At 39.7% G+C, this 72,089-nt stretch overlaps 4 non-coding genes across 4 annotated transcripts; all 4 read left to right on the forward strand.

Moving 5' to 3' along the window:
- The first annotated feature begins 6,158 nt into the window (after window positions 1-6,158).
- Window positions 6,159-6,266, forward strand: LOC112773736 (small nucleolar RNA R71). The gene has a single exon (XR_003188271.1). It is a non-coding gene; the product is annotated as a small nucleolar RNA R71 (small nucleolar RNA).
- An 8,454-nt stretch (window positions 6,267-14,720) lies between these two features.
- LOC112773694 (small nucleolar RNA R71) lies at window positions 14,721-14,828 on the forward strand. Its single transcript, XR_003188231.1, has one exon. It is a non-coding gene; the product is annotated as a small nucleolar RNA R71 (small nucleolar RNA).
- An 18,118-nt stretch (window positions 14,829-32,946) lies between these two features.
- Window positions 32,947-33,054, forward strand: LOC112774913 (small nucleolar RNA R71). Its single transcript, XR_003189367.1, has one exon. It is a non-coding gene; the product is annotated as a small nucleolar RNA R71 (small nucleolar RNA).
- Window positions 33,055-45,534: 12,480 nt separating this feature from the next.
- On the forward strand, window positions 45,535-45,638 carry LOC112774368 (small nucleolar RNA R71). Its single transcript, XR_003188861.1, has one exon. It is a non-coding gene; the product is annotated as a small nucleolar RNA R71 (small nucleolar RNA).
- Window positions 45,639-72,089: the final 26,451 nt, after the last annotated feature.

The following is a 72,089-nucleotide window of genomic DNA, read 5'->3' on the forward strand; positions in this document are numbered from 1 at the left end:
GCATACCAAGGGATTACCTCAGATACTGCTTGCAGGTTGTCAAAAGAAAAATTATCATCTATAGGAGTAGAATCATCCTTAATATGTTCAAGGCGACTCAAGTGGTCTGCTACTAAATTCTGATTACCACTCCTATCCTTTATTTCTAAATCAAATTCTTGTAACAGCAGTATCTAACGTATAAGTCTTGGTTTGGATTCCTTTTTAGCTAATAGATACTTTAGAGCTGCATGGTCCGAATACACTACTACTCTAGTACCAAGTAAATAAGCTCGAAATTTATCCAGAGCAAAAACAATAGCAAGAAGCTCCTTCTCAGTAGTAGTATAATTGGACTGGGCAGTGTCTAAAGTCTTAGACGCATAGGCAATAACAAAAGGATCCTTACCTTCATGCTGAGCCAGCGCTGCTCCTACTGCATGGTTGGAAGCATCGCACATGATTTCAAACGGCTGGCTCCAGTCTGGTCCTCTCACAATTGGGGCTTGAGTTAGAGCAGTCTTCAGCTTATCAAACGCTTGTTTGCAATCCTCACTGAACTCGAACTCAATATCCTTCTGCAGTAATCTGGATAAGGGAAGTGCCACCTTACTAAAGTCTTTAATAAATCTCCTGTAGAAACCTGCATGGCCAAGGAACGAACGGACTTCCCTCACAGAAGAGGGGTAAGGTAAACTAGAAATAACATTCACCTTTGCTGGGTCTACAGAAATTCCATTATTATATACCATATGTCCTAATACAATCCCTTGTTTTACCATAAAGTGGCATTTTTCGAAATTCAATACAAGGTTTGTGTTAACACATCTATCTAATACTCGAGATAATCCATCTAAGCAAAGGCTAAAAGAATCACCATAAACGCTAAAATCGTCCATAAAAACTTTCATACAGTCCTCAATAAGATCAGAGAAAAGACTCATCATGCACCTTTGGAAGGTAGCTGGTGTATTGCACAAGTCAAAGGGCATTCTCTTATAAGCATAGGTCCCAAAAGGACATGTAAAAGTAGTCTTTTCCTGATCCTCAGGAGCTATATGAATATGGAAATAACCTGTGTAACCATCTAAAAAGCAATAATGTGATTTACCTGATAGGCGATCCAGCATTTGATCAATGAATGGAAGTGGGTAGTGATCCTTACGGGTAGCTTGGTTGAGACGCCTGTAATTAATGCAGACTCTCCAAGCATTCTGAACTCTAGTTGCTATGAGCTCTCCATGCTCACTCTTCACTGTAGTGACTCCAGATTTCTTGGGCACCACTTGTACTGGGCTTACCCATTCACTGTCTGAAATGGGATATATGATACCTGCTTCCAATAGTCTGGTCACTTCCTTTTTGACAACTTCCAAGATGGTTGGATTCAATCTTCTTTGGGGTTGACGGACAGGTCTTGCTCCCTCTTCTAAAAATATTATGTGCTCACATACTTGAGGGTTGATTCCTACTATGTCTGCCAAACTCCACCCAATTGCCTTCTTATGCTTCCTCAGTACATTAAGTAACTGCTCTTCTTGTTGAGAAGTCAGTTCCCTTGCAATAATAACCAGAAGCTTCTGCTCATCCTCAAGATAAGCATATTTGAGATGTGGAGGGAGAGGTTTCAATTCTAACTTTTGATCATGGGCGGGCTCTGGATTATCTGGGGCTTGTGAAAATGGCGAAGTGCTCCCATTGTCAGTTAAGAGGGTCCCCACACTTGGACCTTGTCCGGTGTGCCTCTCTTCAAACTCTTCCTTTTGAACTTCAGCCACACTTTCGTCTATGACATCACATTGGAAGATAGAACAATCTTCTGGGGGGTTGTCAATGACTCCATTCAGATTGAAGATTACTATGCGGCCATCTATTTCAAAGGAGTATGTTCCTGAAGAAGCATCCAATTTGAATTTTGATGTCTTCAGGAATGGTCTTCCAAGTAGGATTGATGATGGCTTATCTGATTCATTGTGGGGCATCTCCAAGATATAAAAATCAGTGGGAAATGTGAGCCCTTTAATGTTCACCAAAACATCTTCAGCAACTTCAGCCACTGTAATAATGCTTTTATCTGCTAACACAAAACGAGCTGCCGACCTTTTTAAGGGAGGGAGCCTCAAAACATCATATATAGACAAAGGCATTATACTGACACATGCTCCTAAATCACACATGCAATCATAAATTACTACACCACCAATAGTATAACTAACTATGCAAGGACCTGGATCACTACATTTTTCAGGTAATCCTCCCATTAAAGCAGATATAGAACTACCTAAAGGAATAGTTTCTAATTCATTAATTTTGTCTTTATGGATACATAAGTCTTTTAGAAACTTTGCATATTTAGGTACCTGCTGAATAACATCAAAAAGGGGAACAGTTACCTCAACCTTTTTGAATATCTCTACCATTTTAGGATCGGGTTCCAGCTGCTTCCTGGGCTTCCTTGCAAGTTGTGGAAATGGAATGGAAGTGGTGTTTTCTGTGGTGCATGCGCTTTTTGGTGCTTCCTCCTGTGGTTGAGCTATCTCTTCTTCAGCTACGTCCTGTATATCCTCTTCCTCTTCAACATCTTCGATTTCTACCACCTCTTCAGCTGAGGCGTATTCTGGTGAGCTTGGTTCCTCCTGAATCTTCTCCTGCAGTGTGGTTCCGGACCTCAGGGTGATAGCATTAATGCCTCCCTTTGGATTGGGTAATAGTTGAGAGGGGATTCCAGTGGTGCTTGAAGGTTGGTTACTGGAATTTTGTGCTGATCCAAGCTGTGTCATAAAAGCTTGCAGAGTAGAGGTGAGACCATTCAGACCGGCGTTAATACTATTCTTGATGTTGTTTTCCATGGTCTGCTCTCTTTTCTCAAAAGATTGTAGTAGATCTTCATTAGAAGATAACGAAGAATGAGTAAATTGAGAGGTCTGCTGTTGATTGTTCTGTGGTCCTTGGTTCTGCCTCAGGTGAGGTGCTCTGTAAGGTTGATTTTGCTGCCTGTTATTGTTATTGTTCCACCTCTGATTTCCCTGATTATCTCTGCCTCCTCTGTTATTGTTGTCCCTCCAATTCTGGTTTGAATTGTCCTGCCATCCATGGTTATTATTTCCACTTTGATTGTACCCTTGGTTGGGGCGGTCATAGAAGTTGTGAGTGGATGCCACCATGTTGTCTTCTTGTTGGAGCTGCGGGCATTCATCAGTGTAATGGCTATAATCAGCACAGATTCCGCAAATTCTTTGTGGGACTAGTTGTTGGTTTTACTGTGGTGGAGGAGGTTGAGCTTGCTGAGCTTGTTGATTCAACTGCATTTGTTTCAGCAAGTTGGTCATTTCATAGATGCCTTGAGTTAGAGCAGCAGTCTCTCTGCTAGAAGATACTTCTGCAACAGCTTTTGAACGGCCTTGCTTTTGTCTGTGGTTCCTAGTGGATTCAGCTAAATCACTGATCAATTGCCAAGCTTCATCAGTGGTCTTGTACTTCTTCATAGACCCATTGCTGGCACTTTCCAGTATGGTCTTATCTTGGGGCCTCATACCCTGTGTAATATAGCTGAGTAGCATGATCTTGTCAATCATGTGGTGGGGGCATGCTTCCAAAAGATTATTAAAGCGCTCCCAGTATTCAAAGAGAGTCTCATTGTCATCCTGAACAATTGTGGAGATATCCTTCCTCAGTTTATCAGTAACTTCAGATGAAAATAATTTCTCTAGAAACTCCTTTCTGAGTGTATCCCAGTTGGATACATTTGCTAGAGGTTGAGTGTAGTACCACTCTCTTGCTTTTCCCTCAAGAGAAAACGGAAAAGCTTTCAGCAGAATTGAAGTTTCATCAGTGCCATCACGCCTGACAGTAGAACAGGCTGCCTAGAAATCTCTCAAGTGCCTGATAGGCTCTTGAGCAGGTAGGCCATGAAACTTGGACATCAAATTTAGCAATGCGGGCTTTATTTCAAAATCTGTAGCTACCACTGGATGATGCGCTTGAAACGGTTGCATTGTAAAATCAGGGGCTCCTTCTTCCTGGATGGTAACTCTCCTAGCTGCCATGTTTTCTGCGCGTAAAACAACCGAATCAGTAGAACGGGGGCTGGTTTCTTCCTCAGATTCACTTTCAGATCTGCCCTCAGAGCGGGCTAACCGACGCTGTTCTCGCCTTATTCGTGAAATTGTCCTTTCAATTTTAGGATCGAATATTAGCAAGCGCGGATCAGGAAGTGAACGTGTCATTTGACGGAAGAAACATGCAGCTCATAGTAGCAAAATAAAATAAAATACAAATAAATAAATTCTAATGAATAAAATTAGCACTCTATTGCAACTCCCCAGCAACGGCGCCAAAAATTGATGAGACGCAGAAGCTGGTGAATTAAAAATTATTAAAATGGTTACGTTGTAAGTATAGTTCTTAACTCACCGAAAATCTGCCTATCAATTTAGAAATATGTCACAGAGAGTTAAATTAAAAATTACTGGGAGTTTTAAGTCCCAGGTCGTCTCCCAACGAGTTGCAGAAAAGTGTGCTATCTTATTAATCAGATGTTCCAAGAAGTTGAGCTAAGTAAATTGGAATGTAAATTGAGGAAATTTAAATAATATGAATAAAAGCCTTGACTGGGAGTTGATTGGTTGGAATTTCTACTATTGATGGAGTGATTGTAAGATTAATTTATAATTAATGGTTGTTCTGTTTGGTTATCCTTTACTAGGTAAGAAAAAGTCAAACAAGTTGGAATGCCAGATCTGTTCACAAGTTGCAACCCACTTAGTTCAAAGGGATTGGCGTTGGTGACAGGATAGCAATCTAACATTTAACCCAATTACAAATTTTTCCTTCAATTCTTCCAACTCAAGAGTTCCTTTTAATCAACTCCCCATCAAGTAAAAAAACTACTCACACATTGTAAATAATAAATTCATAGCACATGAAAGGGAATTAAAAGAAGACATGATTATTGGAATTGAAATTGAATTAAAAAGAAATAATCCTTGCATTAAATAATCATAAAAGTATCTGAATGACAAAATTGAACAAAGCAAAGAACATGGAAGAACAAAACCAAGTTAAGAGAACAAACTAGAATGACGAAGTCTTGATGAGGAAATATCTCTTCTCAATGTTCCAATGCTAAGACCAATTGAAAATTAAAATTCTAAAAACCTAGAGAGAAAAACCTAAGAGAGTAAAAACTAGATCTAAAACTGTCTCCGAATGAATGTGTTATTTGTTTCTGCATATTCTCTGACTCTAGTCTGCTGTTCCGGGCCGAGAATTGGGTCGAAATAGGGTCCAAAATCGCCCCCAGCAAATTCTGCAGATTATGCAGATCGCACATGTCACGCGATCGCGTCATCCATGCGGACGCGTCATTCGCGCTTTTCTTTGCCACGCGTTCGCGTCGTCCACGCTACCGCGTCGCCAGAACTTTTCCAATTCGCGCGGCCGCATGAGCCGTGCGGCCGCGTCACTGCGATTTGCTCTCTTTTGCGCGGTCGCGTGAGCCATGCGACCGCGTCACTTCTCGCTGGTTATCTCCTCAAATTCTTGTGTTCCTTCCATTTTTGCTAGCTTCCTTTCCAATCTCTAACTCATTTATGCCCTGTAAAGTCTGAAACACTCAACACACAGATCACAATATCGAATGGAATAAAGGAGAGTTAAAAATAAATAATTAAAGTCTCTAGGAAGCAATTTTCAAACATGTAATAAATTCAGGAAGGAAATCTAAATGCATGCTAATTTAATGAATAAGTGGGTAAGGATCATGATAAAACCACACAATTAAACACAATATAAATCATAAAATAGTGGTTTATCACTGGGTTCTCAGGATCTTAAGCTTCTTCTTCAGAGGAAGCTTCCTTAGTACTGCCTGTTGCTGCTTGCACTCCAGACAGACTCTGAGAAATCATATTGACTTGTTGGGTCAATATTTTATTCTGAGCCAATATGGCATTCAGAGTACCAATCTCAAGAACTCATTTCCTCTGAGCTATCCCATTATTCACAGGATTCCTTTCAGAAGTGTACATGAATTGGTTATTTGCAACCATTTCAATGAGTTCCTGAGCTTCTGCAGGCGTCTTCTTCAGATGAAGAGATCCTCCAGCAGAGCTATCCAATGACATCTTGGATAGTTCAGACAGACCATCATAGAAAATACCTATGATGCTCCATTCTGAAAGCATGTCAGAAGGGCACCTTCTGATCAATTGCTTGTATCTTTCCCAAGCTTCATAGAGGGATTCACCTTCCTTCTGTCTGAAGGTTTGAACTTCCACTCTAAGCTTGCTTAATTTTTGAGGTGGAAAGAACTTTTCCAAGAAGGCATTGACTAGCTTTTTCCAAGAGTTCAGGCTTTCTTTAGGTTGTGAATCCAACCATGTCCTAGCTCTGTCTCTTACAGCAAAAGGAAAAAGCATAAGTCTGTAGACTTCAGGGTCAACCCCATTGGTCTTGACAGTGTCACAGGTTTGCAAGAATTCAGCTAAGAACTGATGAGGATCTTCCAATGGAAGTCCATGAAACTTGCAATTCTGTTGCATTAGAGAAACTAATTGAGGCTTAAGCTCAAAGTTGTTTGCTCCAATGGCAGGGATTGAGATGCTTCTCCCATAGAAGTTGGGAGTAGGTGCAGTAAAGTCACCAAGTACCTTCCTTGCATTGTTGGCATTGTTGTTTTCGGCTGCCATGGTTTCTTCTTCCTTGAAAAGCTCTGTTAGGCCCTCTAAAGAGAATTGTTCTTTAGCTTCTCTTAGCTTTCTCTTCAAGGTCCTTTCAGGTTCAGGATCAGTTTGAATAAGTATGCCTTTATCTTTGCTCCTTCTCATATGAAAGAGAAGAAAACAAGAAAGTAGGGAATCCTCTATGTCACAGTATAGAGATTCCTTGAGGTGTCAGAGGAAAAGAAGAATAGAAGGAGGAGGTAGATAGAAGAGAATTCGAGCTTATCAAGAGGGATAGAGTTCTAATTGCACCTTGAGGAGGAGTGTTAGTCCCTTAAATAGAAGGATGTGAGAAGAGGGGAAGAATTTTCGAAAATAAATTAAAAAGATTTTGAAATAATTAAAATGAAATTTGAAAATTTGATTGAGATTTTCAAAAATTAAGATTAGGAAAGAAATTAAGTGATTTTGAAAAAAGATTTTGAAATTAGAAATTAAAAAGATATGATTGAAAATTAATTTTGAAAAAGATGTGATTGAAAAGATATGATTGAGAAGATATGATTGAGAATCAGACTAAAAAGATAAAGTTTTAAAATTAAAGTTGATTACTTGACTAATAAGAAATTAAAAGATATGATTCTTAAAATTTAAAATTTGATCCTTTCTTAATAGGCAAGTAACAACTTGAAAATTTTGAAGTAAATCATTAATAGTAGAAAAGATTTTCGAAAATAATAAAAAATGGAAAGAAATTGATTTTGAAGAGATATGATTGAAAAGATATGATATGAAAAAGATTTGATTTTGAAAAATTATGAAAATTTGAAAAAAATTTGGATTAAAAATAAAATCTTCCCTCTAGTGTCCTTCTGGCGTTAAACGCCCAGAATGGCATCCATTTTGGCGTTTAACGCCCAAAATCCTACCATTTTGGGCGTTTACCCTGGCTGGGCGTTTAAACGCCAGTTTTCCTTCTTCACTGGGCGTTTTGAACGCCCAGCTTTTTCTGTTTGATTCCTCTGCTGAATATTCTGAATCATCAATTCTTTGTATTATTGACTTGAAAAGACACAATTTTTGAAAATATTTTTGGATTTTTAATGATGAGAAACAATAAAAAATGCAACTAAGATCAAATAAACAATGCGTGCAAGACATCAAACTTAGAAGTTTGTATACTAAGGACTATAACAAATTGAAAATGCATGTAAGAAACAACAAAAGACATAGAATAAGAGAAATTAAATATGAGAGCACTGAAATCATCAAGAACAACTTGAAGATCAATGAAGAACATAATGCATATATTCGAAAAATGCAAGAAGAATAAAAACATGTAATTGACACCAAACTTAAAAATTGATACTAGACTCAAACAAGAAACATAAAATATTTTTTATTTTTATGGTTTTATAAATTTTTTTTTGTGATTTTTGAAACTTATATAGAAAAGAAAATAAGGAGAATCAAAACTTTTAATAAGAATTCCAGGAATCATGCAATGTTAGTCTAAAGCTTCAGTCTAAAAAGATTAGACATGGTTGGCCAAGCTTCAGCAGGACATTACATTCAGCAGCTAAATTGATGAGAATCAATAAGCTTTCGTGATGATAAGAACATCACCTTGAAACTCTAGAATCCATTCTTAAAAATTCTGAAAAATAAAAAGAAAAGTACCTAATCTAAGCAACAAGATGAACCGTCAGTTGTCCAAACTCGAACAATCCCCGACAACGGCGCCAAAAACTTGGTGCACAAAATTGTGATCATCAACAATGGCGCCAAAGGACTTGGAGCTCTTAAACGTGAATCACACTTTGTCACAATTCTGCACAACTAACCAACAAGTGCACTGGGTCGTCCAAGTAATAAACCTTACGTGAGTAAGGGTCGATCCCACGGAGACTGTCGGCTTGAAGCAAGCTATGGTCACCTTGTAAATCTCAGTCAGGCAAATTCAGATGGTGATGGGGAATTGATAATTAAAAGATAAATAAAACATAAAATAAAGATAGAGATACTTATGTAATTCTTTGGTTGGAATTTCAGATAAGCGTATGAAGATGCTTTGTTCCTCCTGAACCTCTGCTTTCCTATTGACTTCTTCCAATCATTCATACTCCTTTCCATGGCAAGCTTTATGTTGGGCATCACCGTTGTCAATGGCTACTTCCCGTCCTCTCAGTAAAAACGTTCCAAATGCGCTGTCATCGCATGGCTAATCATCTGTCGGTTCTCGATCATGCTGGAATAGGATCCATTGATCCTTTTGCGTCTGTCACACGCCCAACAATCGCGAGTTTGAAGCTCGTCACAGTCATCCCTTCCCAGATCCTACTCAGAATACCACAGACAAGGTTTAGATGTTCCAGATCTCAGGAATGGCCGCCAATAATTCTAGCCTATACCACGAAGGTTCCAATCTGAGATTAGAAACCCAAGAGATACACATTCAAGCTTGTTTGCATGTAGAATGGAAGTGGTTGTCAGTTGGTGCACGAAATTATGATCTCCAGGCTCGAACAAATCCTGGTAATGGCTCCAAAGCTTGGTGCTCTGATCTTAATTCATAATTGTCACAACTTCGATACAACTAACCAGCAAGTGCACTGGGTCGTCCAAGTAATACCTTACGTGAGTAAGGGTCGAATCCCACGGAGATTGTTGGTATGAAGCAAGCTATGGTCACCTTGTAAATCTCAGTTAGGCGGATATAAAATAATCATGGAGTTTTCGAATAATAATTAATAAGATAGGGATAGAGATACTTATGTAATTCATTGGTAGGAATTTCAGATAAGCGAATGGAGATGCTTTTCGTCCCTCTGAACCTCTGCTTTCCTGCTATCTTCACCCAGTCAGTCTTACTCCTTTCCATGGCTGGCTTTATGTGATACATCACCACTGTCAATGGCTACTTTCGGTCATCTCTCGGGAAAATGATCCAATGCCCTGTCACGGCACGGCTAATCGTCTGGAGGCATCACCCTTGTCAATGGCTTCATCTTATCCTCTCAGTGAATAATATGCTCACGCACCCTGTCACGGCACGGCTATTCATCTGTCGGTTCTCGATCATGCTGGAATAGGATTTACTATCCTTTTGCGTCTGTCACTAATGCCCTGCAATCGCGAGTTAGGAGCTCGTCACAGTCATTCAATCATTGAATCCTACTCGGAATACCATAGACAAGGTTTAGATCTTCCGGATTCTCTTGAATGCCGCCATCATTCTAGCTTACGCCACGAAGATTCTGGTTAGGAGATCTAAGAGATATTCGTTCTAGCTTAATTCATGTAGAACAGAAGTGTTTGTCAGGCACGCGTTCATAAGGGAGAAGGATGATGAGCGTCACACATAATCATCACCTTCATCACGTTCTTGGGTGCGAATGGATATCTTAGAAGCGAAATAAGAAGAATTGAATAGAAAACAGTAGTACTTTGCATTAATCTTTGAGGAACAGCAGAGCTCCACACCTTAATCTATGGAGTGTAGAAACTCTACCGTATGAAAATACATAAGTGAAGGTCCAGGCATGGCCGTGTGGCCAGCCCCCTATGATCTAAGAACCAGGCGTCCAAAGATGGTCAAAAAGACTAGTAAAAGGTCCTATTTATAATAAACTAGCTACTAGGGTTTACATGAGTAAGTAATTGATGCATAAATCCACTTCCGGGGCCCACTTGGTGTGTGTTTGGGCTGAGCCTGAGTGTTGCACGTGCAGAGGCCATTTGTGGAGTTGAACGCCAGTTTCTGTGCCAGTTTGGGCGTTCAACTCTGGTTTTGGATCCTTTTTTGGCGCTGGACGCCAGATTTTGGCAGAAGGCTGGCGTTGAACGCCAGTTTACGTCGTCAATTCTTGGCCAAAGTATGAATTATTATATATTGCTGGAAAGCCCTGGATGTCTACTTTCCAACGCAATTGGAAGCGCGCCATTTCGAGTTCTGTAGCTCCAGAAAATCCACTTTGAGTGCAGGGAGGTCAGAATCCAACAGCATCAGTAGTCCTTTTTCAACCTCTGAATCTGATTTCTGCTCAAGTCCCTCAATTTCAGCCAGAAAATACCTGAAATCACAGAAAAACACACAAACCCATAGTAAAGTCCAGAAATGTGAATTTAACATAAAAACTAATGAAAACATCCCTAAAAGTAACTAGATCCTACTAAAAACATACTAAAAACAATGTCAAAAAGCGTATAAATTATCCGCTCATCACAACACCAAACTTAAATTGTTGCTTGTCCCCAAGCAACTGAAAATCAAATAGGATAAAAAGAAGAGAATATACTATAAATTCCAAACTATCAATGAAACATAGCTTCAATCATATGAGCGGGACTTATAGCTTTTTGCCTCTTGAATAATTTTGGCATCTCGCTTTATCCATTGAGGTTCAGAATGATTGGCATCTATAGGAACTTCAGATTTCGAATAGTGTTATTGACTCTCCTAGTTCAGTATGATGATTCTTGAACACAGCTTCTTTATGAGTCTTGGCCGTGGCCCTAAGCACTTTGTTTTCCAGTATTACCACCGGATACATAAATGCCACAGACACATAATTGGGTGAACCTTTTCAGATTGTGACTCAGCTTTGCTAAAGTCCCCAATTAGAGGTGTCCAGGGTTCTTAAGCACACTCTTTGTTTTTTTTTTTTTTTTTTTGCTTTGGACCTTGACTTTAACCGCTTAGTCTCAAGTTTTCACTTGACACCTACACGCCACAAGCACATGGTTAGGGACAGCTTGGTTTAGCCGCTTAGACCAGGATTTTATTCCTTTAGGCCCTCCTATCCACTGATGCTCAAAGCCTTGGGATCCTTTTTATTTGCCCTTGCCTTTTGGTTTTAAGGGTTATTGGCTTTTTCTGCTTGCTTTTTCTTTTTCTTTCTATATTTTTTTCTCGCCTATATATTTTTTTTTCTGCAAGCTTTGTTCTTTGCTGCTTTTTCTTGCTTCAAGAATCATTTTTATGATTTTTCAGATTATCAAATAACATGTCTCCTAGTCATTATTCTTTCAAGAGCCAACATATTTAACATTCTTAAACAACAACTTCAAAAGACATATGCACTGTTCAAGCATACATTCAAAAAACAAGAAGCATTGTCACCACATCAATATAATTAAGCTAAGTTCAAGGATAAATTTGAAACTCATGTACTTCTTGTTCTTTTGAATTAAAACATTTTTCATTTAAGAGAGGTGATGGATTCATAGGACATTCATAACTTTAAGACAAAGTTACTAACTACTAATGATCATGTAATGAAGACACAAACATAGATAAGCACATAACATAGAAAACGAAAAACAGAAGAAGTAAGAACAAGGAATGAGTCCACCTTAGTGATGTCCTTGAGCTCTTCTATGTCTCTTCCTTGTCTTTGCTGCTCCTCCTTCATTGCTTTTAGATCTTCTCTGATTTCATGAAGGATGATGGAGTGCTCTAGATGTTCCACCCTTAGTTGCTTCCAATAATTGTGTGGAAGAAAATGTATCCCCTGAGGTATCTCAGGGATCTCTTGATTTGCAGTCAAATGTTCTACCACTGAGCTATAGACCCTTGATGGAAGCTTTTGTCTTCCCTTTCCTCTTTCTAGAGGTTTCTCTGGCCTTAGGTGCCATCAATGGTTATGGAAAAAACAAAAAAGCTATGCTTTTACCACACCAAACTTAGAATGTTGCTCGCCATCGAGCAAAAGAAGAAAGAATAGAAGAATAAGAAGAAGATATGGAGGAGATGGATGGGAGTGTGTATTCGGCCATATGGGTGGGATTGGGTGGGAGAGAGATGTTGAATTTTGAAGGTAGTGGGTGTATGGATGTGAGTGGTAAATGGAAAATAGAAGGGATGATCGTGAATGGAAAGAGAGATGATGAGGTAGGTGGGGATCCTGTGGGGTCCACAGATCCTGAGATGATCCTGTGGGGTCCACAGATCCTGAGGTGTCAAGGCATTTACATCCCTGCACCAATTTAGGCATGTAAAATGCCCTTGCACACAACTCTGGGCGTTCAGTGCCAGGTTGGTGCCCATTTTGGGCGTTCAACGCCCCTTTGCTGCCATTTCTGGCGTTGAACGCCAGAACCATGCTTGTTCTGGGCGTTCAGCGCCAGGATGCTCCCATTCTGGGCGTTCAGCGCCAGAACTATGCTCTGTTCTGGCGTTTGAACGCCAGACAGATGCTCCTCCAGGGTGTGATTTTTCTTCTGCTGTTTTTGATTCCGTTTTCAATTTTTATATTTATTTTGTGACTCCACATGATCATGAACCTAAGAAAACATGAAAAACAATAAAAATAAGAATCAGATAAACATTGGGTTGCCTCCCAACAAGCGCTTCTTTAATGTTAATAGCTTGACAGTGGGCTCTCATGGGCCTCACAGATGTGCAGAGCTTTGTTAAGACTCTCCAACACCAAACTTAGAGTTTGGATATGGGAGTTCAACACCAAACCTAGAGTTTGGTTGTGGCCTCCCAACACCAAACTTAGAGTTTGACTGTGGGGGCTCTGGTTGACTCTGCTTTGAGAGAAGCTTTTCAAGCTTCTTCTCCATAGTTGTAGAGGGAGATCCTTGAGTTTTGAATACAAGGGAGTTCTCATTCCATTGAAGGACTATTTCACCTCTGTCAACATCAATCACAGCTCTTGCTGTGGCCAGGAAAGGTCTTCCTAGGATGATGGATTCATCCTCTTCCTTTTCAGTATCCAGGACTATGAAATCAGTAGGTATGTAAAGGCCCTCAACCTTTACTAATACATCTTCTACTTGTCCATAAGCCTGTCTTCTTGAGCTGTCTGCCATCTCTAGTGAGATTTTAGCAGCTTGCACCCCATAGATTCCCAGTTTCTCTATTACAGAGAGGGGCATGAGGTTTATTCCTGAACCAAGGTCACACAGAGCCTTAAAGAGCATGGTGCCTATGGTACAGGGTATTATGAACTTTCCAGGATCCTGTCTCTTCTGAGGCAATGTCAGTTGATCCAGATCACTTAGTTCATTGATGAACAAGGGAGGTTCAACTTCCCAAGCATCAATGCCAAACAATTTGGCATTCAGCTTCATGATTGCACCAAGAAACTTGGCAGTTTGCTCTTCAGTAACATCCTCATTCTCTTCAGAAGAGGAATACTCATCAGAGCTCATGAAGGGCATAAGAAGGTTCAATGGAATCTCTATGGTCTCTAGATGAGCCTCAGAGTCCTTTGGTTCCTCAGAGGGAAGCTCCTTATTGATCACTGGACGTCCCAGGAGGTCTTCCTCCTTGGGATTCACGTCCTCTCCTCTCCTCAGAGGTTCGGCCATGGCGCTTATGTCAATGGCCTTGCACTCTCCTTTTGGATTCTCTTCTGTATTGCTTGGGAGAGTACTAGGAGGGATTTCAGTGATCCTTTTACTCAGCTGGCCTACTTGTGCTTCCAGATTTCTAATGGAAGATCTTGTTTCATTCATGAAACTTACAGTGGCCTTAGATAAATCAGAGACTAGATTTGCTAAATTAGAAGCATTTTGTTCAGAGTTCTCTGTCTGTTGCTGAGTTGATGATGGAAAAGGCTTGCTATTGCTAAACCTGTTTCTTCCACCATTATTAAAGCCTTGTTGAGGCTTTTGATCCTTCCATGAGAAATTTGGATGATTTTTCCATGTTGAGTTATAGGTGTTTCCATAAGGTTCACCTAAGTAATTTACCTCTGCTATTGCAGGGTGCTCAGGATCATAGGCTTCTTCTTCAGAAGATGCCTCTTGAGTACTGTTGGATGCAGCTTGCATTCCATGCAGACTCTGAGAGATCATATTGACTTGCTGAGTCAATATTTTATTCTGAGCCAATATGGCATTCAGAGTATCAACCTCAAGAACTCCCTTCTTCATAGGCGTCCCATTACTCACAGGATTCCTTTCAGAAGTGTACATGAACTGGTTATTAGCAACCATGTCAATGAGTTCTTGAGCTTCTGCAGGCGTTTTCTTTAGGTGAATGGATCCACCTGCAGAAGTGTCCAGTGACATTTTTGATAGCTCAGATAAACCATCATAGAATATATCCAGGATGGTCCATTCTGAAAGCATGTCAGAAGGACACTTTTTGGTCAACTGTTTGTATCTTTCCCAAGCTTCATAGAGGGATTCACCTTCTTTCTGTCTGAAGGTTTGAACATCAGCTCTAAGCTTGCTCAGCTTTTGAGGAGGAAAGTACTTGGCTAAGAAAGCCGTGACCAGCTTATCCCAAGAGTTCAGGCTGTCTTTGGGTTGAGAATCCAACCATAATCTAGCTCTGTCTCTTACAGCAAAAGGGAAAAGCATGAGCCTGTAGACTTCAGAATCTACTCCATTAGTCTTAACAGTATCACATATTTGTAAGAATTCAGTTAAGAACTGAAAAGGATCTTCAGATGGAAGTCCATGAAACTTGCAGTTCTGCTGCATCAGAGAAACTAATTGAGGTTTCAGCTCAAAGTTGTTTGCTCCAATGGCAGGAATGGAGATGCTTCTTCCATGTAAATTGGAATTAGGTGCAGTAAAGTCACCAAGCATCTTCCTTACATTATTATTATTTTCGGCTGCCATCTCCTTTTCCTGTTCGAAAATTTCTGAAAGGTTATCTTTGGATTGTTGTATTTTAGCTTCTCTTAATTTTTTCTTCAGAGTCCTTTCAGGTTCTGGATCTGCTTCCACAAGAATGTTCTTATCCTTGCTCCTGCTCATATGACAAAGAAGAAGGCACAGAAAAGTAATAATAATAATAGAGATCCTTTATACCACAGTATAGGGATCCCTGTGTGAGTAGAAGAAGAGGGGGAGACAAAGAATGTAATATAATGGAAGAAACACAACTGTGAGGAGGCTAGAGATGTGAGATGAGATGTTAGGATATGAATGAATTAATAGAATAAGATGGGGGAGGGAAAATTTTCGAAAATTATTTTGAAAAAGAGTTAGTGATTTTTGAAAATAGTTTTTGAAAAATGTTTAGTATTTTTTCGAAAATTTTTGAAATAAAAAATAAAGATAAAAATAATTAGTTAATTAAAAAGAAATTTTTGAAAAAGAGGGAAGATATTTTCGAAAACTAGAGAGAGAGAGTTAGTTAGGTAGTTTTGAAAAAGTTAAGAAACAAACAAAAAGTTAGTTAGTTAGTTGAAACAAATTTTGAAAACCAATTTTGAAAAGATAAGAAGTTAGGAAGTTAGAAAAGATATTTTGAAATCAAATTTTGAAAAAGATAAGATAAGAAGATATTTTTGAAAAGATATGATAGAAAGTAGTTTTTGAAAAAGATTTGATTTTTAAAATCACAATTAATGACTTGATTCACAAGAAATCACAAGATATGATTCTAGAACTTAAAGTTTGAATCTTTCTTAACAAGTAAGTAACAAACTTGAAATTTTTGAATCAAAACACTAATTGATTAGTTATTTTCGAAATTTTTTTTTATATAAAAATAAGAAAAAGATTTTTGAAAAATATTTTTGGAATTTTCGAAAATAACTAATAATTTTGAAAAAGATTTGATTTTTGAAAAAGATTTTGAAAAAGATAAGATTTTCAAATTGAAAATTTGATTTGACTCATGAGAAACAATTTGATTTTAAAAATTTTTGAAAAAGTCAATCCAAATTTTCGAATTTGATGAGAGAAAAAGGGAAAGATATTTTTTTGATTTTTGAAATTTTTATGATGCAAGAGAAAAACACTAAAAAGATGCAATGCATGAAAATTTTTGAATCAAAACCATGAATGCATACATGAATGATATGAATGTCAAGATGAACACCAAGAACACTTTGAATGTCATGATGAACATCAAGAACATATTTTTGAAAAATTTTTAATGCAAAGAAAACATGCAAGACACCAAACTTAGAATTCTTTAATGCTTACGCACTAAGAATTCAAGAATCCATATGATAAACATGAAAAGACACAAAACAAAAAATCATCAAGACCAAACAAGAAGACTTACCAAGAACAACTTGAAGATCATGAAGAACACCATGAATGCATGAAATTTTCGAAATATGCAAGATGCACATGCAATTGACACCAAACTTATGATTTGACTCAAGACTCAAACAAGAAACACAAAATATTTTTGATTTTTATGATTTTCTAATTTTTTTTGTATTTTTTTTCGAAAATTATATGAAAAAGAAAAAATAAGGATTCCAAAATTTTTAATATGAATTCCAGGAATCTTGCCATGTTAGTCTAAAGCTTCAGTCCAGGAATTAGACATGGCTCACTAGCCAGCCAAGCTTTCAATGAAAGCTCCAGTCCAAAACACTAGACATGGCCAATGGCCAGCCAAGCTTTAGTCTTTAACACGAGAGTATATTGCTCTTTGATAACAAATTGCAAGCCTCAGTCCAAAAGAATTTAGACATGGCTTTACAGCCAGCCAGGCTTCTCATGCTTCATGAAACACTAGAATTCATTCTTAAAATTTTTGAATAAATTTTTGAAAACATTTTTAATTTTTTTCGAAAACAGATGAGAAAAGTTTTGAAATATTTTTGAAAAATTTTTTAAAAAGAAAACGAAAAGAAAGTTACCCAATCTGAGTAACAAGATGAACCGTCAGTTGTCCAAATTCAAACAATCCCCGGCAACGGCGCCAAAAACTTGGTGTTGTTGCCGGGATTGGGATCTCAGACGATTCTTGGTGCCAAACAGGAACAATTAAGTCCCCGGCAACGGCGCCAAAAACTTGGTGCTCTGATCTTAATTCATAATTGTCACAACTTCGATACAACTAACCAGCAAGTGCACTGGGTCGTCCAAGTAATACCTTACGTGAGTAAGGGTCGAATCCCACGGAGATTGTTGGTATGAAGCAAGCTATGGTCACCTTGTAAATCTCAGTTAGGCAGATATAAAATAATCATGGAGTTTTCGAATAATAATTAATAAGATAGGGATAGAGATACTTATGTAATTCATTGGTAGGAATTTCAGATAAGCGAATGGAGATGCTTTTCGTCCCTCTGAACCTCTGCTTTCCTGCTATCTTCACCCAGTTAGTCTTACTCCTTTCCATGGCTGGCTTTATGTGATACATCACCACTGTCAATGGCTACTTTCGGTCATCTCTCGGGAAAATGATCCAATGCCCTGTCACGGCACGGCTAATCGTCTGGAGGCATCACCCTTGTCAATGGCTTCATCTTATCCTCTCAGTGAATAATATGCTCACGCACCCTGTCCCGGCACGGCTATTCATCTGTCGGTTCTCGATCATGCTGGAATAGGATTTACTATCCTTTTGTGTCTGTCACTAACGCCCTGCAATCGCGAGTTAGGAGCTCGTCACAGTCATTCAATCATTGAATCCTACTCGGAATACCACAGACAAGGTTTAGACCTTCCGAATTCTCTTGAATGCCGCCATCATTCTAGCTTACGCCACGAAGATTCTGGTTAGGAGATCTAAGAGATATTCGTTCTAGCTTAATTCATGTAGAACAGAAGTGTTTGTCAGGCACGCGTTCATAAGGGAGAAGGATGATGAGCGTCACACATAATCATCACCTTCATCACGTTCTTGGGTGCGAATGGATATCTTAGAAGCAAAATAAGAAGAATTGAATAGAAAACAGTAGTACTTTGCATTAATCTTTGAGGAACAGCAGAGCTCCACACCTTAATCTATGGAGTGTAGAAACTCTACCGTATGAAAATATATAAGTGAAGGTCCAGGCATGGCCGTGTGGCCAGCCCCCTATGATCTAAGAACCAGGCGTCCAAAGATGGTCAAAAAGACTAGTAAAAGGTCCTATTTATAATAAACTAGCTACTAGGGTTTACATGAGTAAGTAATTGATGCATAAATCCACTTCCGGGGCCCACTTGGTGTGTGTTTGGGCTGAGCCTGAGTGTTGCACGTGCAGAGGCCATTTGTGGAGTTGAACGCCAGTTTCTGTGCCAGTTTGGGCGTTCAACTCTGGTTTTGGATCCTTTTCTGGCGCTGGACGCCAGATTTGGGCAGAAGGCTGGCGTTGAACGCCAGTTTACGTCGTCAATTCTTGGCCAAAGTATGGACTATTATATATTGCTGGAAAGCCCTGGATGTCTACTTTCCAACGCAATTGGAAGCGCGCCATTTCGAGTTCTGTAGCTCCAGAAAATCCACTTTGAGTGCAGGGAGGTCAGAATCCAACAGCATCAGTAGTCCTTTTTCAACCTCTGAATCTGATTTCTGCTTAAGTCCCTCAATTTCAGCCAGAAAATACCTGAAATCACAGAAAAACACACAAACCCATAGTAAAGTCCAGAAATGTAAATTTAACATAAAAACTAATGAAAACATCCCTAAAAGTAACTAGATCCTACTAAAAACATACTAAAAACAATGTCAAAAAGCGTATAAATTATCCGCTCATCATCAGTCACGCGTTCATAGGTGAGAATGGTGATGAGTGTCACATAATCATTACATTCATCATGTTTTCGGGTGCGAATGAATATCTTGGAGAAGAAATAGACTTGAGTTGAATAGAAAAACAATAGTACTTGTATTAATTCATGAAGAACAGCAAAGCTCTACACCTTAATCTATGGTGTGTAGAAACTCCACCGTTGAAAATACATAAGAACAAAAGGTCTAGGCATGGCCGAATGGCCAGCCTCCCAAACGTGAAAAGGTCTATCAAAAGTATGATCAAGTGTTCTCGTGTGTGTAAATACAATAGCAAAAAGTCCTATTTATAGAGAACTGGTAGCCTAGGGTTTACAGAATTAATGCAGAAATCTTCTTCCGAGCCCACTTGGTGTGTGCTTGGGCTGACCATTGAAGCTTCCATGTGTAGAGACTTTTCTTGGAGTTAAATGCCAGCTTTTGTGCCAGTTTGGGCGTTTAACTCCAGCTTTTGTGCCAGTTCCGGCGTTAAACGCCAGAATTCTTGAGCTGACTTGGAACGCCTAATTGGGCCATCAAATTTCGGGCAAAGTATAGACTATTATATATTGCTGGAAAGCCCAGGATGTCTACTTTCCAACGCAATTGAGAGCACGCCAATTGGGCTTCTGTAGCTCTAGAAAATCTACTTCGAGTGCAAGGAGGTCAGAATCCAACAATATCTGCAGTCCTTTTTCAGCCTCTGAATTAGATTTTTGCTCAGGTCCCTCAATTTCAGCCAGAAAATACCTGAAATCACAGAAAAAAACACAAACTCATAGTAAAGTCCAAAAAAGTGATTTTTATTTAAAAACTAATAAAAATATAATAAAAACTAATTAAAATATACTAAAAACATACTAAAAACAATGCCAAAAAGCGTATAAATTATCCGCTCATCAGTTCCTCAAAGGGAAACTCTTTTCTGTCCAGAGGATGTCCCATGAGGCTTTTCTCACTGGGACTCATGTCCTCCTCACTCTCTCCAGGTTCGGCCATGTTGATCATGGTTATGGCCTTGCACTCTCTCTTGGGATTTTCTTCTGTATTGCTTGGGAGAGTACTGGGAGGAGTTTCAGTAATCTTCTTACTCAGCTGACCCACCTGTGCCTCCAAATTTCTAATGGAGGATGTTGTTTCATTCATGAAACTTAGTGTGGTCTTGGATAGATCAGAGACTATGGTTGCCAGGCCAGAATGGCTCTGTTCAGAATTCTCTGTGTGTTGCTGAGAAGATGATGGAAAAGGCTTGCTATTGCTAAACCTATTTCTTCCACCATTATTATTGAAGCCTTGTTGAGGCTTCTGCTGGTCCTTCCATGAGAAATTTGGATGATTTCTCCATGAAGGATTATAGGTGTTTCCATAGGGTTCTCCCATGTAGTTCACCTCTGCCATTACAGGGTTCTCAGGATCATAAGCTTCTTCTTTAGAAGATGCTTCTTTAGTACTGTTGGATGCAGCTTGCAATCCATTCAGACTCTGAGAAATCATATTGACTTGCTGAGTCAATATTTTGTTCTGAGCCAATATGGCATTCAGAGTGTCAATTTCAAGAACTCCCTTCTTCTGAGGCGTCCCATTGTTCACAGGATTCCTCTCAGAGGTGTACATGAACTGGTTATTTGCAACCATTTCAATGAGTTCTTGAGCTTCTACAGGGGTTTTCAGATGAAGAGATCCTCCTGCAGAATGGTCCAATGACATTTTTGACAACTTAGACAGACCATCATAGAATATACTTATGATGCTCCATTCTGGAAGCATGTCAGTAGGACACCTTTTGATCAGTTATTTATATCTTTTCCAAGATTCATAGAGGGATTCTCCTTCCTTCTATCTGAAGGTTTAGATTTCTACTCTAAGCTTGCTCATCTTTTGAGGTGGAAAGAATTTGGACAAGAAAGTACTGACCAGCTTATCCCAAGAGTTCAGGCTTTCCTTAGGTTGTGAATCCAACCATGTTCTAGCTCTGTCTCTTACAGCAAAAGGGAAAAGCATAAGCTTTTAGACTCAGGATCAACTCCATTGGTCTTGACAGTGTCACAGATTTGTAAGAATTCAGCTAAAAACTGATGAAAATCTTCCATTGAAAGTCCATGAAACTTGCAGTTCTGCTGCATTAGAGAAACTAATTGAGGCTTAAGCTCAAAGTTGTTTGCTCCAATTATAGGAATTGAGATGCTTCTTCCATAGAAGTTGGAAAAGGGTGCAATAAAGTCACTAAGCATCTTCCTCGCATCTCCACCATTATTATTAGGTTCGGCCATGTCTCCTTCTTTTTCAAAAATTTCTGTCAGGTCCTCTCCATAGAGTTGTGCCTTAGCTTCTCTTAGTTTCCTCTTAAGAGTCCTTTCAGGTTCAGGATCAGCTTCAATAAGAATGTCTTTATCCCTGTTCTTGCTCATATGAAAAAGAAGAGAATAGAAAAGAAGAGGAATCCTCTATGTCACAGTATAGAGATTCCTTTATGTGAGTAGAAGAAGAGAAAAATAGAGAAAGGAGAAGAGAAGAACTCAAACACAGAGGAGAAGAGGGAGTTCGAATTATGAGTAGAAGAGAAATGTTAGTAGATAAATAAATAAATAAAAATAGATGAGAGGGGGAAGAATTCAAAAATTAAATACAATAAAAATATTTTTGTTTTTATTTTAACTATTAGTTATAATTCGAAATTTAAAAAGAAAAATGAAATTAAATTAAATTAAAATTTAAAACAATTAGTTAATTAAAAAGGAATTTTGAAAAAGAGGGGAGGAGTTTTCGAAAATTAGAGAGAGAAAATTAGTTAGGTGGTTTTGAAAAAGATAAGAATTTTAAAATCAAACAAAAAGTCAAGTGGTTAATTGAAAAAGATTTTGAAAATCAATTTTGAAAAGATAAAAAGTTAGAAAAGATTTTGAAATTAAGTTTTGAAAAAGATATTATTGAAATTTATTTTGAAAAAGATTTGAAAAAGAAATTCAAAAAGATTTGATTTTGAAAATTGAAGTTGATTACTTGACTAACAAGAAACTAAAAGATATGATTCTAAAATTTAAAGATTGAACCTTTCTTAATAGGCAAGTAACAAACTTTAAAATTTTTGAATCAATCACATTAATTATTAGTAAATATTTTGAAATTATGAAATGAAATTAAGAAAGATATTTTGAAAATCATTTTTAAAATTTTCGAAAATCATAAAAGAAAAATGAAAAAGATTTGATTTTTGAAAAAGTTTTGAAAAGATAGGATTTTTAAATTGAAAATTTGACTTGACTCATAAGAAACAACTAAATTTAAAAAAATTTTTTGAATAAGTCAACTCAAATATTCGAAATTTATGAGAAGAATAAGGGAAAGATATTTTTTATTTTTGAATTTTTAATAAGAAAGAGAAAAATACAAAAAAGACACAAGACATAAAAATTATGAATCAAAACAAGAAAAATATGCAAGAACACTTTGAAGATCAAGATGAACACCAAGAACACTTTGAATGTTAAGATGAACATCAAGAACTTATTTTTGAAAATTTTTAAGAAAAGAAAAACATGCAAGACACCAAACTTAAAAATTTTCAAACTTTAGACACTCACAAATTGAAAATGCATATGAAAAACAAGAAAAGATACAAAACAAGAAAATGCAAAGATCAAACAAGGAAATTCATCAAGAACAACTTGAAGATCATGAAGAACACAACTTAATGCATGGATTTTCGAAAATTTAAAGAAAAATTAAAAAGATGCAATTGACACCAAACTTAAAAATTGACACTAGACTCAAACAAGAAACATCAAATTTGTGGTTTTTATGATTTTATTAAATTCTTTTTGGTATTTTTCAAAAATTAATTGGAAAAAAAATAAGGATTTCAAAATTTCTAATGAGAATTCCAGGAATCATGCAATGTTAGTCTAAAACTCCGGTTCAGGAATTAGACATGGCTTACTAGCCAGCCAAGCTTTCAGTGAAAACTCCGGTCCAAAACACTAGACATGGCCAATGGCCAGCCAAGCTTTAGCAGAACATTACATACAAAAGCTAAATTGCTGAGAAAGACAAAGAAGCTCTTCTAAGGATAGTTGAAACCTCGGTCCCAAAAGATTAGACATGGCTTAACAAACAGCCAGGATTCAACATATCTCATGAAACTCTAGAATTCATTCTTAAAATTTTTCAAGAACATAGAATAATTTATTTTTTGAAATTTTTTTTTTCAAAAATAAGAATAATAAAAACAAAAAGCTTAAAATTAAAATAAAATTACCTAATCTGAGCAACAAGATGAACCGTCAGTTGTCCAAACTCGAACAATCCCCGGCAACGGCGCCAAAAACTTGGTACGCACGTTCATAATCTCAATTCTTTTTCACAACTCCGCACAACTAACCAGCAAGTGCACTGGGTCGTCCAAGTAATAAACCTTACATGAGTAAGGGTCGATCCCACGGAGATTGTCGGCTTGATGCAAGCTATGGTCATCTTGTAAATCTCAGTCAGGCAGATTCAAATGGTTATGGAGATTTGATAATTAAAATATAAAATAAGATAGAGATACTTATGTAATCCATTGGTAAGAATTTCAGATAAGCGTATGGAGATGCTTTGCTCCTTCTGAATCTCTGCTTTCCTACTGCCTTCGTTCAGTCATTCATACTCCTTTCCATGGCAAGCTGTATGTTGGGCATCACCGTTGTCAATGGCTACTTCCCATCCTCTCAGTGAAAATGGTCCAAATGCGCTGTCACCGCACGGCTAATCATCTGCCGGTTCTCGATCATGTTGGAATAGGATCCATTGATCCTTTTGCGTCTGTCACTACACCCAACACTCGTGAGTTTGAAGCTCGTCACAGTCATCCCTTCCCAGATCCTACTCGGAATACCACAGACAGGGTTTAGACTTTCTGTATCTCAGGAATGGCCGCCAATAATTCTAGCTTATACCACGAAGACTCCGATCTTTTGGAATGGAGGCTAAGAGATACACGCTCGATCTAAGGTAGAACGGAAGTGGTTGTCAAGCACGCGTTGATAGGTTGAGAATAATGATGAGTGTCACGGATCATCATATTCATCATGTTGAAGTGCAAGCGAATATCTTAGAATAGGAATAAGCTTGAATTGAATAGAAAAACAATAGTACTTTGCATTAATTCATGAGGAGCAGCAGAGCTCCACACCTTAATCTATGAGGTGTAGAAACTCCACGGTTGAAAATTACATAAGTGAAAGTGGTCCAGGCATGGCCGAATGGCCAGCCCCCCTAAACGTGATCAATGATCAAAAGTGATACAAAGATAGTCTCAAAAATGATCAAAAGATGTGAAATAAATCACTAAAAGTAGTTTTTATACTAAACTAGTAGCTAGGGTTACAGAAGATAAGTAATTGATGCAGAAATCCACTTCCGGGCCCACTTGGTGTGTGCTTGGACTGAGCATTGAGCTTTCATGTGTAGAGACTCTTTTTGGAGTTAAACGCCAGGTTGTAGCCTATTTATGGCGTTCAACTCTGGTTTGCAACCTGTTTCTGGCGTTTAACTTCAGAATAGGGCAGGAAGTTGGCGTTTGAACGCCAGTTTGCATCGTCAAAACTCGGGCAAAGTATAAACTATTATATATTGCTGGAAAGCCCTGGATGTCTACTTTCCAACACAATTGAGAGCGCGCCATTTGGGCTTTTGTAGCTCCAGAAAATCTATTTCGAGTGCAGGGAGGTCAGAATCCAACAGCATCTGCAGTCCTTCTTCAGCCTCTGAATCAGATTTTTGCTCAAGTTCCTCAATTTCAGCCAGAAATTACCTGAAATCACAGAAAAACACACAAACTCATAGTAAAGTCCAGAAATGTGATTTTTATTAAAAACTAATAAAAACATAGTAAAAACTAACTAAATTATACTAAAAACTACCTAAAAACAATGCCAAAAAGCGTATAAATTATCCGCTCATCACTAGGGAATCCAAATTCCCTGATCCTTTGCGTTGGCGTTTGAATTCCCAGGGACTGCTCCCTGGCTGGCGTTCAACGCCAGTAATGCTGCCCATGATGGGCATTGAACGCCCAGCAGGGATACCCTGGCTGGTGTTCAACTTTGACACTCCATCCAGAGTGTTCTATTTTCACTGGTTTGAAATTCTGTCTCTGTTCTGAATGCTGCATATGATCATGACTCTAACAACTGAAAAAAAAAAACAAAATAAAAGAAAATAAATATAGTTGAGTAAGGTTGGGTTGCCTCCCAACAAGCGCTTCTTTAACGTCTCTAGCTTGACCTTTAGCTCCTTACAGAGGTGAGTATGGGCTCAGATTTTCACCCCTTACAGTGAACCGTCTTCCTGTCTTCTCATGAATGAGCGCCACATGCTCTAAAGACAGGACACGACTCACTATATGTGGTAGGACTCGCTTCTTTGTGAAGACAACTCTCATGCCAGGTGAGAGGCCTTCAGTTGGGACTTTCTTGTCCCTCCAACCTTTAGGTACTTTCTTTCTAGTACCTTTATGCTTAGAGCTTGTTGAGCGATGCCCATCACCAAACTTAGAATTGATGTCTGGGAGCTCTGTAAAGCTCTGCACAAAAAGAGAGGGTTGGAACACTAAGTGTTGTACAGTTGTCTCTTTCTTATCATAGGGAAAATTGGGATTGGACATCTTGAATAAGATATAGTGCTCTCCTAATTGAAAAACCATTTTCCCCTTAGCTACATTGATCATGGCTTTTGCAGTAGCTAAGAAGGGTCTTCCAAGGATGACACAATCATCCTCATCCTCTCCATTGTGCAAGACTATGAAGTTTGCAGGGATGTAGTGGTTTTCAACTTTCACTAGGACATCCTCCACTAAGCCATATGACTTCTTCATGGTCTTGTCTGCCATCTCTAAAGAGATGTTTGCAGATTTTACCTCAATGATGCCCATTTTCTCCATTACAGAGAGTGGCATGAGGTTAATGCTTGACCCAAGGTCACACAGAGCCTTTTCAAAGGTCATGGTACCTTTGGTGCAAGGAATCAGAAAGTGTCTAGGATCTGGAAGCTTTTGAGGTAGCTCCTGCTGAACCAAAGCATGGAGTTCTTTGGTAAGCAGTGGGGGTTCTTCCTCCAGAGGCTTTGTACCAAATATCTTGGCATTCAGCTTCATAAGAGCTCTTAGGTACCGAGCAACTTACTCTTCCCTAGTGTCCTCATCCTCATCTGAGGATGAGTAGTCATTAGAACTCATGCACTGCAGAAGTATATGCAAAGGAACCTCAATGGTCTTTATGGATTCCTTTGGTTCTGGGCTAGAGGTTTCTTAAGTGGGATGTTGTGCGTAGGTGGTATGCGAAATTGTTACTCTGAGGTTGTAAAATTTGTTGTTCGTTCTCTCCCTGGCAATGGCGCCAATAACTGGTGCACAATACCATGGTCCAAACATAACTTCACAACTTCGCACAACTAACCAGCAAGTGCACTGGGTCGTTCAAGTAATAAAACCTTACGTGAGTAAGGGTCGATCCCACGGAGATTGTTGGTATGAAGCAAGCTATGGTCATTTTGTTAATCTCAGTCAGGCGGATATCAAATGGTTATGGAGTTTTCGAATAATAATAATAAATAAACAGAAAATAAAGATAGAAATACTTATGTAATTCATTGGTGAGAATTTCAGATAAGCGTATAGAGATGCTTTCGTTCCTCTGAATCTCTGTTTTCCCGCTGTCTTCATCCAATCAGTCTTACTCATTTCCATGGCAAGCTTTCTGTAAGGGCATCACCGTTGTCAATGGCTACATCCCATCCTCTCTGTGAAAATGGTCCAAATGCTCTGTCAAGGCATGGCTAATCATCTGGAGGTTCTCGATCATACTGGAATAGGATTTACTATCCTTTTGCGTCTGTCACTACGCCCAGCACTCGCGAGTTTGAAGTTCGTCACAGCCATCCCTTCCCAGATCCTACTCGGAATACCACAGACAAGGTTTAGACTTTCCGGATCTCAGGAATGGCCATCCATGGGTTCTAACTTATACCACGAAGATACTAATACCTCGGACTCGGTCTCCTGTATTAGATATCTAAGAGATACTCATTCTAGCTTGGTTACATGTAGAACGGAAGTGTTTGTCAGGCACGCGTTCATAAGTGAGAATGATGATGAGCGTCACATAATAATCACATTCATCATGTTCTTGGGTGCGAATGGATATCTTAGAAGCGGAATAAGTTGAATTGAATAGAAAATAGTAGTACTTTGCATTAAATCATGAGGAACAGCAGAGCTCCACACCTTAATCTATGGAGTGCAGAAACTCTACCATTTGAAAATACATAAGTGATAATGGTCCAGGCATGGCCGAATGGCCAGCCCCCATGAAGTCTAAGATAGCATAAAACTGATCAAAAGGTCTCCAATACAATAGTAAAAAGTCCTATTTATACTAAACTAGTTACTAGGGTTTACAGAAGTAAGTAATTGATGCATAAATCCACTTCTGGGGCCCACTTGGTGTGTGCTTGGGCTGAGCTTGAAGTTTACACGTGGAGAGGTCATTCTTGGAGTTGAACGCCAGTTTGTAACGTGTTTCTGGCGTTTAACTCTGGTTTGTGACGTGTTTCTGGCGTTTAACTCCAGACTGCAACGTAGAACTGGCGTTCAACGCCCTTTTGCATCATCTAAACTCGGCCAAAGTATGGACTATTATATATTTCTAGAAAGCCCTGGATGTCTACTTTCCAACGCAATTGAAAGCGCGCCATTTTGAGTTTTGTAGCTCCAGAAAATCTACTTTGAGTGCAGGGAGGTCAGAATCCAGTAGCATCAGCATTCCTTCTTCTACCTCTGAATCTGATTTTTGCTCAAGTCCCTCAATTTCAGCCAGAAAATACCTGAAATCACAGAAAAACACACAAACTCATAGTAAAGTCCAGAAATGTAAATTTAACATAAAAACTAATAAAAACATCCCTAAAAGTAACTAGATCCTACTAAAAACATACTAAAAATAATGCCAAAAAGCGTATAAATTATCCACTCATCACAACACCAAACTTAAATTGTTGCTTGTCCCCAAGCAACTAAAAATCTAATAGGATAAAAAGAAGAGAATATACTATAAATTACAAAATATCAATGAAACATAGCTCCAATCAGATGAGCGGGACTTGTAGCTTTTTGCCTCTTGAATAGTTTTGGCATCTCACTTTATCCATTGAGGTTCAGAATGATTGGCATCTATAGGAACTCAGAGTTCAGATAGTGTTATTGATTCTCCTAGTTCAGTATGTTGATTCTTGAACACAGCTACTTTATGAGTCTTGGCCGTGGCCCTAAGCACTTTGTTTTCCAGTATTACCACCGGATACATAAATGCCACAGACACATAATTGGGTGAATCTTTTCAGATTGTGACTTAGCTTTGCTAAAGTCCCCAATTAGAGGTGTTCAGGGTTCTTAAGCACACTCTTCTTTTGCTTTGGACCTTGACTTTAACCGTTCAGTCTCAAGGTTTCACTTGACACCTTCACGCCACAAGCACATGGTTAGGGACAGCTTGGTTTAGCCGCTTAGGCCGGGATTTTATTCCTTTAGGCCCTCCTATCCACTGATGCTCAAAGCCTTGGGATCCTTTTTATTTACCCTTACCTTTTGGTTTTAAGGGTTATTGGCTTTTTGCTCTTGCCTTTTGGTTTTAAGAGCTTTTGGCTTTTTCTGCTTACTTTTTCTTTTTCTATTTTTTTTCTTTTTTTTTTCTGCAAGCTTTTGTATTCACTGCTTTTTCTTGCTTCAAGAATCATTTTTATGATTTTTCAGATTATCAAATAATATGTCTCCTGTTCATCATTCTTTCAAGAGCCAACATATTTAACATTCTAAAACATCAACTTCAAAAGACATATGCACTGTTCAAGCATTCATTCAGAAAACAAAAAGTATTGTCTCCACATCAAAATAATTAAACTAAGTTCAAGGATAAATTTGAAACTCATGTACTTCGTGTTCTTTTGTAATTAAAACATTTTTCCATTTAAGAGAGGTGATGGATTCATATTCACTACTTTAAGGCATAGACACTTAGACACTAATGATCATGTAATAAAGTCACAAACATAGATAAACATTTAACATAAGAAAACGAAAAACAGAAAGTTTAAGAACAAGGAATGAGTCCACCTTAGTGATGGTGGCGTTTTCTCCTTGAGGAACCAATGATGTCCTTGAGCTCTTCTATGTCTCTTCCTTGTCTTTGTTGCTCCTCCCTCATAGCCCTTTGATCTTCTCTAATTTCATGGAGGATGATGGAGTGCTCTTAATGTTCCACCCTTAGTTGTCCCATGTTGGAACTTAGTTCTCCTAGGGAGGTGTTGATTTGCTCCTAAAAATTCTGTGGAGGAAAGTGCATCCCTTGAAGTATCTCAGGGATTTCTTGATGATGAGCTTCCTCACGTGTTTCTTGAGCTCCATGAGTGGGCTCTCTTGTTTGCTCCATCCTTTTCTTAGTGATGGGCTTCTCTTCCTCAATGGGAATGTCTCCTTCTATGAAAGTTCTAGCTGAGTAACATAGATGGCAAATAAGATGAGGGAAAGCTAGCCTTGCCAAGGGGGAGGGCTTTTCGGCTATTTTGTAGAGTTCAAGGGAGATGACTTCATGAACTTCTACTTCCTCGCCAACCATGATGCTATGAATCATGATGGCTCGATCCACAGTAACTTCAGATCGGTTGCTAGTGGGAATGATGGAGCGTTGGATGAACTCCAACCATCCTCTAGCCATAGGCTTGAGGTCCAGTCTTCTAAGTTGAACCGGTTTGCCTTTTGAGTCAATTTTCTATTGAGCTCCTTCCACACATATGTTCATGAGGACTTGGTCCAACCTTTGATCAAAGTTGACTCTTCTAGTGTAGGGGCGTGCATCTCCTTGCATCATAGGCAAGTTAAACGCCAACCTCACATTTTCCGGACTAAAATCTAAGTATTTCCTCCGAACCACGGTGAGATAATTCTTTGGGTTCGGGTTCTTACTTTGATCATGGTTCCTAGTGATCCATGCATTAGCATAGAACTCTTGAACCATTAGAATTCCGACTTGTTGGATTGGTTTTGTTAGAACTTCCCAACCTCTTCTTTGGATTTCATGTCGGATTTCTGGATACTCGTTTTTCTTGAGTTTGAAAGGGACCTCGGGGATCACCTTCTTCTTGGCCACAACATCATAGAAGTGGTCTTGATGGGCTTTGGAGATGAATCTTTCCATCTCCCATGACTCGGAGGTGGAAGCTTTTGTCTTTCCTTTCCCTTTTCTAGAGAATTCTCCGGTCTTAGGTGCCATGGTAATGGAAAAACAAAAAGCTTTATGCTTTTACCACACCAAACTTAGAATATTGCTCGCCCTCGAGCAAGAAAAAAAAGAATAGATGAAGAAGAAGAAGAAGTGGAGGAGAGGGAGAGAGATGTGTTTCGGCCAAGAAGAGGAGGAGGGGGTTGTGTTGTGTGAAATTGAAGAAGAATGGAGGGGTTTATATAGTGAAGGGAGAGGGGTTAGGTTCGGCCATTTAGGGTGGGTTTGGGTGGGAAAGTGATTTTGAATTTTGAAGGTAGGTGGGGTATATGAAGTAGGTTTATGGGGAAGAGTGGGTGGATGTGAGTGGTGAATAGGTGGGGATCCTGTTGGGTCCACAGATGCTGAGATGATCCTGTGGGGTCCATAGATCCTGAGGTGTCAAGAAATTGCATCCCTGCACCAATTAGGCATGTAAAATGCCTTTGCATGCAATTCTAGCGTGTAAACGCCGAATTGATGCTTGTTCTGGGCGTTCAGCGCCCAGATGCAGCATGTTTCTGGCGTTGAACGCCAGTTCTATGCTTGTTTCTGGCGTTCAGCGCCAGCTTTCCTCAGTGTGCATTCCTGGCGTCTGAACGCCAGGATGCTGCTTGTTTTGGGAGTTCAACGCCAGATCCATGCTCTGTTCTGGCGTTGAACGCCAGCCAGATGCTCCTTACTGGCGTTTAAACGCCAGTAAGTCCTTCCTCCAGGGTGTGATTTTTCTTCTGCTATTTTTGATTCTGTTTTTGATTTTTCTATTTATTTTGTGACTCCACATGATCATGAACCTAATAAAACATGAAAGAACAACAAAAATAAAAATAAAATTAGATAAATAAAAATTGGGTTGCCTCCCAACAAGCACTTCTTTAATGTCAATAGCTTGACAGTGGGCTCTCATGGAGCCACACAGGTGATCAGGTCAATTTTGTAGACTCCCAACACCAAACTTAGAGTTTAGATATGGGAGTTCAACACCAAACTTAGAGTTTGGTTGTGATTTCCCAACACCAAACTTAGAGTTTGACTGTGGGGGCTCTGGTTGACTCTATTTTGAGAGAAGCTTACTGTTTCTCTTTTCCATGTTTACAGAAGGATGTCCTTGAGTTTTAAACTCAAGGGAGTCCTCATTCAATTGAAGGACTAGTTCACCTCTGTTAACATCAATCACAGCTCTTGCTGTGGCTAGGAAGGGTCTTCCAAGGATGATGGATTCATCCTCATCCTTTCTAGTATCTAGGATTATGAAATTAGCAGGGATGTAAAGGCCTTCAACCTTTACTAATATGTCCTCTACTTGTCCATAAGCCTGTTTTCTGGAATTGTCTGCCATCTCTAATGAGATTTTAGTAGCTTGTACCTCAAAGATTCCCAGTTTCTCCATTACAGAAAGTGGCATGAGGTTTATTCCTGACCCAAGGTCACATAGAGCCTTCTCAAAGGTCATGGTGCCTATGGTACAAGGTATTAGGAACTTTCCAGGATCCTGTTTCTTCTGAGGCAACCTCAGTTGATCCAATGCATTCAGTTCATTGGTGAACAGGGGAGGTTCATCTTCCCAAGTCTCTTTACCAAATAAATTGGCATTCAGCTTCATGATTGCACCAAGGAACTTGGCAACTTGCTCTTCAGTAACATCCTCATTCTCTTCTGAAGAGGAATACTCATCAGAGCTCATGAAGGGCATAAGGAGGTTCAATGGAATCTCTATGGTCTCTAGATGAGCCTCAGAGTCCTTTGGTTCCTCAGAGGGAAACTCCTTATTGATCACTGGATGTCCCAGGAGGTCTTCCTCCTTGGGATTCACGTCCTCCCCTTCCTCCTTGGATTTGGCCATGATGGTTATATCAATGGCCTTGCACTCTCCTTTTGGATTTTCTTCTGTATTGCTTGGGAGAGCACTAGGAGGGGTTTCAGTGATCTTCTTACTCAGCTGGCCCACTTGTGCCTCCAAATTTCTAATGGAGGACCTTATTTCATTCATGAAACTCAGAGTGGCCTTACATAGATCAGAGACTAAGTTTGCTAAATTAGAGGTATTTTGTTCAGAGTTCTCTGTCTGTTGCTGAGTGGATGATGGAAAAGACTTGCTATTGCTAAACCTGTTTCTTCCACCATTATTAAAGCCTTGTTGAGGCTTTTGTTGATCCTTCCATGAGAAATTTGGGTGATTTCTCCATGAAGGGTTATAGGTATTTTCATAAGGTTCACCCATATAATTTACCTCTGCTATTGCAGGGTTCTCAGGATCATAAGCTTCTTCTTCAGAAGATGCCTCTTGAGTACTGTTGAATGCAGCTTGCATTCCATTCAAACTCTGAGAAATCATATTGACTTGCTGAGTCAATATTTTATTCTGAGCCAATATGGCATTCAGAGTATCAATTTCAAGAATTCCCTTCTTCTGAGGCGTCTCATTACTCACAGGATTCCTCTCAGAAGTGTACATGAACTGGTTATTAGCAACCATGTCAATGAGTTCTTGAGCTTCTGCAGGCGTTTTCTTTAGGTAAATGGATCCACCTGCAGAAGTATCCAATGACGTCTTAGCTAATTCAGACAGACCATCATAGAATATATCCAGGATGGTCCATTCTGAAAGCATGTCAGAAGGATACTTTTTGGTCAGTTCCTTGTATCTCTCCCAAGCTTCATAGAGGGATTCACCTTCTTTCTGTCTGAAGGTTTGAACATCCACTCTAAGCTTACTCAGCTTTTGAGGAGGAAAGAACTTGGCTAAGAAAGCCTTGACCAGCTTATCCCAAGAGTTCAGGCTATCCTTAGGTTGAGAGTCCAACCATATTCTAGCTCTGTCTCTTACAGCAAACAGAAAAAGCATGAGCCTGTAGACTTCAGAATCTACTCCATTAGTCTTAACAGTATCACAGATCTGCAAGAATTCAGTTAAGAACTAAAAAGGATCTTCAGATGGAAGTCCATAAAACTTGCAGTTTTGCTGCATCAGAGAAACTAATTGAGGTTTCAGCTCAAAATTGTTTGCTCCAATGGTAGGGATGGAGATGCTTCTTCCATGTAAATTAGAATTAGGTGCAGTAAAGTCACCAAGCATCCTCCTTGCATTATTATTATTTTCGACTGCCATATCCTCTTCCTGTTCAAAAATTCCTGTAAGGTTGTCTCTGGATTGTTGTATTTTAGCTTCTCTTAGTTTCCTCTTCAGAGTCCTTTCAGGTTCTGGATCTGCTTCAACAAGAATGTTCTTGTCCTTGCTCCTGCTCATATGAAAGAGAAGGGAACAGAAAAATAATAATAGGGATCTTTTTTTTACCACAGTATAGAAGTTCCCTTGTTGTTAGTAGAAGAAGAAAAGAGGAGTAGAAGAGAAAAGAAAGGAGAATCCAAACAGAAGGGTGAGGATAGGAGCAGTGATTTGAGATGAAGAAAAGTGTTAGTAAATAAATAAATAAATAGAAGAAGATGAGAGAGAGAAGTTTTCGAAAATAATTTTTGAAAAAGAGTTAGTGATTTTCGAAAATTAAAGGGGGAATAAAATTAAAATCAAAATTTGAAACAATTAGTTAATTAAAAGAATTTTGAAAAAGGAGGGAGATAATTTTCGAAAATTAGAGAGGGAAAATTAGTTAGGTGGTTTTGAAAGAGATAAGAAACAAACAAAAAGTTAATTAGTTAGTTGAAACAAATTTTGAAAATCAAATTTTAAAAGATAAAAAGATAAGAAGTTAGAAAAGATATTTGAAAAAGATATGATATGAAAAGGTATGATTAAAAAGATATGATTTTGAAAAAGATAAGATAAAAAGATATTTTTGAAAAGATATGATTGAAATTAGTTTTGAAAAAGATTTGATTTTTTTAAAACCACAATTAATGACTTGATTCACAAGAAATCAAAAGATATGATTCTAGAACTTAAAGTTTGAATCTTTCTTAACAAGCAAGTAACAAACTTGAAATTTTTTAATCAAAACATTAATTGTTGATGATATTTTCGAAAATTATGAAATAAAATTAAGAAAAAATTTTTTTTTTAAAAAATATTTTTAAAATTTTTGAAAATAAATAAGAAAAATGAAAAAGATATGATTTTTGAAAAAGATTTTGAAAAAGACAAGATTTTTAAATTGAAAATTTGATTTGACTCATAAGAAACAATTGAATTTTAAAAATTTTTGAAAAAGTCAATCCAAATTTTCGAAATTTATGAGAGAAAAAAGGAAAGATATTTTTTTATTTTTGAATTTTTAATGATGAGAGAGAAAAACATGAAAAATGATGTAATGCATGAAAATTTTGGATCTAAACATGTGATGCATGCAAGAACATTATAAATGTCAAGATGAACACCAAGAACACTATGAATGTCAAGATGAACATCAAGAACTTATTTTTGAAAAATTTTCAAGAAAAGAAAACATGCAAGACATCAAACTTAGAAAATTTTCATGTATAGACACTATGAATGCAAGAATGCATATGAAAAACAAGAAAATACACAAAACAAGAAAATATGAAGATCGAACAAGAAGACTGGCCAAGAACAACTTGAAGATCATGAAGAACACTATGAATGCATGAATTTTCGAAAAATGCATAAAATTTTTAGAAAAAATGCAATTGACACCAAACTTCAAAATTGACTCAAGACTCAAACAAGAAACACAAAATATTTTTTATTTTTATGATTTTATAAAATTTTTTTTCCAAAAATTAATGTGAAAAAGAAAAATAAAGATTCCAAAATTTTCAATATGAATTCCAGGAATCTTGCACTCTTAGTCTAAAGCTCCAATCTGAGGGTTAGACATGGCTTAATAGCCAGCCAAGCTTTAGAAGATGCAAATCAGGCATATAACAGCTGATACTTCATCCAACTTCATATACTTATAAGTGGAAGCCTCAGTCTAAAAGAATTAGACATGGCTTTACAGCCAGCCAGGCTTCTACATGCTTCATGAAACACTAGAATTCATTCTTAAAAATTCTGAAATAATTTTCGAAAACAAAAGGAGAAAAAAAAATTTTTTTTGAAAGATTTTTGAAGAAATATTTTTGAAAATAAAACAAAAAGAAAATTACCTAATCTAAGCAACAAGATGAACCGTCAGTTATCCAAACTCGAACAATCCCCGGCAACGGCGCCAAAAACTTGGTATGCGAAATTGTTACTCTGAGGTTGTAAAATTTGTTGTTCGTTCTCTCCCTGGCAATGGCGCCAATAACTGGTGCACAATACCATGGTCCAAACATAACTTCACAACTTCGCACAACTAACCAGCAAGTGCACTGGGTCGTCCAAGTAATAAAACCTTACGTGAGTAAAGGTCGATCCCACGGAGATTGTTGGTATGAAGCAAGCTATGGTCATCTTGTTAATCTCAGTCAGGCGGATATCAAATGGTTATGGAGTTTTCGAATAATAATAATAATAAATAAACAGAAAATAAAGATAGAAATACTTATGTAATTCATTGGTGAGAATTTCAGATAAGCGTATAGAGATGCTTTCGTTCCTCTGAATCTCTGCTTTCCCACTGTCTTCATCCAATCAGTCTTACTCCTTTCCATGGCAAGCTTTCTGTAAGGGCATCACCGTTGTCAATGGCTACATCCCATCCTCTCTGTGAAAATGGTCCAAATGCTCTGTCACGGCATGGCTAATCATCTGGAGGTTCTCGATCATACTGGAATAGGATTTACTATCCTTTTGCGTCTGTCACTACGCCCAGCACTCGCGAGTTTGAAGTTCGTCACAGCCATCCCTTCCCAGATCCTACTCGGAATACCACAGACAAGGTTTAGACTTTCTGGATCTCAGGAATGGCCATCCATGGGTTCTAACTTATACCACAAAGATACTAATAACTCGGACTCGGTCCCCTGTATTAGATATCTAAGAGATACTCATTCTAGCTTGGTTGCATGTAGAACGGAAGTGTTTGTCAGGCACGCGTTCATAAGTGAGAATGATGATGAGCGTCACATAATCATCACATTCATCATGTTCTTGGGTGCGAATGGATATCTTAGAAGCGGAATAAGTTGAATTGAATAGAAAATAGTAGTACTTTGCATTAAATCATGAGGAACAGCAGAGCTCCACACCTTAATCTATGGAGTGCAGAAACTCTACCGTTTGAAAATACATAAGTGATAATGGTCCAGGCATGGCCGAATGGCCAGCCCCATGAAAGTCTAAGATAGCATAAAACTTATCAAAAGGTCCCCAATACAATAGTAAAAAGTCCTATTTATACTAAACTAGTTACTAGGGTTTACAGAAGTAAGTAATTGATGCATAAATCCACTTCCAGGGCCCACTTGGTGTGTGCTTGGGCTGAGCTTGAAGTTTACACGTGGAGAGGTCATTCTTGGAGTTGAACACTAGTTTGTAACGTGTTTCTGGCGTTCAACTCTGGTTTGTGACGTGTTTCTGGCATTTAACTCCAGACTGCAGCGTAGAACTGGCGTTCAACGCCCTTTTGTATTATCTAAACTCGGCCAAAGTATGGACTATTATATATTTCTGGAAAGCCTTGGATGTCTACTTTCCAACGCAATTGGAAGCGCGCCATTTTGAGTTCTGTAGCTCCAGAAAATCCACTTTGAGTGCAGGGAGGTCAGAATCCAGTAGCATCAGCAGTCCTTCTTCTACCTCTGAATCTGATTTTTGCTCAAGTCCCTCAATTTCAGCCAGAAAATATCTGAAATCACAGAAAAACACACAAACTCATAGTAAAGTCTAGAAATGTGAATTTAACATAAAAACTAATAAAAACATCCCTAAAAGTAACTAGATCCTACTAAAAACATACTAAAAATAATGCCAAAAAGCGTATAAATTATCCGCTCATCAGTAGGCACACATGGCTGTGTGCTTCTCCTTTGTTTTCTTCATGTTTTCTCCCAATTGCATACTTCTCTTCCACTCTTATCAAGTCATTCCAACCTATTATACCTGAAATCACTCATCAAAACCATGAAGGCATCAAATGGAATGAAAGTGGAATAAAATTGATTAAAATAAGCACAAAATAGCATGTTGTCACAATTAGACATAACTTAGAGAGAAAACACAAAAGTATGCTATTTAGATGAATAAATGTGGGTTTATACGATGAAATCCACTCAAATCAATCCAAAATTTATCGTCAAATATGGATTCATCAGCACGCTAGATGCATACGCATGATACTTCTACATCCTACGTTGATGTACTCACGTCCCACAGCTATGATTCTACGTCCCACGTTGAAATGGGGGTCATTGATGCACGGAAAACTTGTCTCTCAACAAATCTCCCTTCGGCAAGTGTACCGAATTTGTCGTCAAGTAAAAACTCACAATAGAGTGAGGTCGAATCCCACAGGGATTGATTGATCAAGCAACTTTAATTAGAAGAATGTTCTAGTTGAGCGAATCCAGAATTTGGGTTGAGAGTTGCAGAAAATAAAATGGCGGAAATGTAAATAACAGAAAAGTAAATGCCAAAATTAAAGGACTGGAAGTAAATGACTGAAAATAAATTGCAGAATTGTAAATGGGAATGGGGGATTTGCTCATAAAAGTAAATGGCAGAAATTAAAGAGAATGGGTAAGATCAGAGATGGGGAGTTCATTGGGCTTAGGAGATGTTGCAATTCTCCGGATCAAGTTCATTTTCATCTCTTCCTCAATCAATGCACTCATTGATCTCCTTGGCAATCTTAAGTGATTGAATTACAATTTTTTGCAATTCAATCTCTCAAATCTTGATCAATAGCCAATTCCTTGGTCAATTGCTCATGAGAAGAGATGAAGTATGGTCACTGATTATACCACATGCATTTCCCAAATCAAGTATTGAGAGGGTTATAGTCACATGCCCATCCAAACCCAATTTGGTCCAGCATGAGAAAGCAGTTCTAGCTTGATCTCTTCATTCCTCTTTCAAGGTTCAAAAGAGATCCAAGTTTGAATAGCTTCTCTTCCAAGATAACTCCTCAATTGGATGAAGATCGAAAGCTTTCAAGTAAAATCAAGAGAAAAGATAGAAGAAGAATAATGAAAATTAGTATTGATCCATCAAATTACAACAGAGCTCCCTACCCAATGAAAGGGGTTTAGTTGTTCATAGCTCTAGAAAATGAAAATAAAGATGGAGAATACATCATAGAACTAGAAATTGCAAAGAAAGTAAAATACAGAGAGTAATTCTCCTTTTTCCAACCTCCAGAGCTCCCCTATCAATTCAAAGCTACTCCTATATATACTACTCTTCTCAGCTTCTAGTTTGCTCTTTAAGTCTTGGGCCTTTGGATCTTGAGTTTGAAGCAGTTATTTTCTTCATTTGGGCTTGGCTTTACTTGCAGAGAGAAAGTGCTAAGTGGGCAGAGACTTTGGCTCAGGACGTTAGGGGTGTTAACATTTAGTGAAAGTATAAGTTCGAGAACGTTAGTGACACTTAACATTTTCACTAACATTCCAATGTACCCCTTTGCCTCACGTTAGAGCCCACGTTAACTAGGTTAACGTGGCTTCTAACGTGGCCTTGCCAACCTTCGAGAACATTAGTGACACTCAACATTGTCACTAACGTTCCAGTGTGCCCCTTTTTGCTTCACGTTAAAGCCCAAGTTAACTAGGTTAATGTGGCTTCTAACGTGGCCTTGCCAAACTTCGAGAACGTTAGTGACACTCAACATTGTCACTAACGTTCCAATGTGCCCCTAGATCTCACGTTAGAGTCCACGTTAACTAGGTTAACGTGGCTTCTAACGTGGCCATTCTTAGCCATCCCAACGTTAGTGACAATGTTGAGTGTCACTAATGTTGGCTCATCATTCATTCCTCATCGTTAGCTTCCACGTTAACTAAGTTAACGTAGAAGTTAACGTGGCTCCTTGGGGGTTGTGTGGTTGCTTCCAACGTTAGTGACGATGTTGAGTGTCACTAACGTTGTCGACAACTCTCACTTCTTATGTTAGCTCCCACGTTAACCAAGTTAACGTGGAAGTTAACATTGTGTGTTGCATCCTTAGGCCAACGTTAGTGACATGTTGAATGTCACTAACGTTGGCTTCTCTTCCCCCTTTAACGTTAGAGGCCACGTTAACTAGGTTAACGTGGGCTCTAACGTGGCCACTCATGAGTGTTTGCCAACGTTAGTGACAATGTTAAGTGTCACTAACGTTGGCTCAACTTCCCTTCTCCACGTTAGAGTGCACGTTAACTTAGTTAACGTGACTCTTAACGTGTGCAATGATGGCTTTGAGAGTGTTATTGGCAATCACTTTTCTCATTAACCTTGCAAGTTACCTCCCTTTCCTTGCTTCCTTTGGTCCTGAAATCAAGCAACAGAGTGCATCAAAGTTCTAGTCCAAGTCATGGGTAATGCAGCATACAATTTGTCACTAAATTCATGCAAAATCCTCATGAAATAATGTAAAATGCACAATGTATGCTTGAATCAAGGTGTAGGTGAATATCTATCCAAAACTAGCTTATTTCCTAAAGAAATGCATGAAACTACCCTAAAAACAGTAAAGAAAAGGTCAGTGAAACTGGCCAAGATGCCCTGGCATCACAACACCAAACTTAAAGCTTGCTTGTCCCTAAGAAAGTACTGGAACAAGAGAATGATGAATGGAATATCCAGAGGAATGAGTCATTCTTGTGGAAGTCATGTTACTGATTTTATGGTGGTTTCATACATAGCAACTTAGGTTCATTCCATTACTGGCTTTCAGACTTTTATCATGTCCCTAAACACTTACTTTGTTTATATCCCATGAGACTTTTATTCATTGATCCTTTTATTGTTATTTCAAGGGTTATTTGTGTTATTTAGGCTAAGTGCTCTGTAAGGGGGCAACTCTTTAAGATAAGCTTTCAGCCAACACTCCCGAACCAGTTGGTTCAAGGTGCTAGGTGTTGAAGCACCCCTAAGGACTTACTCCCTCAAGTCTCTCCCCCATAATACACACCACAGGCATATAGTTTATTTATTTTCTTTTCTTGAGACATTGGTGTCCAGCACCTCTTTGGGTTACTAAATGCTCTGTAGTGAGGGTTACTCTTGATAGTGGATTTTCAGCTGATAATCCCGGGTTAGTTAACCCAAGTCACCAAGTGATAAAGCACCCCTAAGAGCTTATTCATCCAAGTAGATCCCTCACACAAGAGCACCACAGACATTTGTCTCAAGGTCCAAACCATTGGTGCCTAGCCTTATTGCTTACTCTTTTTCTTTTGTTTTTCACTTCCATTGTTCTTTCCCTTTTCTCTTATTAGGATCTTGTTATTAACTTAGTCTCATGGGTATATCCAAATTCAAGTATTCAGGATAGATAGTTGTCCTCCTAGCCTTGTGGTTGAACCAACTTAGCTAACCTATGACTACCCCAAAGATTCATGAATGCACTTCCACATTATGAACTCTACTCTGGTCTTTTAAAAACATAAACATTCTCTTCTTTATTTGATTTAAAGGGACAAGCTTACAAGAAAGTAAAGTAAGGATGCAGTGACATAAAGACTAGTGCACATAGACTTTCTTCAATACCAAAAACTTAAAAGACATAATTGAAAAAGGTTTAAACATAACATGGAAGCAAGTTCTATTTCATACAAGATCTTCCTTATTTAAAACATAGAGAAAGATGGAACAAAGAACGAACTCCACCACCTTTTACTGTTGTGGATGTCCATGCTCTTTTCCTTGCTTGTCCTCCTTGTTTCTTCTTGCATTTTCTCGCATCCGTGCCAATCTTGCTTGCTTCCAATCCTCAAGTGCCTTCCTCACTGACTCATGACTCTCTTCCACCCTTTGTCTTTCCTTTCGTGCTAATTCATCCTTCATTTCGTCATACTTGGCTATTTCTGGAAGCAATACTGGCAGCTGCCCACTAAGTAACCGAGCCTGGCTTGAGTGTTTATATGATGTCCTGTTTCGCTCATGTAAACTCCTTCTACAAATGCCCTTTGCTCGTCCAATAGTTCTGCCTGTTCTATTTGTCTTCGATGCATCTCATGTATGTGCGCCCCTTGATGTGCTTGGATGTTGATTAGCCTCTGGGTGGATTCTTGTTGCTCGTTTTGCCTTTGTTCCATCCTGTTGAATGTTTCTCCCCATTGTTGTCCTTGACTTAGTTGCTGTTCCATCATTTACCTTTGCCACTCACCTTGCTGAGTCATCCATCTTGAAAGTATTTCCTCTTGCTGCCCCATCATCTGTAGTTGAAGCTCTTTCTGTGCTCCTTGGCTTTCCAAATATTATCTAGACAAGCCATCAATGGCCTCCTGCAATTGGTGCATTTCCAAGGTCTGTTGTGCTTGACCCTCTAAGACTTGTCCTTCCACTACTTGAGGGGCTGTTTTCTTCCTTTGCTTTCGCTGAGGCAAAGGGGATGCTGCAACTTTCATCCATCGTACAGTTATTGGGATGCCTTCCTTTATCCACATGGGGTTCTCATCTTGAAAAACTACCCCAGCTTTCTTGCATATTCGGTAAATAGTGCTGGGGTAACCTAACGTTCCTCTTGAGTCGCTTTTTTCTGCCATCTTTCTAATACCTTCAGCTATGAGTTCATGAACCTTGATTTCTCCTCCCTTCAGTATACAGTGCACCATTGTGGCTCTCTTGACATTCACCTCCGAGTTGTTTGCAGCTGGGAGAATAGACCTTCTCACTAGCTCAAACCACCCCTTGGCTTCATGAGTGAGATCTGTTCTCTTGATGAACTTTGGGTTATTTCCCGCACCCCTTTCCCAGTCAGCTCCTGGTACACAAATATCTTGTAGAATCTGGTCATAATTGGGGTTGTCCAATCTTGAGTGATAGCTTTCTTCTTCAAATTGTATAGACCGTAGCTTCAATGCCCTCATGACACTCATGGGACCAAAGTCCACCATCTTTCCTCTCACAAAGCTTGTGTAAGACTCATCCTTCTTATCATATCGAACCGCATTTACATAAAATTCTCTTATGAGATTTGCATTCACCTTAATGATCGGGTCAGTGAGGAGCTCCCATCTTCTCCTTTCTACCTTCTTTGTGATTTTGGGGCACTCAGTCTTTGTAACTTCAAATCCCAGCTCATAAATGATTTCCTTATCAACCATCCACCCGTATTGCAATGCATGATGCAAGCTTCTAAATCTCCTTTCATCATATGGGTGTTCTTCCATGGGTTCCTTTCCCTTCCTTCTTTTAGAACCCGAAGACGCCATGAATGATAGTTAATATGTGAAGGTGGTAAGGTTGTGGAGACTTTTGGTTGTTTAGGGTTTTATAGCAATGAAGAGAGTGAGGGGAGGAATGTTTATAATCGGATAGAGGGTGTCTTGTACCGAAAGGAAGAGTAGTGAAGGGTGTGTGATGACAATGAAGGGTGGTACGGACAAGGGTCGTTTATATAGAGAAGTTGTGAGAGAATGGATGGTGTAGATTGATGAAGTGGTCACTTGATGGACGGTTGGGGTTATGCATGACAAGGATCATCACTTTATGATGGGATTGCTCGGTCTTCTAGGGGTGCCATTTTTTCAATGTTGCATGGCAACATTTTCCGATGTATTCCCTTTTTAGAACAAGTGTGTAGCCCCTCCTTTTGTGGTGTCCGAACCTTCTTTGTTTGGTTGTCCAATCTATCCCTTTTAATGCCCTTTTTCTTTTCCTATAAAGACAAACTAAGAAAAGTAAGAAAAGATATTAAAATGACCATTTGAACTTTACGGCTAATATTAATAAAAGGGAAGAAAGGATTTGATTATTTATTTATGAATTCCAACTAACTAACTAACTATTGGTGGGTCCTTATATGCATCTTGGTGGCACCATGGGGTGACACCAAACTTAGTTTGAAGCAATGTGATGAAAAGTTTTGTTCAAAGCTCCCAAGACTAGCATGCATCTTGGTTTGCTTTGAACACCAAACTTGTTCTTCACTATATACTGCATGATAAAGATTTCACCAAGTGTTTGTCAAGTTTGGGTTGAAATTCATAAACATTGATTTATTCATTATTTTAAAAACATATAAAACATGGGTTGCCTCCCATGAAGCGCTTCTTTAGCATCACTAGCTTGACATTTTTCCTTCATCAGGGTGGTTGGTAGTGCTTAATATCCTCCCCTCTTGCTGTGGACTTATATCCATTGGTTGGATCAATAATCTCCACATGTTCTAGGGAAAGAACTCTATTGATAGTGAAGACCTTGGGTAACTGAGATGGTACAGTGGGGAGATTAGGGGAAATATTTGGGAAGTAAGCTGAGACAACTCTATCCCCTGGAGAGAAGTCTTTCGTAGGGATCTTCTTGTTCCTCCATCTCCTTGGTACCTTCTTCTTTGTTTCTTTTGAGGTTGCCTTCCCCTTGGTGACCTCTTTTTTCCAAGGAGTTGTGATGCTGTCTTCACCTGCCTCTAGAGGTTTAGGTTCCTCCAATTTTTTCTTGAGCTGTGGCAGTTGCTGTTTTCCTTGTTTATCTATTAAGGGGATCTCAGAATGAACTGGCTGTGCTTCAGTGCTTGTTTCCTCCTTCAGTGTCTCATTATCATTTGTGCTTAGTTCCTTGTCCTCTTGATCTGTTTCTTGTGAGAGTTTAAAAACATTGAAGTTGAGTCGTTCATCATGAATTCTCAATATTAGCTCCCCTTTCTCTACATCGATAAGTGCTCTGGCCGTAGCTAGGAATGGTCTTCCCAATATGATTGGATGAGTGTGACTCTCTTCCATGTCCAGGATGACAAAGTCTGTTGGGAGAAAGTATTTCCCAACCTTTAGCAACACATTTTCCACCACTCCTATTGCTTGCTTTTGAGTTTTGTCAGCCAGTCTGATGATTACATCTGTGGGTATTATCTCATTGATCTGCAGCCTCTTCGCCAGGGATAAGGGCAGTAAGTTGATGCTGGACCCCAAATCACATAGTGCTCTATCGAACATAGTTTCACCTATGGCACAAGGGATGTAAAAACTCCCTGGGTCTCTTCTTTTTGTAGGCAACTCAGGTTGAATAAGAGCACTACATTCCTTGTTCATCACTATAATCTGGCCTCCTTTGAGTGAGCTTTTCCTTGGAAGAAGTTCCTTTATATACTTGATGAATGCAGGCATTTGTTGAATTGCCTTGATGAATGGTATGTTCACATGCAGAGATGCAAACAAGTCTAGGAACCTTGAGTATATTCTTTTTCCCACAGCACTATTAAGCAGTTGAGGGAAGGGTGCATAGAGCTTCAGCAGCTCTTGTTGTGAGATTTCTGGTTCTTGGCGATCTCTATCCTCCTCCTTTGTTGAGTTGTCTTCAGGTTGTTTGCAAAGTTTGCCTTGCTTGTCTTCAGTCTCTTGATCACTCGCAGTGACCATTTTGCAATCTTCCCATCTTACTTTCTTTGCTTCTCCTTTGGGGTTTTTCTCCGTGTCACTTGGGAAGCTATCAGTAGGTTTGGGAATCTTCTCAGCTAAATATCCCACCTGGAATTCCAGCTTCCTGATGGTCTCTCCCTGGTTCTTAATATTGGCTCGCACCTCCTCTTTGAACACCTTATTTTCTTGAATCTCTTGGCATATTCCTTCAAGTAAGGCTTCAATCTTAGAGAGCTTGTCATCAATTGATGAGTGATTCGGAGCAGATGTGCTGTTTTGGTTTTGATAGGTGTGTGGAGAAGTGTTGTTGTGGGGGTGTTGAGATGTCCTCTGTGTGAATTGCTGGTGAGCTGCATTGTTGTTGGAGTTGTAACGTCTCTGGTCTTGGTTTTGATCTTGCTCACTTCCCCACCCAAAGTTTGGGTGGTTTCTCCATCCAGGGTTGTAGGTCTTGGAGTATAGATCATAGTTTTTCTTTGGTGAATTCCCAATGTAGTTGGCTTGCTCTTGACTCCCCTCTGCTTCTTCATTCACTCCTTCTTGGGTTGTTGATGAAGTGGAGATTGCTGCTACTTGGTTCATCTCCATCTTCTTGGTGAGGTCAGCCAGCTGCTGGGTAATGAGCTTGTTTTGGGCCAACAGAGCATCTACATTGTTTAGCTCCATTACTCCTCTTGTGTTCTCTCTTTCGGAAGCATAGAAGTAGTCGTTCTCTGCTACTATTTCAATAACATCTATGGCTTCCTCAATAGTCTTCTTCTTGTTCAAAGATCCTCCGGATGAATGGTCTACGGCCTTCTTTGACTCATAAGAGAGTCCTTCATAGAAAATGTGCAGCTGCACCCATTCGTTGAACATGTCAGGTGGACACCTCCTTGTTAAGTCCTTGAACCTCTCCCATACTTCATATAGAGTCTCACCATCTTGTTACCTGAAAGTTTGGACCTCAGCTTTCAGCCTATTGATTCGTTGAGGAGGGTAAAATCTTGCTAAGAATTTGTTCACCACGTCTTCCCAAGTTGTCAAGCTTTCCCTTGGGAAAGATTCCAGCCACTTGGCTGCTTTGTCCCTAAGTGAGAATGGAAATAGGAGCAGTCTATAGGCGTCAGGGTGAACACCATTAGACTTCACTGTGTCACATATTCTCAGGAAGGTGGTTAAATGTTGATTGGGGTCTTCTTGAACACCTCCTCCAAACAAACAGTTGTTCTGAACAAGGGTGATGAGCTGTGGTTTAAGTTCAAAGTTGTTGGCATGGATTGTTGGCTTTTGGATGCTACTTCAACAATTGCCTGGGTTTGGATTGATGTAAGAGCCCAAAACTCTTCTATCCTCCCCAGCATGATTTGCTCTACCTCCTCCTCCATGGTTGTGATCCTCTTCTTCATGATGGTTTTTCATGTTGTCTTCCATGTTTGTTTCAAAGAATTCCTCTTCTTCCTCAGCACCAACCACTTTCTTTCCTCTTGTCTCCCTCCGTAATCTAAGGACCTCCAGGTTCAGAATCGAAGGAAGTTGAAGCCCCGCTTCTTCTCCCTGTCATACAACCATCAAGTGCAAGCAAGAAAAGATAGGTGCAGAAAGTATTTGTGTCAGAATTACTGTTTGTTGTGGGTGATGCAATATATCAAACAGTTAGTGGGTTAGCAAACAGAATTGAAAATAACAAAGAAAAACAAAAGAGTAGAGGGGGAAGGGAAGAAGTTTAACTAAAACAAAAAGTAAATCACTCAAATAGAAAATGAAATTCAAAAAATAAAAATGCTCAATCTAGTGATCTTCCAATTTAATCATTGTTGATGCACAATCAATCCCCGGTAACGGCGCCATAAACTTGATGCGCGGAAAACTTGTCTCTCAACAAATCTCCCTTCGGCAAGTGTACTGAATTTGTCGTCAAGTAAAAACTCACAATAGAGTGAGGTCGAATCCCACATGGATTGATTGATCAAGCAACTTTAATTAGAAGAATGTTGTAGTTGAGCGAATCCAGAATTTGGGTTGAGAGTTGCAGAAAATAAAATGGCGGGAATGTAAATAACAGAAAAGTAAATGCCAGAATTAAAGGACTGGAAGTAAATGACTGAAAATAAATTGCAGAATTGTAAATGGGAATGGAGGATTTGCTCATAAAAGTAAATGGCAGAAATTGAAGAGAATGGGTAAGATCAGAGATGGGGAGTTCATTGGGCTTAGGAGATGTTGCAATTCTCCGGATCAAGTTCATTTTCATCTCTTCCTCAATCAATGCACTCATTGATCTCCTTGGCAATCTTAAGTGATTGAATTACAATTTCTTGCAATTCAATCTCTCAAATCTTGATCAATAGCCAATTCCTTGGTCAATTGCTCATGAGAAGAGATGAAGTATGGTCACTGATTATACCACATGCATTTCCCAAATCAAGTATTGAGAGGGTTATAGTCACATACCCATCCAAACCCAATTTGGTCCAGCATGAGAAAGCAATTCTAGCTTGATCTCTTCATTCCTCTTTCAAGGTTCAAAAGAGATCCAAGTTTGAATAGCTTCTCTTCCAAGATAACTACTCAATTGGATGAAGATCGAAAGCTTTCAAGTAAAATCAAGAGAAAAGATAGAAGAAGAATAATGAAAATTAGTATTGATCCATCAAATTACAACAGAGCTCCCTACCCAATGAAAGGGGTTTAGTTGTTCATATTTCTAGAAAATGAAAATAAAGATGGAGAATACATCATAGAACTAGAAATTGCAGAGAAAGTAAAATACAAAGAGTAATTCTCCTTTTTCCAACCTCCAGAGCTCCCCTATCAATTCAAAGCTACTCCTATATATACTACTCTTCTCAGCTTCTAGTTTGCTCTTCAAGTCTTGGGCCTTTGGATCTTGAGTTTGAAGCAGTTCTTTTCTTCATTTGGGCTTGGCTTTACTTGCAGAGAGAAAGTGCTAAGTGGGCAGAGACTTTGGCTGAGGGCGTTAGGGGTGTTAACATTTAGTGAAAGTATAAGTTCGAGAACGTTAGTGACACTTAACATTTTCACTAACGTTCCAATGTACCCCTTTGCCTCACGTTAGAGCCCACGTTAACTAGGTTAACGTGGCTTCTAACGTGGCCTTGCCAACCTTCGAGAACGTTAGTGACACTCAACATTGTCACTAATGTTCCAGTGTGCCCCTTTTTGCTTCACGTTAAAGCCCAAGTTAACTAGGTTAACATGGCTTCTAACGTGGCCTTGCCAAACTTCGAGAACGTTAGTGACACTCAACATTGTCACTAACGTTCCAATGTGCCCCTAGATCTCACGTTAGAGTCCACGTTAACTAGGTTAACGTGGCTTCTAACGTGGCCATTCTTAGCCATCCCAACGTTAGTGACAATGTTGAGTGTCACTAACGTTGGCTCATCATTCATTCGTCATCGTTAGCTTCCACGTTAACTAAGTTAACGTGAAAGTTAACGTGGCTCCTTGGGGGTTGTGTGGTTGCTTCCAACGTTAGTGACGATGTTGAGTGTCACTAACGTTGTCGACAACTCTCACTTCTTACGTTAGCTCCCACGTTAACCAAGTTAACGTGGAAGTTAACGTTGTGTGTTGCATCCTTAGGCCAACGTTAGTGACAATGTTGAATGTCACTAACGTTGGCTTCTCTTCCCCCTTTAACGTTAGAGCCCACGTTAACCTAGTTAACGTGGCCACTCATGAGTGTTTGCCAACGTTAGTGACAATGTTAAGTGTCACTAACGTTAGCTCAACTTCCCTTCTCTACGTTAGAGTGCACGTTAACTTAGTTAACGTGACTCTTAACGTGGGCAATGATGGCTTTGAGAGTGTTATTGGCAATTACTTTTCTCATTAACCTTGCAAGTTACCTCCCTTTCCTTGCTTCCTTTGGTCCTGAAATCAAGCAACAGAGTGCATCAAAGTTCTAGTCCAATTCATGGGTAATGCAGCATACAATTTGTCACTAAATTCATGCAAAATCCTCATGAAATAATGTAAAATTCACAATGTATGCCTGAATCAAGGTGTAGGTGAATATCTATCCAAAACTAGCTTATTTCCTAAAGAAATACATGAAACTACCCTAAAAACAGTAAAGAAAAGGTCAGTGAAACTGGCCAAGATGCCCTGGCATCAGTCATGCGTATGCATGATGGAGCACATTCTGCAACTTGTGTGTACGCATGGGAGATGCGTACACACAACTTCCGTTTTGGCTTGGCACGTCAAATCTCCCACGCGTTGGACAGCTGTGCACTCTTTTCACACTTTGCGTTTTGATTTAACCTTCAAGTACCACACCTTTATCATCACATCCCACTTGAGGGGATCTAGTGCCCCTGGGCGGGCGTCGTTGGTTTGGTGTGGTACGTTACTCTCCCCACGTTGTACGGCTGAGCTTGATTTCAACACTTTGTGTCCATGGAGCTCTCAGTTTAGTCTAGAGAGCTCTTTGAGTTGCTTCTCCTTCTTGCTCAAAGTGATTCCTGGCCCCTTTTTCTTTAATCTTTGTGATGAGCGGATAATTTATACGCTTTTTGGCATTGTTTTTAGTATGTTTTTAGTATATTTTAATTAGTTTTTATTATATTTTTATTAGTTTTTATTTAAAATTCACTTTTCTGGACTTTACTATGAGTTTGTGTATTTTTCTATGATTTCATGTATTTTCTGGCTGAAATTGAGGGACCTGAGCAAAAATCTGATTCAGAGGCTGAAAAAGGACTGCAAATGCTGTTGGATTCTGACCTCCCTACACTCAAAGTAGATTTTCTGGAGCTACAGAAGCCCAATTGGTGCGCTATTAATTGCGTTGGAAAGTAGACATCCTGGGCTTTCCAGCAATATATAATAGTTCATACTTTGCCCGAGATTTGATGGCCCAAACAAGCGTTCCACTTCAGCTCAAGAATTCTGGCGTTTAACGCCGGAACTGGAATAAAAACTGGAGTTAAACGCCCAAACTGGCACAAAAGCTGGCGTTTAACTCCAAGAAAAATCTCTACACATGAAAGCTTCAATGCTCAGCCCAAGCACACACCAAGTGGGCCCCGGAAGTGGATTTTTACACTAAACACCCTAGCTTACTCATTTTCTGTAACCCTAGGTCACCAGTTTACTATAAAAACTACTTTTAGTGATTCATCTTGTACCTCATGACACTTTACACGTTTCATATTGTATTCTCTACGGCATGAGTCTCTAAACCCCATTGTTGGGGTTGAGGAGCTCTGCTGTTCTTCATGAATTAATGCAATTACTACTGTTTTCCATTCTATCACGCTTGCTTCTATTCTAAGATATTCATTCGCACCTCAACCTGATGAATGTGATGATCCGTGACACTCATCATCATTCTCACCTATGAACGCGTGCCTGACAACCACCTCCGTTCTACCTTAGATTGAATGCATATCTCTTAGCCTCATGATTCAGATCAGAGTCTTCGTGGTATAAGCTAGAATTATTAGTGGCCATTCCTGAGATCCGGAACGTCTAAACCTTGTCTGTGGTATTCTAAGTAGGATGTGGGAAGGGATGGCTGTGACGAGCTTCAAACTCGCGATTGTTAGGCGTGTGACAGACGCAAAAGGATCAATGGATCCTATTACAGCATGATCGAGAACTGACAGTTGATTAGCCGTGCGGTGACAGCGCATTTGGAACGTTTTCACTGAGAGGACGGGAAGTAGCCATTGACGATGGTGATGCCCAACATAAAGCTTGCCGTGGAAGGAGCCTTGCGTGCATGAAGAAGAAAATAGTAGTGTTCATACCCTGGGTCGAACTGTCTGACCCGGGATGATTTGTGGCAAAGCGACCGACCTCTTCAGGTCTGACTATCCGACCTCTTCTTAAAGAGATCGGCCAAATCGACAGGAGAGCCCAGTAAAGGGCCCAAATAGAGGAACACGACCCAAATCCAAAGGCAGTTCAAGCCTACAGCGATAAAGGCGGTTCCCTTAAAGATAAGCTGACTTCTCTCAAGATAAAGATAAGATAAGATAAGATAACTAACTTATCTTATCAGAAAGGTCAGTCCACACTACTATAAATATACTGGAGCACCCAGGTATAACTCATACTCTGATTCTACATAACACCTGTTTAATACCCATGCTAACTTAAGCATCGGAGTCTCTTGCAGGTACCCCCCACCCTCCGGTGGTCAAGGATCAGCAGTGCAGCAAGTCCAACAAGTCGGACACAACAGCTCCGGCCGCCACCAGCCAGCCGGACACGTCATCTCCGACCAGTACCGAAGATCTCATCCGAGATCGACCTTCAGTTTCAGGTAACCCACGGAACATTGGCGCCGTTGCCGGGGAACCTGGAAGTCATCCCAACACCATGGCAGACAACCATGACAATGATCACGATTCCGATCTAGAAAACAGAATGCCGCACAAAAACACGGACACCCCACTATAAGACACCCCGGAATCCAACAAAGACAAAAATCCAGCAAACCCGGGGGCAATAGAAGTACTTCAAGATCGCTTGAAGCAGCTTGAAAAAGAAACCCAACAACAACGAGAAATCGGGAAGGATCTACAAAGAGAGATACGGCGACGTCGATAATTGGAAGAAAAATTACAGCAATTCAAAGCCGATCTCAAATCGAAGGCCCCTCGGATCACTCCTGAGGAAAGCTCACGTAAAGAACAGGATCCATTCACCAGAGAGATCATGAAATCCAAAATTCCAAAAGACTTCAAACTCCCGGACATGATTTTGTACGATGGCACCATCGATCCCAACCATCATCTCAGCAATTTTAGAAGCAGAATGTACCTTACCGATGCCTCAGATGCCGTTCGCTGCAAAGCCTTTCCAACAACCCTCACGAAAACGGCGATCAGATGGTTCGACAGCTTACCTCCCAAGTCCATCTCAAACTTCGACGATCTAGCCGGGAAGTTCCTCGCCAGATTCTCCATCCAGAAAGATAAAGCTAAACACGCCCCCAGTCTACTAGGGATCAAGCAAGGAGATCGGAAGAGACTCCGCAACTACATGGAAAGATTCAACAAAACATGCATGGACATATAAAGCTTACCCACAGAGGCCGCCATCATGGGACTTATCAACGACCTACAAGAGGGACCTTTCAGCTAGTCTATATCAAAAAAGTACCCGACCTCCTTAGACAAAGTGCAGGAACGGGCAGAAAAATACATCAACATGGAAGAAAATGCCCGGTTAGGAGAGACCTCAAAATCGGGAGCCTTCTACCGTGATAAAGACAAGGAGTCTAAACGAAAAAAAGACCGACAAGGGAAGAAAATTAAAAAATACCATAATTATACTCCCCTCAGAGCATCCCTAGTCGAAATATACAAAGAGGTCTGCCATACAGAAAAAATCCCCCCAACACGGCCCCTCAAAGGAAAAAGGGGAGGAGGAAATCGGAATGAATATTGTGAATATCATCGGGTCAGAGGACACGCCACCAACGAATGCTTCGACTTAAAAAATATCATAGAAAAATTGGTAAGGGAAGGAAAATTAGATCGATTCCTGGCCACCCGAGATGATGATCAAAGAAAAAGACGAAGGGATGAAGATACAGAGCGAACAGAACGATCACCTCGGACACCAGAAAGACATGTACACATGATACATGGCGGATTTGCAGCAGCAGGGATCTCCAAATCTTCCCGCAAAAGGTATCTCAAAGAAGTATATCATGTCGAAGGAGAGGAGGAAGCACTCAACATCCCAGCGATAACATTCACTAAGGAGGACACGTCCGGCATCATCACAGGACACGACGATCCCGTGGTCATCACCATCATATTGGCAAACGCCAACCTACACCGTACCTTAATAGATCAAGGGAGTTTTGCCGACATCTTATTCAAGACAGCCTTTGACAAACTCGGCTTAGAAGAAAAAGAACTTAAGGCATATCCAAACAGTCTGTTCTTGTTAGGCGATACCCCGGTTCGACCACTAGGATATATATCACTACATACAACCTTCGGAAAAGGAGACCAATCCAGCACCCTCAAAATAGACTACATCGTAGTCGATGTAAGTTCAACTTACAACGCTCTCATAGGTCGGACAACACTCAACCAACTCGGCGCAATAGTCTTGACCCCGCACCTATGTATGAAGTTCCCAACTCCAAAAGGGATAGCCAGATAAAAGCTGACTAAAAGATGGCACGTCACTGTTATAACGAAAGCCAAAACCTCAGAGGCAAAAGAGAAGAGTTCCACGCAATCGAGTTGGGCGGAGTTCAACGACGAGAAGATCTCCGCCCCTAACCAGAGGGCGAGATAGAAAAAATTCAGATCGGGGACACCTCGGAAAAAACAACTAATATCGGCACAATCCTCAAAGGAGATTTAAAAGAATTGCTAATACAATTCTTACGAGACAATGTCGACCTCTTTGCATGGAAAGCCGCGGACATGCCAGGCATAGACCCTAAGCTAATGTGCCACAAATTGGCAGTCTACCCGGGATCTCGACCGGTACAGCAGAGACGAAGAAAGCTTGGGCCAGAGCGATCCCAGGCTGTGGAAGAGCAAATACAGGCACTACTGGAAGCCGGATTTATAAGAGAAGTTAAATACCCGCTATGGCTAGCCAACGTCGTCTTGGTGAAGAAATCAAACGGGAAGTGGCGAATGTGCACTGATTACACCGATCTCAACAAAGCTTGTCCAAAAGATCCATACCCACTCCCAAGTATTGACGCCCTGGTAGATGCTTCCTCTGGATACAAATATCTCTCGTTTATGGATGCATATTCAGGATACAACCAAATCCCCATGTATCCACCAGATCAAGAAAAGACCTCGTTTTTAACACCAAAGGCAAACTACTGTTACATCGTGATGCCCTTCGGTCTCAAGAACGTAGGAGCTACTTATCAAAGACTAATGAATAAAGTTTTTTCGAATCACATCGGAAACATCATGGTGGTCTACGTGGACGACATGCTAATAAAAACACAAAGCGAAGAGACACTATTGTCCGACCTGGCTCAAGTATTCGACACCATAAGGAAACATGACATGCGACTCAACCCCGCGAAATACACCTTTGCAGTAGAAGCAGGCAAATTCTTAGGCTTCATGCTCACTCAAAGAGGAATTGAAGCAAATCCAGACAAATGTCAGGCCATACTCAACATGAAAAGCCCAACCTGTGTTAAAGAAGTACAGCAACTCAACGGGAGACTGGCCGCCCTATCCCGATTCTTAGCAGGAGCCGCAATAAGATCTCTTCCCTTCTATGCTACTTTAAGAAAGGGAAAATAGTTCGAATGGACAATAGAGTGCGAACAAGCCTTCCAAGACTTCAAGAAGTTCTTAGGACAGCCACCCGTCCTATCCCGACCGCGAATTGGAGAACCACTCATATTATACCTCGCAGTGGGAAGCAAGGCAATAGCATCAGCACTAGTCAAAGAAGACAAAAATGGACAACAACCCGTCTACTTCATTAGCAAGGCACTACAGGGATCCGAGCTGAACTATCAGAAAATAGAAAAATTTGCCTATACTCTTATCCTAACATCTAGACGACTTCACCCGTACTTCCAGGCTCACACCATTAAGGTTCGAACTAACCAGCCCATAAAAGGAATATTGCAGAAAATAGATCTAGCAGGCAGAATTTTACAATGGGCAGTCGAGTTGTCAGAGTTTGACCTCCAATATGAAGCTCGGACGGCCATCAAATCACAGTATCTGGCCGATTTCATCGCAGAATTCACAGATGCCCTAGAAACCCCCACAGAATGGAATCTTTACGTGGACGGTTCTTCAAATAAAACTGGAAGTGGCGCGGGCGTGATAATAGAAAGCAACCAAGGAACCCAAGTTGAGCTCTCCCTCAAGTTCGGGTTCCCAGCCTCAAACAACCAGGCGGAATATGAAGCATTATTAGCTGGTTTAAAGCTGGCTAAAGAAGTCGGAGCTCAAAAACTCAACATTTACAGCGATTCACAAGTGGTCACATCGCAAATAACAGGGAGCTACCAAGCCAAAGATCCCACCATGAAAAAGTATCTGGATAAAACCAAGGAACAGCTCGGACAAATAGGGGAGTATAAGATCTGCCACATACCCCGCGAACAAAATGCCCGAGCTGATGCACTCTCAAAACTAGCCAGCACCAAACCAGGGGGCAACAATAGAAGCCTCATCCAGGAAATGTTGCAGAACCCGTCAATCTCGGAAGAGGAAAAAGTCCTGACTATAACAAATCAGGACCAAGGATGGATGACCCCTATAGCCAACTACCTTAGAACAGGAATGCTCCCCACAGAAGAAAAGGACGCAAAAAGGCTAAAAAGGGAGGCACAATACTACACCATCATAAACAATTTCCTGTACAAAAGAGGAATCTCAACACCTTTACTAAAATGTGTGGCAACCTCCAACACAAGAGAAGTGCTAGAAGAAATACACGGTGGTATTTGTGGCAATCATCTCAGAGCACGAGCTCTCGCCAAAAAAGTACTCCGGGCGGGATTTTATTGGCCAACTCTACAGAAAGAAGCCACAGAATTTGTAAAGACATGCCCACTATGTCAGAAACATGCCAACTTTCACATCGCCCTGCCAGAAGAGCTCATCAGCGTGACCTCGCCTTGGCCGTTCGCAAAATGGGGACTCGATCTTCTCGGCCCCTTCCCACAGGGATCAGGACAAGTTAAATTCCTCATAGTAGGGGTAGATTACTTTATAAAGTGGATCGAGGCAGAGCCCCTAGCCAATGCCACCGCTCAAAGAAGCCGAAAATTCTTATATGGAAACATTGTCACAAGGTTCGGGGTTCCATATTCAATAACCACAGACAATGGCACCCAATTCACAGATGTAGGCTTCAGAAAACTAGTAGCCGACTTGAATATAAAGCACCAGTACACCTCCGTCGAACATCCACAAGCCAATGGGCAGGCCGAAGCTGCTAACAAAGTCATATTGGCCGGATTAAAACGGAGATTACAAGATGCAAAGGGAGCCTGGGCAGAAGAGCTTCCACAGGTCCTGTGAGCATATCGAACAACGCCACATTCCACCACGAAGGAATCCCCCTTCCGATTAGTATACGGAATAGAGGCGATGATTCCAGTAGAGATTGAAGAAGGGTCGCTTAGAGTAGTTCACTACAATGAGGGAGCAAACTCCCAACTTCAGAGAGAAGAGCTCGACTTGTTACCCGAAATCCAAGAAAGAGCCCGGATCAGGGAAGAAGTTCTAAAATGCCGAATGGCTTCCAGATATAATCAAAAGGTAGTGCCAAGAAGTTTTGCAGAGAATGATCTCATCCTAATCCGAAATAATATTGGAACAACTCGACCAGGAGAGGAAAAGCTGGCAGCAAACTGGAAAGGACCCTATCGAGTTGTAGAAGTACTTGGAAAGGGCTACTACAGACTGTCTGAACTCGATGGACGAGAGCTTCCCAGGTCATGGCACGCCTGCAACCTCAGAAGGTACTACAGTTAGAAAAGATAAAGGATCTCATCATTGGATGCACTCTTTTTCCAGAAAAGGTTTTTTAATGAGGCACCAAGTTGAGACAGACAATCCCATATGTATATATTTGCATTTTTCCTTTAAATAAAATATATTTTAGATATTCTACAAAGATTTCAAGACGCATTAATCTGAAGCATTCATCGTCCAATTATAAAGCAACAGATCGGTAGAAAGTGAAAAACCATTTCACTACACGATCACGATAAAGACAACCGTCCGATAAAGGTGAAAACGCGATTCACCCAAAGGACGACCTAGAGATGACAACCACTTTCTACAAATGGGCAAAGATGAACATAGAATAATGTAAGAAGTTATCGAAAGTGATCTAAAAAAGAACCTGACGAGGTCTTACGGATTGCTAAAATAATAACTTAAAGACTGGCCGACGTTGAGAAGTCGGACCAAGTCAACCCAAGTTATAAGTAAACCCTGGAAAGAGGTTTGGCCAACCCTATTAAAGAGGATTACTTTAACTTAGAAGGGCTCGACATGACAAAGTCAGCCCAAAATGAAAAGTTATAAAAGTAATCCCTGAAAAAGAGACCTAACAAAGGTCCAAGAAAGAGGATTACAAAAATAACTTAAAGGAGACCGATATAACAAAGTCGGACTCCTATTACTAACAAGTTATAAGAGTAATCCCTGAATGAGACCTGACAAAGGTCCAAGAAAGAGGATTACAAAAATAACTTAAAGGAGACCGATATAACCAAGTCGGACTCCTACTACTTAAAAGTTATCAAAGTAAACCCTGAAAGAGACCTGACAAAGGTCCAAGAAAGAGGATTACAAAAATAACTTAAAGGAGACCGATATAATGAAGTCAGACTCCTATTACTAACAAGTTATAAGAGTAATCCCTGAAAGAGACCTGACAAAGGTCCAAGAAAGAGGATTACAAAAATAACTTAAAGGAGACCGATATAACCAAGTCGGACTCCTACTACTTTAAAGTTATCAAAATAGTCCCTGAAAGAGATCTGATAAAGATCCAAGAAAGAGGACTACAAAAAATAACTTAAAGGAGACCGGTATAACCAAGCCGGACTCCTACTACTTAAAAGTTATCAAAGTAGTCCCTGAAAGAGATCTAACAAAGATCCAAGAAAGAGGACTACGAATAACTAAAAGGAGACCGACCTAACGAAGTCGGACTCCTACAACTGAAAAATTATAAAAGTAATCCCTGAAGGAGACCTAGCAAAGGTCCAAGACACAGGATTACGAGAATAGCTTAGAAGGGGACCAACGTCAAGAAAGCATACAAAGCAAAGAAAACCAAAGAAACAAGTTGGACCCCCTCAACCACGACCTCAAAGGATTCAAGCTACAAATAACATAACAAAAACAACCCAAGGAGGTCGAGCCGCAAGATTTCGACATCAGCAGAAAACAGAAAAGATGCCTAGTCAAAAGACTACTTTTTACAGAGTTATAAGACCTCGAAAGGCCACCAAAGACTACTATCAAAAAGATAGCGAGCTATTGTTTATTTTTCAAAATAAAAAGTTGCTAGATAAGCAACTAAGAAGTGTCAGCAAATAAATAAAAGAGTTCTAAAAAAGCCCACAAGCCGGGCCAACTACACAAATTTTAAGAAAAGATCAACAAGCATCAGGAGCTTTCTTGGCAGCATCAGGACAAGGGGAAGGAGGGCGAGTCTGGATCGGCACAGCATCCACAGTTCCATCCTCCTGATTCAGGATCTGGCAATCCAGGTCGGGCACAGCGGGGGGAACCGAAGAGGTTGACACTTTGGTAGAAGACACAGGAGGAACGACATCATCATCATCACCCTCATCATCAGGGAAAATCTTGCCATCCTTGACAATATTATCCAGGCTAAAAAGGGTGAGGTCGGCCTCGGGAGCAATGACCCGAACTTGCTCCCTCAAGTTCTTGTAAGCAGCAGTCACGCTGCCAACGAGATGACCCTGAAGCTCAGAATAATCTTCCCGGGCATGGTCGAGCTCCTCCCTCAGGCGCAGTCCCTCTCGATAAGAGGTAACATAACTATCCTTGTGCATCAGGACTGCGTCCTCAGCCAACCTCAAAGAAGCCGCCAATGACTTAGAGCTCACCTCCTCATTCTTCAAGTCCTTCTCCAGCTTGGCCACCTTCGTCTCAAGCTCCTTCTTTAACTCCTTCATCCGATCAAACTCTTGTTTTGCCTCCTCCATAAACGCTTTAGTGGCATGGAGAGGGAGATTCTGAGCAGTCCAATATATGGCAGCCGATATATATGCCATCTTCACATGATTACGGGCCATGAATTCCAAGTGATGAAGGATGGACACATCGTCCATGGAGAGAGCACCGTAGGGACCGATTTGTTGATCCACGAATTCAATAGCATTAAAATTAGGAGCATCGAGGTCGAAGGGCTCAGCGGTCTTTTGTTTTTTATTGGGAGGAGCAACAGAAGGAGCAGCAGAGGTGATGTGAGGATCTGCCAAACGAACTCGGGGTATAGGGATCACCTTCTTCACCCCGGCGGAACTCTGCACCGATGGTTTCTCGCGCACTTGGGAGGATCCCTCCCCAGCCGCCTGGGCAGCAGCATTTCTGGCAGCAGTCGCCCTCTGTGCCCTCTTATAAGCTTTCATGGATTCATTATTCTTCATTGCCTCTGCAAACAAAACAAAAAACTCAGCTACAAGTCGGATAAGTCGGAGAAGACAGCTACAAGCAACATAAACAAAATAATAAAAGAAACACAAGATACCCAGTTCAGTTTGAAGAAGAGTAGGATTGGTTAGAAATTTCTTTGTGCCAAGATGGGGAGGTTGACCCCAACGTTCTTCCAAGATAGTCACAAAGGCTCACTCAGCCTCATCCAACATTTCCCACGAATATCTGGAGACCCTTACATCTTTTTGCCATTCCAAGGAAAAAGCAGGTTCGTCATTCTCATCTAGAAAAAAGGGCCGAGCTCCTTCAACAGCTCGGACCTTGAAAAAGTAGTTTTTAAAATCACGGAACGACTCGTCAAACATGGAAAATACCTTCTTCCCCTGGGCAGAACGAAAGGAGACCCAGGCTGACTTCTTTTTTACCACACCGGGCTTAGTCAAGACAAACAGATAGAAAAAGAGAGATTGGGAAGCAGGAATACCAAAACCATCGCACAGCAATTGGAAAATTTTTATGAAACCCCAGGAGTTGGGGTGAAGTTGAGAAGGGGCAACATTACAAGACCATAACAGGTCAGTTTCAAATGGAGTAAAAGGAAGGGTAATACCCAATTGACCAAAGAAAAAATCGTAAGCATAAAAGAAAGGGCGATCATCAACAACTCGAGTCGAGAAGCAGACTCTCTCGTCAGAAGAAGGAGGAACAAGCTCATAGTTCTTCTCATCACCAGAATTACTACAAACACTATGAAACTGCCTAAGCTGAGCACAAAACTCAGAATCAACCAGTGAGACACACATGAGAACCATGGAGTCCACCCAACCGGCCATACCCGCAGGGACCTGGGAAGGCATCTCTACAACGTTATTTTGGGAAGACATGAGGTCAACTAAATCCTACAAAAAGAAAAGAAGAATGGATTACTTAAAAACATCTCGGACAGGGGGCAAAACATCTCGACGGGCGGATAAACAAAAAAGGGAAAACCCCAAGACTTAAGACAAAAATTCTCGAGGCATCCCTTGGAGGCAATAAACAAGCAAGGTCTTCAAGTTATTTCTACAGCCTACATCCCAGCACTCATCAAAAATAAAATTTTCAAAGTGAAATTTTCAAGCTGCAACAAAGGAAGCAAAAATACAAGAGGTCCACCCTCCTACAGTTTATCAGAAATTCCAAATTGGGGCAAGCGGAAAAACAGCAAAGGTGCAAACTTTTTTCAGAATCAAACAAAGTCATCATTCCAAAGCTTCAAATACAAAAGCATTCACAAACATGCAAAGTTCTACAAGTATCAAGCAACAAATAAAGAAACTACAAGACACGCAGTGATCAGCAAAAAGACGGAAAGATCCAAACTTTCTCAAAACAAACACAAAAACGACGTAGAGGAAGGAAGGAAGAAGAGTCGAACCTGTGAAATGAGAAGAAAACTGCGAAAAAAGGCAAGGAAGCGGAAGGCAAAAGCCAGAATCACCCTTTCTCCCACGAAAAAGCAAAGTGACAAAGCAAACGTCGCTAGGCTAAAACGCGAAACTGCAAACTCCAGGTAGAAGCTTCAGAAAAATCAAAAAGTTGAAAGTGAGAGAATGAAAGAAGAAACGTGAAGAAGTTATGAAAAGGGCGAAGGAGAGAAACCGTTTCTTGAGTGCAAAATTCAAAAAATAGAGAAGTTAGGGGAAACGGGGCAATTAAATGCCAATTAAATGCGGATATTAAAACCGCTTGCATTCCCAAAACAGCGCCGATATAAAAGCGCGCGCCCTTAGAGGAGAAACGTTATACATTCAAAAGCTTCTACAAAGGAATCGACAAAATGCTTGAGTTCGACTTCACTAGAGAAGGACCGAAGACAAGAACTTGACCTCAAAAAGAAGACCGAGCTCAAGCAGGGGCACTGTTCATACCCTGGGTCGAACTGTCCGACCCGGGATGATTGGTGGCAAAGCGACCGACCTCTTCAGGTCCGACTATCTGACCTCTTCTTAAAGAGATTGGCCAAATCGACAGGAGAGCCCAGTAAAGAGCCCAAATAGAGGAACACGACCCAAATCCAAAGGCAGTTCAAGCCTACAGCGATAAAGGCGGTTCCCTTAAAGATAAGCTGACTTCACTCAAGATAAAGATAAAATAAGATAAGATAACTAACTTATCTTATCAGAAAGGTCAGCCCACACTACTATAAATACACTGGAGCACCTAGGTATAACTCATACTCTGATTCTACATAACACCTGTTTAATACCCATGCTAACTTAAGCATCGGAGTCTCTTGCAGGTAACCCCCACCCTCCAGTGGTCAAGGATCAGCAGTGCAGCAAGTCCAACAAGTCGGACACAATAGCTCCAGCCACCACCAGCCAGCCGGACACGTCATCTCCCACCAGTATCGAAGATCTCATCCGAGATCGACCTTCAGTTTCAGGTAACCCTCGGAACAGCCCCCATTCCTGGCATTCAAACGCCAATGAGGGATCAGGCACCTGCAAGTGCTGATAGTAACCCCTCTAAGAAGGCTTCTCCAACCACTTCTGTAGGGAATAAACCTGCAACAACTAAGGTTGAAGAATATAAAGCCAAGATGCCTTATCCTCAGAAGCTCCGCCAAGCGGAACAGGATAAACAATTTGCCCGCTTTGCAGACTATCTCAGGACTCTTGAAATAAAGATCCCGTTTGCAGAGGCACTTGAGCAAATACCCTCTTATGCTAAGTTCATGAAAGAGATCTTAAGTCATAAGAAAGATTGGAGAGAAACTGAAAGAGTGTTTCTCATTGAAGAATGCAGTGCAGTCATTCTAAAAAGCTTACCAGAAAAGCTTCAAGATCCAAGAAGCTTTATGATACCATGCACATTAGAGGGTGCTTGCACCAAGATAGCTCTATGTGACCTTGGAGCAAGTATCAACCTAATACCTGCATCCACTATCAGAAAGCTTGGGTTGACTGAAGAAGTCAAACCAACCCGGATATGTCTTCAACTTGCTGATGGCTCCATTAAATATCCATCAGGCATCATTGAGGACATGATTGTCAAGGTTGGGCCATTTTCCTTTCCCACTGACTTTGTAGTGCTGGAAATGGAGGAGCACAAAAGTGCAACTCTCATTCTAGGAAGACCTTTCCTAGCAACTGGACGAACTCTTATTGATGTACAAAAAGGGGAAGTGACCCTGAGAGTCAATGAGGATGAGTTCAAGTTAAATGCTGTCAGAGCTATGCAGCATCCAGACACATCAAATGACTGCATGAGCACTGATATTATTGACTCTTTGGTGGAAGAGATCAATATAACTGAGAGTCTTGAATCAGAGCTAGAGGACATCTTTAAAGATGTTCGGCCTGATTTGGAGAAACCAGAGGAAATAAAAGAACCTCTAAAAATCCCTCAGGAAGAGGAGAAACCTCCTAAACCAGAGCTCAAACCACTACCACCATCCCTGAAATATGCATTTCTGGGAGAGGGTGACACTTTTCCAGTGATCATAAGCTCTGCTTTAAATCCACAGGAAGAGAAAGCACTAATTCAAGTGCTAAGGACACACAAGACAGCTCTTGGGTGGTCCATAAGTGACCTTAAGGGCATTAGCCCAGCAAGATGCATGCACAAAATCCTATTGGAGGATGATGCCAAGCCAGTGGTTCAACCACAGAGGCGGCTAAATCCAGCCATGAAGGAAGTGGTGCAGAAAGAGGTCACTAAGTTACTAGAGGCTGGGATTATTTATCCCATTTCTGATAGCCCCTGGGTGAGCCCTGTCCAAGTTATCCCCAAGAAGGGAGGCATGACAGTGGTTCATAATGAAAAGAATGAACTGGTTCCCACAAGAACAGTTACAGGGTGGCGTATGTGTATTGACTACAGAAGGCTCAATACAGCCACCAGAAAGGATCATTTTCCTTTACCATTCATAGACCAGATGCTACAGAGACTAGCAAGCCATGAATACTACTGCTTTTTGGATGGCTATTCAGGCTACAACCAAATTGTAGTGGATCCTCAAGACCAAGAGAAAACAGCATTCACATGTCCATCTGGAGTATTTGCTTACAGAAGAATGCCTTTTGGTCTATGCAATGCACCTGCAACCTTTCAGAGATGCATGCTTTCTATCCTCTCTGATATGGTAGAGAAGTTCCTGGAAGTTTTCATGGATGACTTCTCAATATTTGGAGACTCATTCAGCTCCTGTCTTGATCATCTAGCACTTGTCCTGAAAAGGTGCCAAGAGACTAACCTGGTCTTAAACTGGGAAAAATGTCACTTTATGGTGACTAAAGGAATTGTCCTTGGACACAAAATTTCAAGCAAGGGGATAGAGGTGGATCAAGCCAAGGTAGAGGTAATTGATAAATTACCACCACCTGCCAATGTTAAGGCAATCAGAAGCTTTCTGGGGCATGCAGGATTCTATAGGAGGTTCATAAAGGATTTTTCAAAAATTGCAAAACCTCTAAGCAACCTGCTAGCTGCTGACACGCCATTTGTATTTGACACAGAGTGTCTGCAGGCGTTTGAGACCCTGAAAGCCAAGCTGGTCACAGCACCAGTCATCTCTGCACCTGACTGGACATTACCATTCGAATTAATGTGTGATGCCAGTGACCATGCCATTGGTGCAGTATTGGGACAAAGGCATAACAAGCTTCTGCACATCATTTACTATGCCAGTCGTGTTCTAAATGATGCACAGAAGAACTACACAACCACAAAAAAGGAGTTACTTGCAGTGGTTTATGCCATTGACAAGTTTAGATCCTATTTAGTAGGTTCAAAAGTGATTGTGTATACTGACTATGCTGCTCTTAAATATCTACTCACAAAGCAGGATTCAAAACCCAGGCTCATAAGATGGGTGTTGCTTCTGCAAGAGTTTGATATAGAAATAAGAGACAAAAAAGGGATAGAGAACCAGGTAGCTGATCACCTGTCCCGGATAGAACCAGTAGCAGGGGCGTCCCTCCCTCCTACTGAGATCTCTAAGACCTTTCCGGATGAGCAACCTTTTGCCATTCAGGAAGCACCATGGTTTGCAGACATTGCAAATTATAAAGCTTTGAGATTCATACCCCAGGAGTACAGCAGGTTGCAAAAGAAAAAACTAATTTCTGATGCAAAAGTACTACTTATGGGATGAACCATATCTCTTTAAGAGATGCGCAGACGGAATGAACCGCAGATGCATCCCTAGAGAGGAGGCACAGAAGATCCTGTGGCATTGCCATGGATCACAGTATGGAGGACATTTCAGAAGTGAGCGAACAGCCACTAAAGTCCTCCAATGTGGCTTCTATTGGCCTACTCTCTATAGAGATGCCCGAGAGTTTGTGCGTAACTGTGATAGTTGCCAAAGAGCTGGTAACTTGCCTCATGGTTATGCCATGCCTCAACAAGGGATCTTAGAGATTGAGTTGTTTGATGTATGGGGTATTGACTTCATGGATCCTTTCCCACCATCATACTCAAACACTTACATTCTGGTGGCAGTAGACTACGTATCTAAATGAGTGGAAGCAATTGCCACACCCACTAATGATACCAAGACTGTACTGAAGTTCCTCCAGAAACATATTTTCAGCAGATTCGGTGTTCCCAGAGTACTAATCAGTTATGGGGGCACCCATTTCTGCAATAAACAGCTTTACTCTGCTATGGTTCGATATGGAATTAGCCACAAAGTAGCAACTTCGTATCATCCACAGACAAATGGGCAGGCTGAAGTCTCTAATAGAGAACTAAAGAGAATCCTAGAACGGACCGTAATTGTCCGTAGAAAGGATTGGGCAAAGAGCTTGGATGATGCTCTGTGGGCATACAGAACAACATTCAAGACTCCTATAGGAACCTCTCCATACCAGCTTGTGTATGGCAAGGCCTGTCATCTGCCCGTGGAACTAGAACATAAAGCCTACTGGGCAACCAGATTCCTAAACATGGATGCTAAGTTAGCTGGTGAGAAGATTGCTCCAGCTAAATGAGCTAGAGGAGTTCAGACTCAATGCTTTTGAAAATGCAAAAATTTATAAGGAAAAAGCAAAAAAGTGGCATGACAAGAAATTGTCATCCAGAGTCTTTGAGCTAGGACAAAAAGTTCTGCTGTTCAACTCTAGGCTCAGATTATTCCCTGGGAAACTAAAATCCCAGTGGAGGGGACCATATGTGATTACAAGAGTGTCACCATATGGATATGTTGAGCTTCAAGATATTGATTCTGACAAAAAGTTCATTGTTAATGGATAGAGAATCAAACATTATCTTGAAAGCAATTTTGAGCAAGAATGCTCAAAACTGAGGCTTGAATGAAGCTTAGTAAAAGTCCAGCTAAAGACAATAAAGAAGCGCTTGCTGGGAGGCAACCCGGCCATTAGCAAGTTATTTATTTTAATTAATACTTGTAGAAGTTTGATATACATTTTTCTTCAAAGGTTAATCATCAAAATTGAAGGAATTCACAGAGTTACAGAAGGATTTAGTGCAAAAAGTAGAGAAAAGGAGCTTGCTGGCAAGAAAACGCCAGTAAGGGGCATTTTGGGCGTTAAATGCCAGAATTGCAGTATCCTGGGCGTTCAGAAAAATGCCCAGTGATAAAGGGGTTTCTGGCGTTTAACGCCAGCCAGGGTACCTGGCTGGGCGTTAAACGCCCATAATGGCCAACAATTGGGCGTTAAACGCCAGAATGGATACCATTCTGGGCGTTTAACGCCAGAAAGGCAGGGGGAGGAGATTTTGTTTCCAACTTCAAATTTTTTCAAATTTTCATGTTTTGATTCATAGTTTTCTGCATAAACATGTTTCAAACTTTCATCATTCACCCTCAATTTTCAAAAATTCAAACATTTTCTAAATCTCTTTTCAATTTTCTTTCAAATCCTTCCCAAATCTTCTTCAAAAACTCAATTATCTTCTTAATTTCTTTCCAAATCTTTTTCAACTCATCATATCATCTTTTAATTCTTAGATGCATAACCAAATTTTCAGATTTAACATCTTTATATCTTTTTCAATTACAAATCTCATCTTTTTTCATATCATGATTTTATTTTCTTCCATCAATCATATCTCTATGTCATATCTCTTTCAAATTTTTCGAAATCCCTCTCCTCCTCCTATAAATATACATTCGGCCATCCCCTCCTCTCCACCATTCGAATTTGCCTCTTCTCCTCTCTCTCCCCTTTCCTTTCTTTTGCTTGAGGGCAAGCAAACCTCTAAGTTTGGTGTGTTTTTCTGTGATCACTAAGCTAAGACTCATCAAGATCATGGCACCTAAGGAAAAACAAACCAAATCAAGAGGCAAGAAAGAGAATACTCCAAAGAGTCTTTGGAATCAAGAGAGGTTCTTAACCAAAGAACATGCAGACCATTACCACAAAATAATGGGTCTGAGGTCAGTGATCCCGAAAGTTAAATTCAATCTGAAAGAGGATGAATATCCGGAGATCCAAGAGCAAATTCGAAACAGAGGATGGGAAATTCTAGCCAATCCTGAGACAAAGGTTGGAAGAAACATAGTTCAGGAATTCTACTCAAATTTGTGGCTGACAGATAAGCAGAGAATTACTGGAACCGCCTTTCATACCTACCGAACCATGGTCAGAGGGAGGCTTATTTACTTCCATCTGGACAAAATAAGAGAGATCTTCAAATTGCCTCAACTACAAGATGATCCAGAATCCTTTAATAGGAGAATGGTGAGAGTAGATAAGGGGTTGGATCAAGTTCTAGAGGACATATGCCTCCCTGGAACTAAGTGGATAACCAATTTAAAAGGTGTCCCAAACCAACTCAAGAGGGGAGATCTCAAACCAGTTGCAAGAGGCTGGTTGGACTTCATTGGGCGTTCTATATTGCCCACTAGCAACCGCTCTGAGGTCACTGTCAAAAGAGCAGTGATGATTCATTGTATTATGCTTGGAAAAAAAGTGGAGATTCATCATCTGATTTCTTGTGAGATTTACACAATTGCAAACAAGAACTCCACTGAAGCCAAACTGGCCTACCCAAGCTTAATTTCTCTGCTATGTAAAGATGCTGGGGTGAGGATGGGAGTAGATGAATTCATCCCAATCGAACACCCAATCACCAAGAAGTCAATGGAAGGACAAATGCAAGACAACTCCATCAAAAGGAGGGCGCAAGAGTTCCTCCCAAAAATTCCTGAAATTGACTACTGGACCCGCCTAGAAGCATCTGTTACCAAGCTGCAAGAAGCTATGGAACAACTTAAGGAAGAACAGCAGAATCAAAACTGCATGCTCTGCAAACTGCTGAAGGAACAGGAGAAGCAGGGGCGTGAGCTACAGGAGCTGAAGCGTCAGAAGCTCTCCCTTGAAGGACCAAGCACCCCACAGATTGAGGGAGCATCCACTCCTCAAAATCAAGGTTGTTGAGTCCTAACTCTGTGATAACCTTTATTATTAAGAGTCTATTTTAAGAGTCATTTATTCTTCTGCTTTTAATTTTCTGTCTTCTATTATTATGGGTCTGCGCTTATATTTTTTTTTTAGTCTTATTTTTATTCTATAATCAATAAAAATTTAAAGTTTATGTCTTAAAGCTATGAATGTCCTATGAATCCATCATCTTTCTTAAATAAAAAGTATTTTTAATTGAAAAAGAAAAAGAAGTACACGAATTTTGAATTTTAAAACAGTTTAATTATTTTGATGTGGTGGCAATACTATTGTTTTCTGAATGAATGCTTGAACAGTGCATATTTTTGAAGTTGATTGTTTATGAATGTTAAAATTGTTGGCTCTTGAAAGAATGATGGGAAAAGGAGAAATGTTATCTAATGATCTGAAAAATCATAAAATTCATTCTTGAAGAAAGAAAAAGAAAAGCAAGTAGAAAAAGCCAATACCCCTTTAAACCAAAAGGCAAGGGTGATAAAAAGGATCCAAGGCTTTGAGCATCAGTGGATAGGAGGGCCCACAGGAATAAAATCCTGGCCTAAGCGGCTAAACCAAGCTGTCCCTAACCATGTGCTTGTGGCGTGAAGGTGTCAAGTGAAAACTTGAGACTGAGCGGTTAAAGTCGAGGTCCAAAGCAAAAAGAAGAGTGTGCTTAAGAACCCTGGACACCTCTAATTGGGGACTCTAGCAAAGTTGAGTCACAATCTGAAAAGGTTCACCCAGTTATGTGTCTGTGGCATTTATGTATCCGGTGGTAATACTGGAAAACAAAGTGCTTAGGGCCACAGCCAAGACTCATAAAGTAGCTGTGTTCAAGAATCAACATACTTAACTAGGGGAATCAATAACACTATCTGGATTCTGAGTTCCTATAGATGCCAATCATTCTGAACTTCAAGGAATAAAGTGAGATGCCAAAACTGTTCAGAAGCAAAAAGCTAAAAGCCTCGCTCATCTAATTAATACTGATCTTCATAGATGTTTTTGGAATTCATTGTATATTCTCTTCTTTTTATCCTATTTGATTTTCAGTTTCTTGGGGACAAGCAACAATTTAAGTTTGGTGTTGTGATGAGCGGATAATTTATACGCTTTTTGGCATTATTTTTAGTATGTTTTTAGTATATTTTAATTAGTTTTTATTATATTTTTATTAGTTTTTATTTAAAATTCACTTTTCTGGACTTTACTATGAGTTTGTGTGTTTTTCTGTGATTTCAGATATTTTCTGGCTGAAATTGAGGGACCTGAGCAAAAATCTGATTCAGAGGCTGAAAAAGGACTGCAGATGCTGTTGGATTCTGACCTCCCTGCACTCAAAGTAGATTTTCGGGAGCTACAGAAGCCCAATTGGCGCGCTCTCAATTGTGTTGGAAAGTAGACATCTTGGGCTTTCCATCAATATATAATAATCCATACTTTGCTCGAAATTTGATGGCCCAAACAGGCATTCTAATTCAGCTCAAGAATTTTGGCGTTTAACGCCGGAATTGGCATAAAAACTGGAGTTAAACGCCCAAACTGGCACAAAAGCTGGCGTTTAACTCCAAGAAAAGTCTCTACACATGAAAGCTTCAATGCTCAGCCCAAGCACACACCAAGTGGGCCCCGGAAGTGGATTTTTACACTAAACACCCTAGCTTACTCATTTTCTGTAACCCTAGGTCACCAGTTCACTATGAAAACTACTTTTAGTGATTCATCTTGTACCTCATGATACTTTACACGTTTCATGTTGTATTCTCTACGGCATGAGTCTCTAAACCCATTGTTGGGGGTGAGGAGCTCTGCTGTTCTTCATGAATTAATGCAATTACTACTGTTTTCCATTCTATCACGCTTGCTTCTATTCTAAGATATTCATTCGAACTTCAACCTGATGAATGTGATGATCCATGACACTCATCATCATTCTCACCTATGAACGCGTACCTGACAACCACCTCCGTTCTACCTTAGATTGAATGCATATCTCTTAGCCTCATGATTCAGATCAGAGTCTTCGTGGTATAAGCTAGAATTATTGGCGGCCATTCCTGAGATCCGGAACGTCTAAACCTTGTCTGTGGTATTCTGAGTAGGATGTGGGAAGGGATGGCTGTGACGAGCTTCAAACTCGCGATTGTTGGGCGTGTGACAGATGCAAAAGGATCAATGGATCCTATTCCAGCATGATCGAGAACCGACAGATGATTAGCCGTGCGGTGACAGCGCATTTGGAACGTTTTCACTGAGAGGACGGGAAGTAGCCATTGACAATGGTGATGCCCAACATAAAGCTTTCCATGGAAGGAGCCTTGCGTGCATGAAGAAGAAGATAGTAAGAAAGCAGAGATTCAGAAGACAAAGCATCTCCAAAGCCTCAACCTGTTCTTCATTACTGCATAACAAGTATTTATTTCATGTTCTTTTACTTTTTACAATTAAATCTGAGAATTATTGATATCCTGACTAAGAGTTACAAGATAACCATAGCTTGCTTCAAGCCGACAATCTCCGTGGGATCGACCCTTACTCACGTAAGGTATTACTTGGACGACCCAGTGCACTTGCTGATTAGTTGTGTAGAGTTGCAAAAGTGTGATTGTAATTTCGTGCACCACTTTGCCAATTCTTTTTCAAATTCTCCCGTAACCAATGAATGCACACTAACTTAAAGTATTGCTCAATTAATCATGAAATCATTGCTTATCTTGCAATAATTCTTAGTTTATTAAATGGAATTCTAAGAGAAAAACACTAATGATGCAAATACATCAATGGTGCAGAAGAAAAATGTATATGTGATATTAGATATTCGATGTCAATGAATTATGTAGAAACCAACTATAAAAATGCATTACTTTTTTTTTATTTTTCCCTATATCTACTAGCTTGATAGGTTGAGGACTAATTTATAGTTGCTACGTACATAAAGTGAGATTCTGTCATGGCCCAAAATGAGCCATGACTAATACTTAGGAAAATAGTTCCCTAGCAAGTCTAGCAAATTTGAATATAAATTAAACAAGAAGTTACAAATATTTTTAATAAATTTACAAGTACTACAATGAATAATTATACATTAATTTTAACAAAAACATAAAATAGATCAATATGGTTACATCCTTCCTGTGACATATGGATCATATAACGTCTAGGAATTTAATAAAGAATAGGTACTCATTGCATATTATTACTTTTGAATAGAAAGGCTCACATATTCAAGTATTTGTTCTAGAAAAATATTTTTAGGAATGAGTTTTGTAACTCAGTTACTAGACAATACATTTATAATCTACATGATACCATATAAACATTATTGTCAAGGTAGAAAATAGTATATACAAATAAGTAAATTAATAAAGGAGTTCTTAATATAGAAATCAAATCCAACAGTCCACACTTTGACGACCCCACCTCTAAGGGTAGCCTTTTCCTCTCATGGGTCCCTACAAAATAACCAATCTAATGTTTGGCCTACACATTAGGCTAGCAATACCCCTGCTAGCTAAGGTCTAACCAGATGCATCTAGGTTAACGCCTTTACCGCCGTTAACTACGGTTTTCTAGTATGAGTCTTCCAAACTAATTCAAAACATAAAATTTAAAATATAGCAAACTATTTCATCTTTCAAATACATAACCTCAGATCAGATCCACCAATATTTTCTCATAAAATCATTTCTAATCGTACTTTCTAAATAAAAAAGGATTCCAATATATTCATGATTTTAGAATAGCAAGTATAAATAATTAATTTTAAAATTATATAACCTCATAAAATATATATTCTCATGTGCAGATTAAAATGAGCTCAATAAGAATAAATATTTAGTTTTAATAAATCAATTATTCAAGTCAAATTAAAATCCTTTAATAATAATATTTGAAAGTATAATTATAAGTTCAAAGCAGCACATATCAAAATAATTATAGATGTAAAGTCAAATAATTATAAATATAAAGTTTACTCACAGTTTGGTCCCATGGGAATGAAGAGACCAAACTAAGAATGCCAAATTAAAGGATGAGGATGGTTGAAGTAGAACGGAATGAAAGAGCACAAAATTTGAGACTCGGATAACGACAACAACTTTAATTCTCAGGACAGAAACAATGGTCACAATACCAAGTAAAAGCAATAAATTCTAATTGAAAAAAAAAGGTAACTGCAGATACAATTCTGAAAAATCTAAAATAGAATAGAGGCTGAAAATAAATCAAAACAAGAGCAAGGCAGAGAACTGAAATGGTGACATAGATAAAGTGAAAAATAGAACAGACTAAGGAAAGAAGCTAGACCAGAATAGTGGCGAGGTAGTGTTGCCAGCGAGTTTGGAAGCTCCACATGGTTTCCAACAATAACAGCACTTCTTCCCGGCAACCAGAGGCACGGCGACAAGGTCTCCCTCTCCTCTGGCAAGTTCTTTCTCCCCCTTTGTTCATGTTTGACCGTATTTCTCTCTCTGTGAACTCTTTCTCTCTCTTCGAAGACCCTCTCTCTGCATAACTTTGTCTCTTAAGTTGTTTTTTTGTAACATCCCAAATTTTTAAAAAATTTAATTATGAAATAAGATATAATTTATTATACTAGTTTAAGCTCTTTATTTTCAAGGACTATTTTATTAAAAATAATTAAAATAGTTTATGAGATAAGTTGATTTTTATATTAATTAGTATTTTAATATATATTATTATAATTGAATATTTCACACAATTTCAGTAATTAAAAAATAAGAAAGAATAGTACAGTTTAATTTAAGTAACTTCTATTATAAATAATTTATGATTTAATTCGAGTTTTTTATTTTTAGAAAATAATCTATTAAGAATGATTAAATTAATTTTATAAATACTTTGAATTTAAGTTAATTAATATTTTT

The sequence above is a fragment of the Arachis hypogaea genome, chromosome 18, assembly GCF_003086295.3.
Source record: "Arachis hypogaea cultivar Tifrunner chromosome 18, arahy.Tifrunner.gnm2.J5K5, whole genome shotgun sequence".
Classification (NCBI taxonomy): domain Eukaryota; kingdom Viridiplantae; phylum Streptophyta; class Magnoliopsida; order Fabales; family Fabaceae; genus Arachis; species Arachis hypogaea.